We start from the raw sequence: 67,910 nt of genomic DNA, 5'->3' as shown, positions 1-67,910 counted from the left end.
AGCTGAATATAGAATGTTAAGTTTTTTTTTTTTCATAGATTCAGAGCTGAATATAGTTACTATCGTACTGCTATAGGCAATGACGAGGAACCTAACTGAGAGCTGGACACGAATTGAATCAGGTCTAACTAAAGGCCTTTCCTCTACTAAACTCATCACAGTTTTGCCACTGAAGGCTTCTTTTTGGCTATGGTTGAGCTTGCCATGTCTTGATGAGTGAATGAGTAAAACTCTTTATTCATCCTCACCCATCGTTATCATCCTCATCATTACGGTGCGTAAATCACCAGCGGGTGTCGAAACATTGAGTGGCTTGCAATAATAATGTTACGCTCGTATCGCACGTGCCACACCGCCCAGTCCTTACACACACACACACACACACACACACACACACACACACACACACACACACACACACACACATACACGCTATTCTCATTTCGTATGAAGAAAATGCTAGTCTGTGGGGGGGTTACAATGAGCTCCTTACCTCGTCCCTCAACATCACCGGAGCAGAAGGATGCTGCCTTTTCTACTTTTGTACGAGGCTGAGACACACACCGAGACCATCACCCATCTTGGCTCCCGCTATTAAGAGATCACATTAGGGAACTCCTCCGTCTTGTCTGGTGTCGTGAAACCTTTCCTGTCGCATCATTCAATAACCGTGGGAGGCTGTGCGGCTTCTCCTGCAGCAGCTCCCAGGATCCACAATGGAGGTCGAGGCCTTTCTCCAGGTGCCTTGGGGAACCGTCAAGAAGTGGAGGGAGACTCAAAGGTCAGGGAGAGACCTTCAACAACGCTATCATGTCCTATTCTCTCGTCCTGTGTTTACCAGTAGGTATACTAAATGCCGTAAGGTTATATTCATGGTCTTGCAATCAGACGGTCGTGTTATGGTTTATTCTTCATAACTTTAATTAGGTTTCAATAGAGGTCAAAAGACTTTTGGATAGAGTTTTAGTATATATATATTCTTAGGATTTTTCTTACGAACGGTTTATTCTTTTGTTTTATGTGTCTCAGGAATTGAAAATATGAATGATTAATGTCATTAATCCACAAACCAATTTACGTTAGCACAAGAGCTACCAATAATTTGGCGAGTTATGATAAGTTGTGACATTTCCTCACAACACTGTCTCATCAAATGCCATAATTTTTGTCAAATACTCCAAGACAAATCCACGAGAGAGTATATTTTCTATATTTCCTATTGAAGGGGCAAATTAAATATTCATTAGCGTCATTGCTTTAAGGCTAAAACGTAGGTCTTGCTGTCACTGTGCCACCCTAAGATCCAGTCTTTCTCTGTCACTGTGCCAAAGCAAATTAGTTCTGTGTCTCTCTGACGATACCACATGAACTGTAGATCTTAAATGCTTAAAAAGAAAAAAGAAATTTCGTGTCTCTCGATCGACTGACATTCACACTCGTACATAAGGAACAAAGGTGGCTACGTGTCATAAACAACCACGAACCAGTTCTCACTCAAAGAAGACGACGTAGATGACCTTAATTGGCATCTTTACCAAGGGTTGTTAGGGCAGCTATGGACAATAAGGACAGGTGGCAGAAACATTTTCCTGTCATTCTACAGTATGTGAGTTTGGTCACCATCACTCATGATTTCCTTCAAAGGATTCGTTCTTTGATTCCGGTTGTAGACAAGCCAGCTGGAGTCATTAACGTCATGGGACCATTACAGTAACTCCTGTTCCCGAAATGGACCACATCCGGGTCCCCCCCTCCACCTTCCTGCCAATGTTGCCACATCCGGGTCAACCCACTTTACTGCCAATGTTGCCAACTCGGTAATCGTTAGAAACATCCAAGATCATTTTCCAATAATCTTCGGGCTCTTCCCTGGCGCACAGCCGAGATCTCGAAGACGATACAATACTATATGGACCAATAAAAGCTGACACCAAAGCTAATGAAAAAAAAGAAACCCACATAACTTTGATCATCTGGAAAGGTGTGCCCAGAGCGATCAATGCCCGAGTGTGCCCTTATTATTAGGAAATTATCAAATGGGCATTTGCTGGTGGCTGATTCATGTGAGAAACTGCAGAAGCTGGTGACTGAGTTTGGTAAAGTGTGTGGAAGAAGAAAGTTAAGAGTAAATGTGAATAAGAGCAAGGTTATTAGGTACAGTAGGGGTGAGGGTCAAGTCAATTGGGAGGTGAGTTTGAATGGAGAAAAACTGGAGGAAGTGAAGTGTTTTAGATATCTGGGAGTGGATCTGTCAGCGGATGGAACCATGGAAGCGGAAGTGGATCATAGGGTGGGGGAGGGGGCGAAAATTTTGGGAGCCTTGAAAAATGTGTGGAAGTCGAGAACATTATCTCGGAAAGCAAAAATGGGTATGTTTGAAGGAATAGTGGTTCCAACAATGTTGTATGGTTGCGAGGCGTGGGCTATGGATAGAGATGTGCGCAGGAGGATGGATGTGCTGGAAATGAGATGTTTGAGGACAATGTGTGGCGTGAGGTGGTTTGAGCGAGTGAGTAACGTAAGGGTAAGAGAGATGTGTGGAAATAAAAAGAGCGTGGTTGAGAGAGCAGAAGAGGGTGTTTTGAAATGGTTTGGGCACATGGAGAGAATGAGTGAGGAAAGATTGACCAAGAGGATATATGTGTCGGAGGTGGAGGGAACGAGGAGAAGAGGGAGACCAAATTGGAGGTGGAAAGATGGAGTGAAAAAGATTTTGTGTGATCGGGGCCTGAACATGCAGGAGGGTGAAAGGAGGGCAAGGAATAGAGTGAATTGGAGCGATGTGGTATACAGGGGTTGACGTGCTGTCAGTGGATTGAATCAAGGCATGTGAAGCGTCTGGGGTAAACCATGGAAAGCTGTGTAGGTATGTATATTTGCGTGTGTGGACGTATGTACATGTGTATGGGGGGGGGGGGGTTGGGCCATTTCTTTCGTCTGTTTCCTTGCGCTACCTCGCAAACGCGGGAGACAGCGACAAAGTATAAAAAGAAAAAAAAAAAAAAAAAATATATATATATATATATATATATATATATATATATATATATATATATATATATATATATATATATATATATAGGGGAGAAAGAATACTTCCCACGTATTCTCTGCGTGTCGTAAAAGGCGACTAAAAGGGGAGGAAGAGATGGGGGCTGGAATTCCTCCCCTCCAGTTTTTTTTTAATTTTCCAAAAGAGGGAACAGAGAAGGAGTCCATGTGAGGATTTTCTCTCTAAGGCTCAGTCCTCTGTTCTTAACGCTACCTAGCTGGACGTGGGAAATGGCTGATATGTATGAATAAAAATATATATCATTGCTAGATCAATATAACTTTTAATTCATTTTGTCTTTTGAAAACAGGCAAAAAACAATCTGATGCACCACAGTATCTACGTGAGATCAATCTACACTGTCCTTACCAGGTAGACAACAATAGATGATCCATGATTCCTTGTAGAGATATAAATAGAAAATACTTCAATTGTGCTGCTGGACGAGTTGGAACATTCTTTAGAAGTGTGGGAGAAAGGAGATAGATTGCAACATCGTCCCCTTGGATGCCGCAGGCAGAGAGAGAGAGAGAGAGAGAGAGAGAGAGAGAGAGAGAGAGAGAGAGAGAGAGAGAGAGAGAGAGAGAGAAGAGAGTTGTTGGCGTCTGTAGTCATGACCTTTGCCCGGAGAAAGCCCAGCAGCTTATGCTGAATATTGTCTCCCTTCGACGCTACACATACCGGGACTAGGTTTGTTTCGTGTTTTCCTTCCTGTTAGCCTTCTCTTGAAGTCGTATGACTCATTCAGTTACCTCTTGTCCCCAAACACACACGAAGGGATGCGATGCCTACAACCCGGGTCAAAGTACTCGGTAATGGAAAGTGTTAGTTTTGATGGGTTGATCTATTGTCTTTGTGATGATAGAAAAATAGATATTTCTTTTTCTCCTGTGAAGCAACGCATGGCGTTAATGACTTTCGGAAAAGAAGATATTCTGAATGTTTACGAATAATTCAGTAGGTCTGAAATCACCCTGGAGGGAAAAAAAAGAGGATCGGAACTTCCCTGGAGAGAAGAAGAAGAAAAAGAAAAAAAAGAGGATCGGAACTTATAGAATATAGATAGACCTTGCCAGAACCTGCCTCCTGAGGGTTCAGATTTGCTGTGAGAATATTAGCTTGTTAGCATACTCCTTCCCTTGATGTGGAGAGAGAGAGAGAGAGAGAGAGAGAGAGAGAGAGAGAGAGAGAGAGAGAGAGAGAGAGAGAGAGAGAGAGAGAGCTCCCTGCTGTAGCGCACTGGGTTCTAAAGCAGAGCATTCCTTCCTTCCTTCCTTCCTTCCTTCCTTCCTTCCTCCCTGCCCATGGGCGACCCCAACATTTTCTAGGCCATGATATATGCAGCATATACTCGTTGTTATATGAGTCATATATCATAGTGATTTGTGTATATATTTATCATATTAAGAATTTGTGCTTTTTTGGGGGGGTATAGAATTAGTACAGGTGGATATGAATAAATGTCTTGCTTTACTAATTAACAAATTTGCTTTTGCAAAGCACTAATGACACACACACACACACACACACACACACACACACACACACACACACAACACTAATTACTTCAAAACACATACAAAGTCATCCTCCGTCCCTCTTACACCACCCATCAACTAGCTCTCAACAGCCATTAAGCCATTAAGCTTCAACCACCCAACCACCACTGTCACCTCCTGCCACCGGAGACCCACTTCCTCCCAAAGCTGCAGTTCGGTACCACATCCACATCGAACCCGTGTCCTCGTAAAGCCACAACACCAGCACAGCCACTATGCCAGCCACTGTAAACATCAGTAATCATCACCAGACTGGTTCCCCATTGGTTATGTAACCCCTCCCTCCCTCCCTCTCCATTTTTATTGCGCAACGAATGTATATGATGTATTTTACCCATTTTTTAATTTCAGATGTGGATTACAAATATTTCAGTAGTGCTTTTCTGTTATTACTGTTATTATTATCATTACTATTATTATTATCATTATTATCATTATTATTATTATCATTATTATTGAGAGGAGGATTTCCAGCCCCCCGCTCCCTTCCCTTTTAGTCGCCTTCTACGACACGCAGGGAATACGTGGGAAGTACTCTTTCTCCCCTATCCCCAGGGAAATTATTATTATTATTATTATTATTATTATTATCATTATTATTATCATTATTATTATTATTATTATTATCATTATCATTATTATTATTATTATTATTATTATTATTATTATTATTATCATTATTATTATTATTATTATTATCATTATTTTCATGAATATTATTATGAATATCATGATCTATCATTATTGTCATTACAATATATATATATATATATATATATATATATATATATATATATATATATATGTTTCGGATAATTATTCTGGTAGTATTCTTGTCTTAAGTCTTTGCAGCATAAATGAACTCGATCTTTTTATCTCTAATTAAATTTCTCCTGCCTGCCACAGGAATTAGAAAAATAATTGAACGTCGAGCAGGGAAGATAATCTGGACCTTGTATTAGTTATATTAAGATTTTTTTCTATTCAATTTTACGGGCGACGTTCAGTTAGTTTATAATGATACAGTGACTGTTCTTCGTCTACGTATAAGAACGGTTATATCTATAGTTATATAGTTATAGTTATAGTTATAGTTATATCTATATAATGGTTTTCTTAAGACTGTGAGGTTCCAAGGGAAACAGGGCCACGGCCCACGCTCTTGGCTGCGTGGCAAAGTTAGGTGAGCAAGACTCGGAAGTCCTTTGGCTAAATCTAATGAGGCATCGAAGCCCGGGTCATAGGAAGGTCTCATCTGAACGCAGGTCAGGCGGAGGGTGTGTGTGTGCGTCTGTGTGTGTGTGTGTGTGTGTGTGTGTGTGTATGTGTGTATGTGTGTGTACATTCGCTAATACTGCGTTTGCATTCTACAATCTCAGGAAAATTCATTTCTTAGCAGGAACCAAAATCCTTATCACTTACATGAACACAAATTGCTTCTTCGACCGTGACTGGATGCAGATTATGACATCTGTGTGTGTGTGTGTCATGCAAGTCTGTCATGCTGAATGCAAAGAAGGCGCATGACACACGCAACTCCCTAAGGTCCAGCCAGCTGCCACAGCACCTCCTCCTCCTCCTCCTGGGCAGACTTCCCTCCCAACAACCACTCCCACAGGAGGACTGGCAGAGAAGTATATAGATGTTATGGATGGTGGACGTGAGTTATCTGTGATGTCTAAGGAGAGGGAGAGAGAGAGAGAGAGAGAGAGAGAGAGAGAGAGAGAGAGAGAGAGAGAGAGAGAGAGAGAGAGAGAGAGAGAGATCGTGCTCACAATGATTTATGACACTATTTACCTGAGGAATTGGTTCTTGATAGTATCACCAAACGGGGTATATTGGTCTGGAAGTTAATAGCAACCTTATGAAGAATTCCAAGAAAGAAACAAAAAAATAGTAGTCACGGTATTTTCTGAAACGAACAACAATAGGAAAAAAGAAAAAGAAAATCGCAGATAAAGCTGATGCATTTGAATGTGTCAAGATAACAGTATATCAATCTCGTAATTCATTATCCAGTGAACGAGATCTAATTATGATAATCTGGGAGTTATCTAGACTTTTATCGCACCTGACCCTAATCTATTAGAATTCCGTATTGTCTTTTGACCTTCATAATTGTAAGCTCATCCCACCTTGTTTCTGCTCGACTGTTTATGACAGACCCTCCCACACAGCTGTTTCGTATCGCGTCTCATTCAAATAAAAATGTCTGAGGTGTTGCGTTCGCTGCTTCCCAGTCTATGGTCTCTCGACAAACATGTTCCTATCATTCGCTAGAGCTTCTTCTGTGTTTATTAATCATGGATAACTGAATTATCAATTACGGATACTCACATGACTAGTTTACGCGCCCTATAGAAGAGAGACGTGATTTCCACGGCTCAGCTAACCACTATCCAATTTCGACACCAGCGGGATCAGCGATTCCCCACTTGAACTCCCCAGATCAAACCTGTTAAGCCAGTCTGCGTCTCGGGCATCAGGACCCAGCAGACAAATGACCATGAAATCCAGCGAGGAATTTTTAACGCCTGTCAGTGCAGAGGGCTGGCCACAGTGCGGGCGTCGAATGCCAGACACGGGACGCCTGATGTGTCATGTGTCTTCAGGAGGCGATATTGCAAGGACTGGGCGCTCCAGAGAGAGAGAGAGAGAGAGAGAGAGAGAGAGAGAGAGAGAGAGAGGTGAATGACAGTTACAGATCGTTGGGTAAGACTCACTCACCACCAGGCCCACTAGGCTGACGGGCGACACATCGGCTGTGCTGTGTGTTAAAGGCACCAGTGTTGACACACTCCCAGCGATGATAATGTCCACATTATTCATAGCCTCGAGAGCGGCTACTCTGCCTACAACGTTCACAGGGGACAGTTGTAGCTAATGCAGGGCCACCGGTGGCAGGGTGCGCGTGCGCGTCGGGCCGGCTCCCAGCGTCCTCCCAAGCCTGGTTCAGGATCATTCCTGCTCGGGACGGCAGGGCAGCTGGACCCCGGGTGTGTGTGTGCGTGTGCGTCTTGCGTGTCTCTATCTCCTGTGAGCGGAGGAGGAGGAGGAGGAGGAACTCACTCACTAGCACCGAGTTCTCTCCGAGCTGTGGGAGACCCTGTGACACTCACCTACGTAGCTGTGGTGACAGATATATCTGTGGTTTATCCTGTGATTTCTCAGTCCTGTGATGAATGCATCAAAAATGAAAGTATCTTTGAAGATCTGTGTCTGTGTCGATCGCAAACGATGTCCACCTCGTTGAACAGAGGCTTTCGCTACGGAAAATATAAGTTGATGGAACTCTGCCGACCCTAGAACTTTGGATAACTTTCATGGGAGTTTTGCTTCGAATGTGTTCAGTGTTGTGAGAGCGGGAGGTAGATCAGCCAGGTGAGAGGCGGTGGTGAGTGTGTGGTGAGAGTGGTGCAGCGGCAGGAGAGTGGTGCAGGGGGTCACCATGACCCTTAGGCACCACACCCCCACCTGCCTGGCCCTACTCCTACTCTTGCTCTGGCCCACACCTGCCCCAGGTGAGTCCTGACCCACCCCCTTGCTCTGGCCCACACCTGCCCCAGGTGAGTCCTGATCTCCTACTCTGGCCCTCGCCTATTTTAGGTGAGTCTTAACCTCAACCTTCAGATAAGTTCTTGCTTCATTAATTCCTTCTGTCTTCAAGGAGCTGCCGCAGCGCATAGGTAGCTTGCCACGTCCACCGGGCTGTATCAGAGGTTGTATATATATATATATATATATATATATATATATATATATATATATATATATATATATATATATATATATTATCCCTGGGGATTGGGGAGAAAGAATACTTCCCACGTATTCCCTGCGTGTCGTAGAAGGCGACTAAAAGGGAAGGGAGCGGGGAGCTAGAAAACCTCCCCTCTCATTTTTGATTTTCCAAAAGAAGGAACAGAGAAGGGGGCCAAGTGAGGAATTCCCTCAAAGGCTCACTCCTCTGTTCTTAACCCTACCTCGCTGACGTGGGAAATGGCGAGTAGTATAAATAAAAGATATATACATATATGTTAGTGTGAATCCCTGGGGATAGGGGACAAAGAATTCTTCCCACGTATTCCCTGCGTGTCGTAGAAGGCGACTAAAAGGGAAGGAAGCGGGGGGCTGGAAATCCTCCCCTCTCGTTTTTCATTTTCCAAAAGAAGGAACAGAGAAGGGGGCCAAGTGAGGATGTTCCCTCAAAGGCTCACTCCTCTGTTCTTAACCCTACCTCGCTGACGTGGAAAATGACGAAGAGTATGAAAAAAAAAATTATGTATATATATATGTTAGTGTGTGTGTGTGTGTGTGTGTGTGTGTGTTGTCAGACTCCGTCTGTATGGGGTTACACCATGAATGAAAGGTAACTTATGAAGAAGCTGTATCATCGCGGGGTACAATCTCATAAAAAAAAAATTCTCCAAAATTGTCCATTATTTTCTTTGAAGTAACAGTGTGTCAGGCCTGTGGAAGCTCCAGGAGGAGTGGTTCCACTATGTAAACTGCATGCAACAAGAAATCTTGTCACAGTAACGAAATTGGGAGTGATTATCTCTTGAGATCTTTCTCCATAACACCAGGCGGGACGGCATGTAACGTATCAAACTTTTCAGGAAACTAGTTAGAATTTATAATGAACTTCCGCTGAGGAAAATTTTTTTTATGGAATCAGAAACATGATTTACATCCAGGTATTCATCTGTTGATGTTTCTTGTTAAAATCTTTTACGAAAAGAGTATATTTTTCCCCCCCCCCCGTTTTAAAAGCACGAGACTATAAGAAAATGATAATTTCAATCATTGCTGAAATCAAATGGTATCGGATGGAAAAATTAAGTATGAATCGAGAGATTTATTCTCTCGTAAAGGTCGTGAAATTGCCATGTAAATTCAAAGTTTGTCTAGCGGCAAATGACAGAAGCCAATCAGTGCCCTGGACGATATGAATGTTTAAAGAGATTTATATAAAGGAAAACTTTAAATGTTTACTTCAGTGTATGTGGCCATGATACGGTATATACGTTTATAGCCACACACACACACACACACACACACATACACACACACACACACACACACATACACACACACACACACACACACACACACACACACACACACACACACACAGCATCAACCCTCACTGGGGTTTTCTTGTGTTCTCTGGGTCAACATGATGACCCTTCTTCACCCTCTTCTAACCTCGGACGCACCAGGAACATAACCGGGAGTTATGCATAACGACTTGTTTGCCACACCTGAGAAGTAGGAAATACAGACGATGCGAACAATATACGGGAAAAGCGCGTACCCAACGGGAGTAGCGCTCAGTACAACACATACTCCAAGAATTAGGGGGAGTCTGTGTTTACAGCCATGCTCCACCAACCCTGCCAGTGGCCTTGTACGACCATATGAAACCTAGATGTAATTCCTCCTCCGGCCATATATCATCCAACCTTGTCCACGACACAATCAGAGCTGCTGGAGAAGATACAGAAGACGACATACAGAGTCATCCTCAATTCCTTTATACCACGAAACCATTAGCGCTAAACCATCTATCTCTCTCCCTCCAACCATCACCTTGGAGGCATACCTCATCAGACATACGATAGTTCGGGAAGAAACTTCTGCTGTACCATCCCCGTCACCGTGACATCCTCTAAGCAGATATCCCTCAACTACCCTAACCCCAAGGTGCACTTCGGTACCACATACGCATTAAAACTCATTTGGACTCGTGTAGGCCAGGACAGGAACAACCCAATACCAGCCAGTGTAAATATTTCACAATAACCCATCATTTTTGCGTGAAGTCCGTCTGTCTGATTTCCACCCCCCCCCGTCAAAATGTCACTTTTGGTTTTGTAGTTATTATCTCTATTTTCCAGCCACTGGGTTTCATGCGTTATATATATATATATATATATATATATATATATATATATATATATATATATATATATATATAAGAGAGAGAGAGAGAGAGAGAGAGAGAGAGAGAGAGAGAGAGAGAGAGAGAGAGAGAGAGAGAGAGAATATGTGTGGAGTGGTGTCTTGTGTTGTTATTCATATGAATTTCCATATATATGATGATGGAAAAAAATTTGGTTTTATAATATATTCCTACGTTGGCATGACTGTGTGTGTGTGTGTGTGTGTGTGTGTGTGTGTGTGTGTGTGTGTGTGTGCTTTAAAACAGCGAGAAACCAAGTTTCCAAATGACCATATCAAGAATTAAAACATTTTTGGTCTGATGACGAAGAATTCAAGCATTCCTCCCCGGAACCAGGATCGTGTGTGTGTGTGTGTGTGTGTGTGTGTGTGTGTGTGTGTGTGTGTGTGTGTGTGTGTGTGTGTGTGTGTGTGTGTGCACCCTGATTCAGCTTAACTGAGAGTTCAATCCATCCTCACCAATGCGCAGTTTTACTCACCAAAATCATCAGTATTCATGGGAATCAACAAATGACACGGTATCATACATTTAGTTGTGGGTGAGGTAAGAAGAATCAAGTCTTTCTTCAACATTTAGTCCCGCTGAGCTGGTTCATGACCGAGGTGTTATCGTCGGCAATATGAAAGCCAAGAGAAAGGAAAAAGAAAAAAGAAAAATAGGAAGAGAGAAAAGATAGCAACATGATGAAATAGCAACGGCAACAATAAAACATCGGGATTGGATATCGGTTCGTGTGAAAGAAACCCTTGAGGCCAACAGTGTGATTAGCCGAGGGTAGGGTGAGTTCTTCTCGCCTGCTGAAGCAAGAAATGGAATTAGGTGAGGGAGCAAGTGTTCTATTCTGATGAGGCAAGAAATTGAATAAGCTAAGAGTGCGAGGCATTCACATCCGCTGAAGCCAGAAGTGGATTAAGGTGTGTGTGTGTGTGTGTGTGTGGGTGTGTATGTGTTGTCATCTGCTGAATCCAGAAGTGGATCAAGCTAAGAGTGCGTGGATTCTCGTCTGTTGGATCCAGACCTGGATTTCTTAAGAGTGCGTGTACTGTCGTCTGCTCAAGTTAACAAAGGCATCATCTGACGGTGTGTGTATGTGTGTGTGTGTGTGTGTGTGTGTGTTTACTATTTTCCTGAGACAGATAATGGTCGAATCTCTATCTGTTCACGTGACCCAGACAGCTAGGGTAAACAGTGAGGGTTTGGTAGAGCGTATATGTCCAGACTATCTGAGCGATAATAGCCATAGGCTCGCTCAATGCATCATAATATCCATAATGAAGGCTGGGCTATTGCATGTAGTACGCCCGCACAACCCTATAGTCTCGCTTCGGTGATGTCATCACCGAAGCGACACAGTTTCACAATATATTGCTCAACGAACGGTTGGAAAATCATAGTTTTTAATTCAGTTTCATATCAAAAATTCAGAGACAGACAGACAGACAGACACACACACACACACACACACACATCCAGTATTAATAATTAAGGGCCGTCAGTGATATCCTCTTGAAAATCCTCTCCTCATAACTTTTCATTAGTTTTATGAATCACCAAATGAACCACTGACCCAGGTCAGAGTGGTTTGGTGCTGTCTCGGTACTACTGAATCACCTTGTTGCTCCTGCTCTTACGAAAAAGATAGAAAAAATAAAGAAAATAGTCTTTCAAGCGGTACAAAGGTAAATGGTTGGATTGTTATTGATAACAAGAACTTTAAGAACAAATTGTATGTATAGAAATGTTCTCTGATCTATTTCTATACATCGATGTCCACATAATATCTGGACACTGCTTACTTAGACACTGGGGGCCTTAGGGATGTGGTGGCTAGCGTTGCTGACCATGAGTCAACATGAGCCATAAATAACCTGTAATTAGAGGACTAATTTGTTATGTAGGATGGAAAAAAGGTGTTTTTATATCATGAGAACAGCGGATAGTATGAACTGAATGAGAATTTCTAGACTTTGCGGGTGGTATATGGAAGATGAAAAAGCTGTGTGAAAGTAGAGAAAGTTCAAGAGATGGGGTCCTATTAGTGTAAAAGCCCCTCCCCGGTGAATATATATATATATATATATATATATATATATATATATATATATATATATATATATATATATGTGTGTGTGTGTGTAATATCTATCTATATACATTATATACATTAGTAAAACAACATGAACTGATAATCCACTATTAGTGCTACTATTGTTTGTAGTATTGCTACAAATTCTATTGCTACTGCATTAATGATACTGCAACAGCTGTAATGTTGCATGTACAAGAGATAGTGTGTCGTCAATACCATCAAAGTCAGGGTTCGTTCCTCCCTCATGCTACATTTTCCTCTCTCTCTCTCTCTCTCTCTCTCTCTCTCTCTCTCTCTCTCTCTCTCTCGCACACCCCTTTGTCCACATTCCCTCGTTTCTCTGAACCAATAACTTTTCTCTCGAAGAAATACCTGTTTTAATTAGCCCCTGTGTGCCACCCAAAGCTCATCATGCCATCCGGATTTAGGATCATATCATGATATGAATATCCGTACAGTGACCAAAAACGCCACCATTCTCTGCAAAACAAAAGACGGTTGTGTTTTTGATCGTTGTAAGTTCAGAGATCTGGTGTGGGATGTAGTGTGGGTAGCGTCTGTGCTCAACAATAGACCCCCTTCTATCTATGCTATCAGCTGTAGTCGTAGAGTATGGCAATTCCTGACTGTAAGTCTTCACGAGGAATTGGGCAAGACACGACTACCAGCAGGTAACACTGTTCACAAAAGATGAACCGTAAAAAAGCACAGATTACTTATGATATAAGTATGCGAATTTCTTGAATCCCTTGATGGCCTGGTCTTTGACCTGATCCTTATACATTAAGGCAAACTTCGAGCCATCACACCGAAGGATTCTCCTTTATTATGAATTAGTTATATCGTCGTTGTACTCTTAGGTCGTACAGTCGTGCTCAAGGGTCGTACTGTCGTGCTCAAGGGTCGTACCGTCGTGCTCAAGGGTCGTAACTGTCGCGCTCAAGGGTCGTACCGTCGTCCTTAAGGGCCGTACCGCCGTGCTCAAGGGTCACACCGTCGTGCACAAGGGTCGTACCGTCGTACTCAAGGGTCGTACCGTCGTACTCAAGGGTCGTACCGTCGTGCTCAAGGGTCGTACCGTCGCGCTCAAGGGTCGTACCGCCGTGCTCAAGGGTCGTACCGTTCTGGTCAGCAGTCTGAGAGCTCATACTTCAGAAAGTAGCAGTTTTACGGACACAAAGGTTACTGAAAAACCAGTACATTCTTTTTCACGTATATTTACAACTAAGAAATATATTGCGGGAAATCATAGTCATTTTCAGATACCAGGTGAAGTTGACAAATGACACGAGCTTAGCAAGAATAACAAAAGCCATAAATAAGAATTATGAGGTAAAAATAGCTGGAATTTGTAATGAGAGGAAGGACAAGACATACTGTGTGCAGAAAGTAGGAAGAATGTGCTAAAGTTTCTAAACTTTATCGCGGTCTTCATTACTTGATTGGTAGGGTGTCAAACAGGACACATAATACGTAATAAAGTTTTGTACTCCGGAGTCATTATACGTACATACAGGTATACACATTATATATATATATATATATATATATATATATATATATATATATATATATATATATATATATATATATATATATATATATTATATTCATACAAGTAAATAGATAACACACGAACAAACTACTATACTGCTAAAATCACTTAAGGCATACAATAAATCTTAGCATAATCTACAGCTAATGAAAAACCGATGAAGGTCTGTATTTTTCCTTTCCTCTGCGAGAGATCTTGAGTCCACAGCACGGACCATAAACAAGCACCCAGAGTGCTTGAAAATACCCCAGCCGCACCAGCGACCAGCCTGATCGGACATAGATTTCTGAGCAATGTAAATACTTGGCTGAAGGCGATCGGAATACCCAACGAATATAAGATTATTCAGCCTTCACTGGAGCCTCGGCGATTTAAGATTTCCAGGAAGGAGCTGGCTAGATGTATTGACCTCACGCCCTGAGGGTAATGATAGCAGAGACCTTCTCATGGCCCCCCCCCTAACATATTATTCTCATTTCTCATGCAGTCATAAATCGCTGGAGTGGTACACATGGCATTGTGTCAGCCCGGCTACCCCATGCGTTTCTTGGCCAGGCCCTCTAACTTAGGCGTAGGTATGTTTATATGACAGTGTGCAAGTGTGGTACTGCTTCTTCATCGTTGGCCTATTCGACACTATGGAGAAGGAGTTTTGCAGTATACTCGCGTGCTCGAATCTCTTATCGTGTTGCTTATTCATTACTGGGGCTTATGAATTTCGCCAGTTGTGGTGGCGTTACTTTCCCTTGGCTCAGCTTTGATCCATGAGTCCACGACTCCGTTGGTGAAAAAATGCTTTCTCACGTCCCTCAGTACACTTCCTCGCCTCCTTGTATACTTCCTCACACACCACCTCCTTCCCACGTCTCCACTTCCTCTCCGTACACCATCTTGACTTAACTCCCACTCACGACTTCAAAGAGACGTTCGATATTAACATAATCATGACCGCTTAAGAATCTTTGTGTTCTTCTTCTTCCTTCTAAAATTGGACAGCCTCGAGGCGGGGGCGAGGGGCTTCTCCTCTCTATGCATCACTGAATGAAGCCAATTTTGCCCTGATTTCCGACGGGAGCCTTTCAACAACGCTTTCCGGCTCTCCCATTTGGCTTCTTAGGTGAGGAGACCAGACAATGGCGGTGTAGCTCACCTTACCACGTAGTGTGTATACCACTGTCCATGTAATTGGATCTAAGTATCGTAATATACTCGTCTGTTTTCCTGAAACGCATAAACGTTATTTCTAACTCTGTCACTGGAGTTCTATTTTTGAAGTCAAAATACCTTCCTTCCTACAATACATTATTTTTTTTGAAATCCTTTAAAGAAGAGGGTGAAAAAACTCTCTCTTCCCCTGATCACCGCATCGTAAGAAGGAAATGTCTTAGATTGCATTTCCACCTCCAGGAAATTCGTGAGTGCGGTGTGAGTTCGTGCGAGAATATTAGAGGATATTTCGAGCTTCTTTGTAATCTAAGCTTCCGTTCTTTCCTTACCATTTAGACTACTCTAGTGGTTTTATTGGTGCCCTTTACCAGCAGATGATCACCATTGACTATCACCATGACACACCATCAACGGTCACCATCACGTAACACCGTCCTACACCATTAGATTAACACCACCGTCACCCATCAACACCATTTACACCATTCAACTAATCTTACCATCCATTTGCTATGCCAACAATACGAAACTGTCCTGCTTCGTAGCTTACCAACCATCCTCACTGACTATCACCACTGCTGCCAACCTTACCAAACAACTTTATCACCACTTACACCATCAAACACCACTAACACTATTACTAACGCTGCTAACCAATCTCCAACATTCACTGTAACACCAATCTCCACCATTCACTGTGACACCAATCTCCACCATTTACTGTGACATCAATCTCCACCATTCACTGTAACACCAGTCTCCACCCTTCACTGTAACACCAATCTCCAACACTGACTGTAACACCAATCTCCACCATCCCCCACTTGTATGAGAATCTGTATCACTGCAACACGTAAATAATCACCAACTCGTGACCGCCCACTAGCCATCACCAACACTGATTATCATTCCATCCTCCACCAGAACCTGTCATTAGCTCCATCCACATCACCAATCATTATCAACTCCACCTCCTCCACCACCGTTCCTCACCCACACACCCCCGCCGCCACTTAACCACTACCATCACTGCCAACGCCTGCAGTCAACCACACACACTGAATCACCATCAAAACCCCCCTCTCCACCACCATCATTCCCCCCCCCCCCCACACACACACCTTACCTTCACTCTCCACCACCTGCACCACCACCCACACGACCAATCATCCCTGCGCTGTTATCACCCCCCCACACCCACCACTACCAATCAGGAGCCTCGTTTACAGCACCGTGGCAACAACCCGGCTCCAGAGGAGAGGGCAGTAACAGCGACCCGGCAATCTGGACATAATTTGCATCTTAATGTAGCGTCAGATTATCCAACACGCTCTACCTATACCAATGCCTTACTAATTCCTGCTCTGCGATTTTGAAGTAAAAAAAAGAAGAGAAAGAGGGAGAACAGTTGTAGACTCTAATGTGAACTTCATTAATAAGTTCCTGGGCCAGCTGGTGTGTTTGTATGGCGTGATTGTACAAGTTTATTCATCAGTGGTGTGTGTTGGACGGGTTAGCGAGGGGGCGTAGTGGGTTCACCCCTCAGAAACTGAAGTTGTTCAGTTCTCCCAGAAAACATTTCGGTCCATAAATATATCATTGTTTTTTCTACTCTATTTCTTTCGCTTTCGTGGTGGTGGTGGTGGATGTTAATGTGCTGGGCAGGGGTTGGTGTGCTAGGTTGATATCAACTAGGCATGGGTTAATGTGCTAGGTTGATATTGGTGTGCTAGGTTGATATCAGCTAGGCATGGGTTTGGTGCGCTAGGTTAAGTTCCCCAGCCTGTTTGTGATCGCTGTTAAAGGTTTGATAGGGTAACAATGTTGGATTATTGAGCACATTGACTTGCTTATGATGACCGAATGACTCCAGCAGATGAGGGAATATATATATATATATATGTATTCCCTCAAAGGCCCAGTCCTCTGTTCTTAACGCTACCTCGCTAATGCGGGAAATGGCGAATAGTTTGAAAGAAAAAAGAAAGATATATATATATATATATATATATATATATATATATATATATATATATATATATATATATATATATATATATACATATATATATATATATATATATATATATATATATATATATATATATATATATATATATATACACACATCGAAGGCCAATCTGTGTTGTTGTCCGATATAACCAGAGAACCATCGCCCGACCGACCCCCCACCCCCTTAACCTACGCATATAAATGACCAATATATCGAAATGGTACGTTCTGTATCTGACCTCACCCTAACCGTGGAGGGAGATAAGCAGGCCAAGACGACGACATCATAAAGCAAAGTGAACGATAATTCTGAAGCGAACGACTCCATCTAACGAGGAAAATAATTGCCCTTGGTTGGTCTGGTGCCGTCGTTACGAAGCGTGTGTACTGAAACACGACGCTCATCACAGCTTAGGCTTCAGCTGGCTGGTCCTACCTTAAACCCTCCTCCTCCTCCTCCTCCTCCTCCTTCCTCTCCGCACACTTTCCTGGCTGATGGCGTTAACCCACGCCTTACCTGACGAAGTCAATATCATTATTAGATTTATAGGAAGTTCGACACACACTTTTCGTGGAAGAAAGTATTAATAAACTACCCTCATTTTTTTTCTCTCTCTCTCTTTCATTCTTTGCCAAAATCCAAGAAGCAGCATATTTTTTCGAAGCTTCGAAGAGCAAAAGATCCGTGAGGAATGTGATATGTCTAGCCAATGCATCATATTGAACATCAAAAAGTAGATATGAATTTTTTCAGTACTTTTCGCATGTCATTAGAGAAATATCTAAAAAAAATGTGTATAGCTTCCTTAGAACTTTTGATTTTGACTTAGATCTTTCAGCAATTCTATGAAAGTGCTGAAGGAAATATGATAGACGCGAAGGACCGAAGTATTAAACTGTGGAGGAAGTAGAGGAAGGGGTATTGCATGTAGAAATTGGACATGTAGAAATTGAGGTAGGCAATGTTATGATAGAAACGGTGAGAGAAAGACTATACGAATGGGTGTATAGAACATGGATGACGGTATGGATGAATGATACTGCACTGTAATGGTACAGGATGAACGTATAGTGATCCATCTGACAGAGGAGGATCGAGAAAAAAGGAGAAAATCGGTCATAGGAGAATAGTTGGATCCCGAGGGAACAGATCCTCTCGTCGAACTTGGCAAGATGTAGGTTTGGATTGTAAAAATGGTCAAGTGAAGAGGATTAACTGGAACCCCTTTGCTGAATCCGTTGTAGGTGAGTAATGCCGCGAATTTAGGGTAGGAAAGAGAATGAATTTGGGGAGTTAGATCCTTTGCTTTAGGTGGGCTGTTAAGTAAGAGCTTTTGATGACGGAATGAAAATATGACGTTGTTATCTTGATTTACGAGAGACATAAATAGATACGAAAAGGACCGTGAAATGCTTTGGCCTCTTTATGATGTGCTTGCCGAGGCTGCTAAAAACCACTAGGGTTTAATTAAGGAAGTAGTGCTTATGTGAGAGAAAATGGTCATGGAAACAAGTGGCATGACATAAATGTGAGGGATATATAAAGTTTATGATGCCACCAAGGTCGTTTTGCTGTTTATAGCCGTGCACCAATTCTTGAGATGTAGTAAGCTTTGGCACGTTGGTCGTGGTAATAGCAGACATGTAAGCTTGACACAGTGGTCGTGGTAATCCCAGACATGTAAGCTTGACACAGTGGTCGTGGTAATCCCCCACATTCAAGCTTGGCACGGTGGTCGTGGTAATCCCCCACATTCAAGCTTGACACAGTGGTCGTGGTAATCCCCCACATTCAAGCTTGGCACGGTGGTCGTGGTAATCCCCCACATTCAAGCTTGACACAGTGGTCATGGTAATCCCTTGAGATATAAGCTTTGGCGCAATGGTCGTGGTAATCCCTGAGATGCAAGCTTTGGCACGGTGGTCTTCGTAATCCCCGAGAGAGAGGAGCCTTAACACCGTGGTCGTTGTAATCCCTGGGATGTGAGCTGGGGAGAGGGAGGTTGTGGAGGTGGGGGGTAGTAATTATGGGTTGCGGGTCATTAACAGTGACAAAGACTGCCAGCTGCCACAGGAATGGACGATGCTCTTTTCTCAGATGAGTCAGAAAGGAGATGATTCATATGGTTAATTGCAGCAATTCTCATGATTCTTATGGTTGATAGCAGCAAGTCTGATGATTCTTATGGTTGATAGCAGCAAGCGAGTCTGATGATTCTTATGGTTGATAGCAGCAAGTCTGATGATTCTTATGGCTAATAGTATCAAGTCTGATGATTCTTATGGTTGATAACAGCAAGTCTGATGATTCTTATGGTTGATAGCAGCAAGTCTGATGATTCTTATGGCTAATAGTATCAAGTCTGATGATTCTTATGGTTGATAACAGCAAGTCTGATGATTCTTATGGTTGATAGGAGCAAGTCTGATGATTCTAACGGCTACTAGCACTGATTGAGATATATTACAGTTGATGTTAAAGAAATATTTACAGTTCGTGTAGATGAAGGGAAATTTTTGAGTTGCTGGAAGAGTGTACAAAGTGTACAGATTGGAGGTTTTGTAATCATACACGAAGAGCAACAGTCACACTCGGTTAAAGATTAATCATAAACGCCATATGTGTCTTTTTGTGGTAAAGGGGAACGTAGTAAGGATCAATAAAGAGATAGACAGTTAGAGCGTGATGGTAGCTGTGGTGACCTCGCTGTCAAACTATAATGTTATGACCTCTCTGACCCCCCTTCATAATGTGACCTGTGGTGACCTTGCTGGCACAAAGTAATGTCATAACCCTACTGTGACCCCTCATTATGAGACCTGTGGTGACCTTGCTGGCACAAGGTAAAGTTGTGACCTTGTTGTGACGACCCGTAAATGATCCTGGTGGTTGACCTTGCAGGCGGGGGTAGTGAGGAGAGCGAGCCCAAGATCACCTGGGGTCGACCCAACACCAACACTGCCTACTTCGACGATAACACCGCAGCCAACGTGTCCACCATCGTGGGTCACAAGGCCTCCCTGCCCTGCCATGTCATCAACCTGGACAAGAAGGACGTGAGTCGACCAACCACACACTTCACACCATCATACATCATACATTATACATCATTATACATCACCATTATACACCATCATACATCAACATTATACATCACCATTATACATCATTATACATCACCATTATACATCATTATACATCACCATTATACATCATACTTCCCTTGTGTCACATGGTGGTTTTATCGCCTTACACAACAGCAGCAGTAGTAGTTGCCGGAATTTTCAAAACCTCCTCCTAAGCTTACTCTTATGTTCAAAAACAAAGATTCTTTTTTCTTTTTAGTTCCATCGGAAGATTTTGAGTGAGGTAAGCGTAAAGAAAACGTCATCCACCACTTGTTCCAACAATATTCTTCGATCATGATATATACGTATATTCTATGAGCCAATGTCTTTATAAAATCTGTGTTATTGTCTCAACGTTTACCATTTTCTCTTTCACTGGTAATTTAAGAGTGTATTACCACCATTTTCATCTCTTTCAAACGACACTGAGATAAACGTCCCCTTCTTTTCAAACATAAAATGATGAGTGCTTATTTATATACGATATTTTCACCATTCTTCTCTTACGTTCACTTTAATGATCTTGAGCATAATATGAATGTTTCTGTCGAACGAAATTTTTCTCTGCGCTTGCGTGGCCTTGAAATGACGACGTTAGGATTTGAAATGTGAACCGCTCTTGGGAATATGACGCCATCTTATCCACGCTGCTCTTTAAGTCTGATTAATATATACCCCCCCCCAAGAATCCCTTTTACGGGGCTTGAAGCCTACGCTGCAGGGGAGTGATGGATTCCTTGATGATACTGAGCTCCTTTCCGTCCATTAACTATGATACAGCCTCGCCAAAGGCGACTTTTCACTCGCTGCAGAGTTTGGTGCCACCGAGAGTTTGGCTTCCTCCCGAAAATAGATAATTCTGAGCGTTTGCTGGGAATTTTTGAGCATCATTAAGGAGAAAATAGTGAAAGTATTATATATTGATCAATTCCTGTGCTTCTTTTATTATGGGGATACATGAAGCTCATTCCTTAGGCTGGTTTACGTAGTCTTAGTTAAATTATGATAAGTGAGGTTTGACGGGTGGAGACGCTCAGCCTGTGAGTTGGGTAACGTGGCTTGCCTTCACCTCACGGATCCTCAATACATGAAATCTCTCTTGTTTTTTTCTCTTTCATTTTCCTTACCTTATCTGCTGGTAAATCAGCTTTATCTATAGGCGCAGATGTGGCACTCATTAATATTCTAACGCAACTTTTGTCGGATGATCGAAAAAAGATATTTTTTCCCCCCCCCAGCTGAAACGGATCCCACTCGACCTCCTCAAATATCCAATGAATTTTCAGAAAAAAAACTTTTTTTTCTTTCTTTCCGAACATCTGAAAAGACGCTGAGAGGAATTTCGATGACTACAGCAACTCTTCTTCTATGGGATAAGGGATTAATCCACAAACAAAGTAGCGGGAAGAAACTAAATAATTACTACACACACACACACACACACACACACACACACACACACACACACACACACACATACACACACACACACACACACACACACACACACACACACACACACGTAGGAGTAAAAGACATGGACTATATATATATATATATATATATATATATATATATATATATATATATATATATATATATATATATATATATATATATATATATATATATAATCTTTCTTTTCAAGCATTTATGATGTTTATTTGTTCCTATTCCTAACAAGGGTATCAGGAATTGATTCATTCCCAAGACTGATTTGACCAATCAACACGTCAAGTTATAACCTTTACTTAATCATGACAACAACATGATGATAACCCTCTCATGAACAGCTATAAATCTGACGAGGCAAATATTCATAATAACATTCCAATCTTATACAACGACAGCTTCTGATACCATAAACCAGCTGATGCACATCTGTTCTCTCTCCACCCCACCACCTCTGTACACCTGTGCCTGGACGACAGGTGTCGTGGATCAGACAGCGAGACCTACACATCCTGACGGTCGGCATCTTCACCTACACGAGCGACGACCGCTTCAAGGTATTAGTGAGGCCCTGGTGGCTTTCCTCGTGTCGTGTGAGATGAGATGCTAGCGGTCTGCTGTAAGGCTACCTCGGCTCAGAGGGGTTCGTTCCTTACCCTTAATGGCTCCTCGGGCTCTGAGTTATGAACCCCTCGGCTTCGAGGTGTTATTTTGTGATAGCGTATTTAGATATATTTTTGGATTATATGGTGTGTTCCTTTTTTCAGGGTTATCTATTGTTTATCTTTTTCTTTGTTATCTTTTTCATTGGATGGATCAGTTGTAAGAAAATTCCAAAAGGTGGTAATACGTATTATCAAATCAGGTAAGTTATAGCGAAGTAGACACCTTCCCACACACAGTAGTTCTGCTGTAGAAGTCCACTTTCTCCAAATACACTCGAACGGGTGGGCTCTGCCTGAAACTACGGCCATCCCTCATCTTTTCCTACTTGTACATATAGCCTATAAATAGCCTACTTGGCTATTTGCTGTTGAAAGTCGTTCCTTCGCCACTTTTCACTAGAATGAGTCTCTCACTTGAGAACCTCTTCAGTGAGTTCATCCATCTTATTTTTCTTCCTCACTTTCCTCCATCTTAGTTTTCTTCCTCACTTTCCTCCATCTTCTCCTGTGCTAGAGAATTTATCTGACAGTTGTACTACATTAGTCTCTAACCTTTTCTACTTCTATGCCAGTCTACTTTTCAACATATTTATCTGGATACATACCTGTATTTCCACATGTCTAATACTCATCGATATTTCATTCACCACACTTTTTCTCACAAGTCTTTTCTCCTGGTGTGTTATTTCCTCTTTCAGTAATACACTTTATCCCTTTCTCATTCCTTTGTTGAATTCTCCTCCTTTGTTTTTCTGTTTACTTATCTTTTTCTTTCTATTTTCCTTCTCCTGTATCTTTCCTCTCATCTCCTCCTACTTATCTGTTTCTGTGCCTCCTCTCACCTGCTTTCTTCTTTTCCCACTCCTGTGCCTTCCTCTCCTCCCTGTTGTACGCGGTGTCTCATCGTTTCAAAACTCTTGTTCCGAACCTACAGTATTCCTGACAGTTCTCCATTAAGAGATTCTGTTGCAGCTCCCTAGGGTACTCTCCCTAAGTCCTCCCACTGTCTCCAGGGCGGTCGCTATGCTCTAAGAACCTCTCCAGCCATCTCCCTCCCTCCTCCTGCACCTCTACCTCCTCCCTCCACCACCAAACTTTAGCTCCTCACCACCACTACCACCACCATCTCGACCTCCTTCATCACTATTACCTCCTTCCTCAGTCGCCATCATATCCTTCATTACTATCTCTTACCTCTTTACATTAGTATCTTTTTTTTTCTCTTTATCCACCATATCTGTCCCCTCATTCCTTAAACATTGATTCCTCCCTCCTCTTCCCATCTTCTCCTTACCTCAACAGCAATTTTTCCTCTCCTTTACTATCACATTATACCTCCATCCAGATCATTTCATCATTTGGTCTCTCTCTCTACTCACAACCATCTTTTCGCTACCTGACCACAGCCTCCCTGTCGCTCACTACCCTGCCCCTTACGTGTTCGTACTCACTTCTACAGCAACTAAACGACTTTGTAATGACAGAGCCTCTACGATCTAAAATACTCAAAACAAAGTTTATCAGCATACAGTAAGGCAAAGATGATTCATGTTTCTTATTTAGAAACATGAGCTATAAAACGAGACACAGTTCTCACTCTTTACAACTCTCTTGTCAGACCACGTTTAGAATACACAGTGCACTTCTGGTCTCCAAACGAAGACGAGAGAACTGAGAGAAAAAATGTATCTTGACCAAATACAAACAAGAGCACCAAAAACTAATGCCAACACTCAGAAACAGACCTATTTTTTTCTGCGTAGAGTAACTGCTGAAATGCTTTCTCCCCAGAGTAACCGGCAATTCAGTGTGTTTCCCATCCATCCTTACCTACAGAATCTCCACTTTAGTTTACTCTAAACTACGTGGCGTTCGTTCATAAGCTATTTTCATTATTGGCTTATATGTTTATGGGAGAAGTGGACGAGGAGGAGCCTTCTCCTTTGAATCCTGTCTAACTCTATATAGCTGAGGAATTTAGAACACTATTGCTGTCCTTCAGTAGTTAACCTCGTCATATGCCATAGTCTATTACCTGACTCTCCCTTCTCCTCAGGTGTACCATCCGGAGGAGAGCAACAAGTGGTACCTGGAGATCAACCCCGTCACCTTCAGGGACGCCGGGATCTACGAGTGTCAGGTCTCCACCAGCCCCAAGATCTCCCTGCCCGTCCTCCTGGCCGTGGAAGGTAAGGTAGTAGGGAGGGTGAGTGCGTCCCTCAGTGTCTGGTCTCCTAGGTGTGTGAGGGTGAGTTCTGACCCCTCTCATTTCAGAATCTCATTTTAGATTGATAACACTGGGGCGCCTGAATTGTATGGCTTTAGATCTGAATGGAAAAGTGCATTAGTACAAAGCTAATGTTATAATTAGGTTTACTGTCTTATATAACAAAAATACAAAAGCAATTCCACCGGATGAATTTGAACTTTTATGGCTTTATGAAGCTGTGGTGGTTCGAATCATCGACTGTGAAGTTATGCTTTAGATTAATGAACTAATGTATTTCTTTTTTTTTTTTTGGCGACGTAGTTAATCACCTACACGTATACTGAGTCTGTTACTGGTCAAATATTTATCTGCATACACTTCTCGTATGTATGGTAATGGAAACACATAAATTACTGAATCTTTGCTTGGCATTCTGGACCCTATGACACCGATATGATTTTGTTTGGAAGGTGGACAGTCTGAAACGCTGACCCGATGACATTAATCATGGGTGATGGACAGTCACTCCCCCCCCTCCCTGAGACCAAACCAAATTATGAGACTTGGACGATGAATAGTCCCGAGAGGACTGTATGACGCACATAAGTCTCGAGCAATGGCTAGTCTCCAGAGTCCATGCATAATCAGAAATACTTCTAAAGGCACACACTGGGTTTGTATGTAGTTACATCTTTGATCTATACTTTTTGAAATGATGCTACAGCGTTATGCGATATCAAACCACCTCTGGAGTGGTACTGTGTCCTCTTGAAGTATACCACTGTGTACTTATACACTTGTATTTACTTCACAATAAGTGAAATGTTGTCTTTCTGCTCCATAAGTGTACCTCGCTGGACATCGCTTCTCTAAATACCCTTCACTCACCTCCCTTCATGGTATGTAAGCCACACTGTAGCTAGGTAGGGTCACTAACACACCGCCACACCACATCCGTCATCACGTATTGATCTGGTAATAGTGTGGTTTAGACTTTCATTTTTTCTTTCTTTTCTTTTTGCGTTGAAAATGTGTTTTGTGTCGCTTGCCTTCAGCCACGACTCTCGTGTGCCCACAGTGCAGCAGGCGCAGATCGAGGGCCCGGCCGAGGTCTTCATCCAGAAGGGCTCCACCATCCGCCTCACCTGCCGCGTCAACACACACTCCGACAACGTGGGCGCCGTCACCTGGTTCCGTGACGCCCACCGTCTCGACTATGACTCCCCCAGGTGAGTGTTCTGCCCAGGTGGGTCTCCTCCCCCAGGTGGGTGTTCTGCCCAGGTGGGTCTCCTCCCCCATGGATGCGCCCCATCATGGTTGTCGAAGACCGTGTCTACTTTTCTGTCATTCTTGTCTCTTTCCTCTGAGCATCTCTTCTTTCCTTCCCTCACTGTCTCTACCCCCCCCTCACTGTCTCTCCTCCCCTCACTGTCTCTCCTTTACTGTCTTTCCTTCCTTCACTGTCTCTCCTTTACTGTCTTTCCTCCCCTCACTGTCTCTCCTCTCCCGTCACCACTACTGGCCTTCTTCCCTCACTATCTCTCACCCAGTCTCGCCTCAATCTGACGCCTCACCCTGCCTCACCAGCTCTCACCCTGCCTCCCTGTCTCTCCCTGGCAGGGGTGGGGTCAGCGTGGAGATCGAGAAGACCCCCACCAAGACGACCTCCAAGCTCTTCATCACCCGGGCAGGGAAGGCTGACCTTGGCAACTACACTTGTCTTCCTCAGTTTGCTGACGCCGCCTCCGTCCAGGTGCACGTGGTCAATGGTAGGTCCAGGTGCACGTGGTCAATGGTAGGTCCTGGTGCACGTGGTCAATGGTAGGTCCAGGTGCACGTGGTCAATGGTAGGTCCAGGGGCACGTGGTCAATGGTAGGTCCTGGTGCACGTGGTCAATGGTAGGTCCTGGTGCACGTGGTCAATGGTAGGTCCTGGTGCACGTGGTCAATGGTAGGTCCTGGTGCACGTGGTCAATGGTAGGTCCTGGTGCACGTAGTCAATGGTAGGTCCAGGGGCACGTGGTCAATGGTAGGTCCAGGGGCACGTGGTCAATGGTAGGTCCTGGTGCACGTGGTCAATGGTAGGTCCAGGTGCACGTGGTCAATGGTAGGTCCTGGTGCACGTGGTCAATGGTAGGTCCAGGTGCACGTGGTCAATGGTAGGTCCAGGTGCACGTGGTCAATGGTAGGTCCAGGTGCACGTGGTCAATGGTAGGTCCTGGTGCACGTGGTCAATGGTAGGTCTTAGTGCACTTGGTGAGTCCTGGTGCACGTGGTCAATGGTAGGTCTTGGTGCACGTGGTCAATGGTAGGTTCTGGTGCACGTGGTGAGTCCTGGTGCACATGGTGAGTCCTGGTGCACGTGGTGAGTCCTGATGCACGTGGGGAGTCCTGGTGCACGTAGTGAGTCCTGGTGCACATGGTGAGTCCTGGTGCACGTGGTGAGTCCTGGTGCACGTGGGGAGTCCTAGTGCATGTGGTCAATGGTGTATCCTGGTGAATGTAGTAAGTCCCAGTGTACGTGTTGAGTCCTGAGGCACGTGGTCGATGGTGAGTCGAGATGCACGTGGTCAATGATAGCTCATGGTTCACGTGGTCGGTGGTGAATCCTTTTTAAGGTGTCAGTTTATGTCCTTTCACAGGTCTCTCACCAATACAGATAAAAGAGGAACGCAAAGAAATGCAGACAGGAACAGGATACCGTGTCGTTTTTTGTTTGTGAAAGCCAAAGAGATCAGACACACAGGAAAAATACTTAAAAACATTACGTCTACAGAGGCACAAAACAAAGTCACTTGTGGACCCTGAAACCAAATATTTGTCATCTTTTTTTTCCATTCTTGAAAACATTTCTGGATAAATCATTCTCTACGTTAACAATCCTGCTGAGGTAGAGAAAAAAAAAAAGTATTTTGTCCCACTGGAAATAAAAGCTGTGCTTTACCGCTTTGTATTCATGACTACGAGTGAAATCACACTGATCTGACGTTAAATAGATGGTCAAATAGATATCGTCAAGCCCTTTGATCAATTCGAATACTTGAATCACTTTAAAACCACTTAACCTTCTTTTATTTGAAGCTGAATGGTTTCAAATCCTCCTGCCGAGTGTCATAGAATTTGTTTTTCCAGTCCGTTGATCTTCTTAATAGTTCATTGCTGTGTTCTCTCTACTATATCTTCGTCTTTTCTTAAGTAAGGTGACGAGATCTGGACACAGTATTCAAGGTGGAGACGCACCATTGAATTGTAAAGAGTCAGGATTAGTTTTTTTTTCTTAGATTTGAAATCGAATGCCTCACCTGTTAAGCCTCAAATTCTGTTCGTCTATATATTTTTTTGTTTCACTGTTTCCTCTCGCTGCTCAATTGACTTTGGGTCATCGGAAATGTTTTGCGCTTGTCTCTTTTTCCCCTCAGTTAGGTTTCGTACTTCAGCAGAATTCAAACTATATTTTTTCATTCTGTTTTTTTATTGTTATATAAAATCTTGCTACTTATTGATATTGAAATTCATTTGCCACCTTTGAACACAAGTCCACCATTAACTCTACATCAATTTGTGATTAAGACTCTTTAATTCCTGCTGTGGTATTATGTCCCAGCTTAGATAACGTCTATGACTTTTGATACCCCACAGCAAAGCTCATCAGAAATGTCGCTATTATGTATTTGACAATAAAAAAGCAGATAATTCACACCAATACATTTGCTCGTCACACGTATCACTTTCTTCAGGGGAAAAAAATCCCTAATACATTTTTAACTTTTCGCTGCAGGCGAGGAGTCTGCTGCCGTCCACAAAGCGGGGTCTGCCACAGCCCACAGCGACGTGAGAGTGCTGTGCTGGTCTGTGTTGCTGCTGTTACTGCTGTGTCAAGCCTGGCGGTGACCCCCTGTCCTGGTGAGTGGCTGTGCTAGTCTGTGTTGTTGCTGTTCACGAGTAGTTTTCATCATCCAACAAACGGACTGAAAGTTATGAGTATATATCATCCATTTTAACATCATATTTGACGCTGGATGTTTAAGAAACTCCCAAGGCTGACGGGCTAGACGCCTTTGACTGACGACTGAAAAATCAATCATGATGCACGAGAGCTTTCTGCCTCAGGACCTTACTGGCCCGGAATACCCACCACTGACACAGGTGAGAGCTGGGGGCTCAAACACTCAGGTCGTGAACGGTGAGTCGAAGTTCTTCTTCGACAAGTTTTCTTTATTAGTCTGGCAATATTGTATCATGATCATCTATGTTGTGATTACTGCCTCTATATGCAGCTCTGTGTGTGTGTGTGTGTGTGTGTGTGTGTGTGTGTGTGTGTGTGTGTGTGTGGGTGTGTGTGTGTGTGAGTGTGTGTCTGTGTGTCAGTCTGTGTGTCTATCTGTCTCTTTCCCTCTGACAAAAGACAGAAAAAAAGCGTAGAGAGAGAGAGAGATGTAAGAAACCGCGGCTCTGTACAAAACCCGAAGACGTGTGTCAGAGCAGGTGATGAGTCTGACCTTTCACATGAGGAGGAAAAGTTCACATGGTAACATGAGACGCTGGCGCAAATATGTCGTGTGTTTTACCCGAGCTACGTTGAAATAAACCTCACAATGGAAACATCACTCTGCTGGATTAAGAGAGTGTAATGCTTCGTTTTATCCCACGATTAACTAACTGACTCTAAATTCCAGTGATTGTGATCAGTGAGAATTATCCTTAATCCTGCACGTCTAACACGTGGTTCCTCTCTTCTTCTCCTCCCCAGTAGAGTGTGCGGGTGTTGGGGATGGGAAGTCTGGCTCCTCCTCCTCCGCCTCCGCCAACAACACCACCACCACGACCAACTGCGACTCCCCACCAACACCACCACCACCGCCAGCATCTCCTCCAGTAGCAGCATGGATGACGCGTTATCTGCCCCACATCCTCGACTACTCATTACTCCCCACATCTTCATTCCTCACTCCCCTTTATTCATTGCTCTGTTCTCCACTTTGATATCCCTTACCACTCTACTCGTGAGGTTATTTCGTCATATTCCTTCCTAGTTTTCGTCTCCTTTCCCTCCCGCTCTTCGTTCGTTGTCTTTTCCTTCCCTCCCATATTTCGTTGTCTCTTCCTTCCCTCCACTTCATCATCCCTTCCACGCACCCCTGTGGCATGCGTCACTCACCTACGGTCTTTGCCTTCGACTAACTGGCTCTCTCTCTGGCTGGTTCCTGTCCCTCAGTTCTCCATTTCTCCCTCTCACCAGGGGGCTTTCCCCCTCTCACCTAGGACCTTCCCTCTCTCACCTAGGGACTTTTTTTCACCCTCCCTTTCACCTAGAGCTTCTCACTCTCTCCTCCTAGTTGGTGCAGCCCCTCTCCCTCGCGTCCTACACTCGCTGGCTGCACTTGGCTGGAGACGATCGCTCTTCTCCAATATAAACAAGACAGAGGCAGAAAAGATGTGTGTGTGTGTGTGTGTGTGTGTGTGTGTGTGTGTGTGTGTGTGTGTGTGTGTATACAAATGTCTAAGATGTCTCCTTCCGTGGGATGGAGAACGAGTCGTTCACTCCATGATTCTTTTGACGAGGCAGGAACCTCTCTAGAGGCCTTGGTCCAGTCCACCTACCTTACTTTGATTTAGGTTTTGTCTTGATCTCGGGATTTTAAGGGATTACACGAGGCCAGAGAGCTCATGGAAGCATATCTGGACGCAAAGCATATCTGCTTGCAAATTGGTCCTTATGAAGAAGTCCTTGTTAAGTGACATGTAATGAGGTTTATTTATTCACTCGTTCCCACTGCCTAAATGGGACCACTGCTTCCCATCCCTATCTATGGAAATGGTAATTAGCGTGATGGTGATAGTGAGGATGATGGTGAAGTTGATGGTGAGTGATGGAGGAATGACAGGAAACATGATGGAGAACCATGGTTCAGAAGATGGTGAATGATCATGACTATGGCAGTAACTGACTGTGAATATGGTGAGTGATGGTCAGCATGATTGTGAATAAGTAAGCATGATTGATAAATAATGGTGAATATGATGTGAATTCTTTATAGTAATCAAAAGCAACTCTCCACTTCTTCATCTTTGGGCCTATTGTCTTAAATCGTGTTAGGGCACCTACTGTGGCTGAATAAGCCTGGATTTCTTTTCCGTTTCATTCGATATAGATTTTCCAAAGAATTTCATGGGGGTCAGAGGTCAGACATCACCATTCATCTTCACTAGATTTATGTATCTAAGATATCTAGAATAATTTGAAGAGTCTTGGCACAAAGGTATATATATATATATATATATATATATATATATATATATATATATATATATATATATATATATATATATATTGTAAATAACTATAATTAAGGGAATGATAAAGGAGAGTATGATTGTTTAACTAGATGGAATTTATCGCTGATTCCCAGGGTACAGGTAAAAAGAATACTTTCAAGCCTGTTGTATTACTTAAAAATGCCAGAAAAGTATTTTTGCTGCAGCATTTGGTTGAAAAGATTATGTCGTGACAGTTCTTTTTATTGTTATGTATTTGAAATATCAAAACTACAGAAGCTAGGATTTGTAAATGTATGAAAATCAAGTAGATTTCGATTTTTCTTTAAAAAAAAAGAACCCATCTTATTCTCGTAATATACAAGAGTCATATACAAGCTCATGTGAGGTCATAGTGTGTTTGTAATTATGAAATGTCAACATACTTTGGGAGACTTACACCAATTTCGTTTTAGAAATAGTCAGGCCCAAGGTACAGTAGTCCTGATGACGTACTCACACCAAAGTTGACATATTTTTGTAAATGTTTCATAAGATTACGAGCGTTCTTTCATATTTTATATGTGGTATGGAAATATTGTGGTCATTCTACAAGTGTTTGTATAAAATAAACAAGAACACACAAACGTGTCTGTGTTTTATGATATTCCTTTATGATGTCTTAAGATCCATAAGTGAGGGATGGTGAACACCACACTGTTCTGGAATAATATCATTTTGTTATGATGATAATGATAATGATAATGAAATAATGATAACAACAACAAAAACTACAACAATGATAATAGTAATAATGATGATGATAATGATGATAATGATAATGATAATGACAATGATAATAAGAATGATAATGATACTACTACTACTACTACTACTACTACTACTACTAATGACAATAATAATAATAATGATAATAATAATGATAATAATAATACTAATAATAATAATAATAATAACAATAATAATGATAATAATAATTATAATAATTATTATGATAATAATGATAATGATGATGATGATAATAATAATAATAATAATAATAATAATAATAATAATAATAATAATAATAATAATAATAGTAATAATAATACTAATATTAATGATAATAATAATAATAATTATAATGATAATGATAATAATAATACTAGTAGCAACAATAGTAATAGTAATGATGATAATAATGTCAAAAATAATGCCAAAAGCGTCATCTCCCACAAGTTCCTGCTGAGGCTGGGATCAAAGAGCAGGCAGTCATTGCCCCTCAAGAGGCCGGGAACTCTCCACCCCTGAGGCCAGTTAGTTCGCCTTGGGGTAGAGTACTTCCTAATTACGTCTGACAGAAATTGCGTTTCATTTACCTCCCGAGCTCCGTCTTCTGTCATCTTCTACGAAGAGAAGGTGATATGAGCCGTGAAATGAAACGTGTTCTGAGAAATCATATGATTCCATCATGAGTATTCTGTTTACATATTCATCACCAGGGTACATCTAGATTCACGGTGTGTTTCCCCTTGAAATCTGAAATGTATATTTCAGGAGGTAAATATGTGACGAGGTAGCTCAGCCAAGACTTCAGGCCATTTACATACATATGAGAGGTACTTGGCTTGATTACTGTACTTTTACGGTGTATTATTTTCTTGTCTTTTCATCCGTAGGTCTCATGAAAGATGAATCAAAGAGCTGTGTAATGACTGAAACAAGAATCATATATTATGTTCCTCTAGTTTTTACAACGTTTGGGGTCAACAATCGTTGACCCTTTATCCGCGACGCGTGCGATCTGTGGCCTTCAGGGACATGGTTCGATCCTTGGATCTGGCGCCCTGACCTTTGACCTGAGCCTCCATAGTGGTGGTCGTAAGCCGAGCCACCACACCCAAAAGTGTGGTACAGCGCGTACCCCAGGATCGTACTGCCGTGCACTCAAGGTGCTGTTCTGGTTGTACCTTTGGGATTAATCTTAGGAATTGTGGTAGATAGATAGATAATGAGAGAGAGAGAGAGAGAGAGAGAGAGAGAGAGAGAGAGAGAGAGAGAGAGAGAGAGAGAGAGAGAGAGAGAGAGAGAGAGAGAGATTTCGTACCTCAGAGCACTTACGAATAGAATCTTTGAGTACACTGGGCAAAGAGAAAACAAAATATTTCCTGTGCTTGGCCACCTAATTAAGCCACTAAATAACTAGAAATATGCCACGTGACTTTGTGGACCCAAGTTCGAGATGAGTGAAAAGTCGTTCTTCTCAAGTTGCCCCAGAAATTCAACTTTCCCCCGCAGCTTACTGCAGCGTAGCCCTGTTAACAAGGTTCCAGAACCACAAGAAAAAGTTGCTTTGGAGACTTCACAAATAACCTTTAATGAAAATCAGCTTAATTCTCTCTCTCTCTCTCTCTCTCTCTCTCTCTCTCTCTCTCTCTCTCTCTCTCTCTCTCTCTCTCTCCCTATATATATATATATATATATATATATATATATATATATATATATATATATATATATATATATATATATATATATATACACATATCGGTTTTCAAGAGGGGTTTGTTTTCAATCGAGTTATACGATATACACGTATACTACTGTAGCTTCTCCCTGATATATCACGTTCCCCTTGAACCAGTTTTGCCCCTCACAAAACTAGTGACCCGTTTTATCTCGTGTTATCACCCCATATCATCATCTGTTATCGTTTGAGACCGTAACAGCACCAAGGGTTTTCCGATGTTACTGCCATCTTGGTAAACAAAATTCATGTAAAATCATAAAAAAATACTGCCTGGTGCGGTATATATATATTTTCATGACTCATATATTGCATATGAAGCAAGGCTTTGACAAGGCAGTGTGTGTGTGTGTGTGTGTGTGTGTGTGTGTGTGTGTGTGTGTGTGTGTGTGTGTGTTTCCGTCCTAACACCCACACCAGTCTGCCAGGCTGGTGTGGAGGACTCCGATATTAATTCTCACATAGCATGTATGCCTGTTTGAACTGGATGAGCTTCATGTAAATGGGAATGCAGTTTATGGTAATAGACAGATAGATGTATCGCATAAATTCATTCAGTGTAAACCTGACACGCTAGGGTAAAAAAAAAAAAATGACTATTCTGTTCCAGTTTTGTGTTTATGTAACGCAAGCGTTACCTTTGGCGGATATAAAAGGCATAAATCAAATGCGAGGCTTAAACGGATACAGACACTGTAACATGAGAGTCTACATGTAGCACTCTCGTATGTTCAGGCTACGGCTTCAGGATCCTCGTCTGAAGTCTAGTCTGAGGATAAGATCGTCTCTTTCTGAAACACTTGCCTACTATTCAATAATATTCTCTAAGCATGCAAGAAGTGTCATAAGTGTGAAAAAAATGTCATCAATTTGAAAAAAGAACTGTTTTACACAAGGTATCTACTGGCACATGGTAAGATTATGTTTTGGTATTTCAGGAATATAACAATTGAAAGAAAAATGACCTTCAACTACAAAATTATTTTGTAATGTCACCGGACGTCTTAACGAAACACTAGATTGGAACTATGACGCAGAGATGGTAAGGCTGAAAGCTGAATGGAAATAATGCCTGGAATAATCATCACTTGCACAGTCATAATTTGCTAAGAATGTCTATCACTGACTTTTACCAGTCGAAGGGAGCAGGTCTGTGGCTAGGAAGCCATAGAATGAGTCTGTCTAGATGAGACATACCGAAATCTGAGGGTGCAATTCTCTCTCACTCGGTTTCTCAATATTCGAGAGTTCATATGCATGGTGATCCTGCATTACAGTTTAGGCATTTATTAGTCTATAATCTGCCATTTCGATAATTTTGAGTTATTCGATCATTAACTTGAAAAAAGAATCAGAGAGATCAGATGGTGAACGCAAATGTTGTTGACATTTTTTGGGCATCCGCGTGTCGTGTGTTTACGACCACAACAAATGTTCTGGTAGATGCGAGAGAGAGAGAGAGAGAGAGAGAGAGAGAGAGAGAGAGAGAGAGAGAGAGAGAGAGAGAGAGAGAGAGAGAGAGAGTTTCACACAGAAAACAACACAATTCTTTTGTTTTTCTCTCTCTTGTATTTTTCTTTTTTTTTTTCAGTTGGTTCCACGACACAACAGAAACTGAATATACTGTAATATTTTCCCGGAGCAATTTTGTGTGTACATTTTGTTTTTTCTTTTCTATGGCGAATTTGTCGCAGTATGTAATATGTTCGTCATCATTCCCTCTCAAACTCTGTACGGTGGACCATTCCTTGTTAAAACTGAAACGCACACAACTTTATACAATACGTCATGGTGTGTGTGTGTGTGTGTGTGTGTGTGTGTGTGTGTATACCTTCTCTCGCTGGAGTGTGTGTGTGTGTGTGTGTGTGTATGTATATATACCTTCTCTCGCTGGAGTGTGTGTGTGTGTGTGTGTGTGTGTGTGTGTGTCAGTCAACATGTTTTGGTGTACAAACCAATTATACATCCATGGTTGTTGTTGTCCAAAATGGCAATTATTGTTCCTCTGATACTTGTTCCTGACGAACGCTACGAATATCAATATATCTTTTATTCTTATCTGCTTAAACTTGCCATCTAAATCATAATTCAGCAAAGAGATTGTCAGTCACAAGCTACCGGAGTGCTTTCAAGCCTTTATATATATATATATATATATATATATATATATATATATATATATATATATATATATATATATATATATATATATATATACATATATATATATATATATATATATATATATATATATATATATATATGGCTTTAAAGAGAGAAAGGAAAAAAAGCTAATCATCTCCGACATTCTTATGATAAACCATGAAACAAAAAATGGCCAAGGTTAAGGGAGTCATATTTTTTTTTTTTCTATAGTCACTGAACTTGGTGAGGATCTTCAGGTTGTGTTACTTAATAATGTCACATGGGAAGTGATTCTGGAGCAGATGTGTTGAGGTCCTATCCACGGGCCATTCTGTACCCCAATTCTGTGCCCCAATTTCCGCAAAGTAAAGAAGAACGGCTCGTCGAAAGGGACCAATTTCAAAATCCTCCCCAGGCTTACGGCCTCCTTCCCCCGTTGCAAAACCCTCCCCCAACCCCCTCCGGTGTGCTACTGGGGAAATTGGAATCAACAATTTCTCGTGACCCAGCAGATAAACTGAACCCTCCCCCCTAGCCATCGGGTGTGATCATGAGTATCGCAGTAGAAAACGCGTCTCCCAAAGCTCACCCAGCAGTTGGCTAGTTGGTTCTCTGCAGCGTCGCTGTCCATCGGCTGTGTGTGAGTTCGTGGTGGTGATGATGATGATCCATCACGCGACGAAGTTTTATGACGATCTTTCGTTCTCAGCCAGAACCCAGTGGACCAGGGAGCAACAGCTCTTTCACTAGTTCCCTTTCATGAGGCATCTGAGGTGGATGGTCAGCTATCGATCTGCATCTGATAACCTTTTGAAGATCGCAAGACTCACAGGTCAAGACGTGAAAGATCAAAATCACAACTGGAAAGGAAAATGGAATTTGCTTCAGACTGTTTACACGCGAGATTGTATGACTGTGTGTGTGTGTGTGGGGTCGAGGCAGGGTCTAAGGTCACTGTGTCACCACAGCTAAAGGAGGAAATTACTCCGTGGGTCGTCAAGTAGTTTGAAAGGAAAATGATTCATCTGTAGAGTTTTTTATACGCCGATAGAAGAGGATTTCCACATCTCAGGGTGGATGAAGCGTATGAAGATAACTCTGGCATTTAAAGAAGACGTTAGTAGAGTGAGTGGTTGATCTCCTTATTGTCGAATACGTTCCGTGTTGCTTTACTGAGTGACTCACGTCGACAGGCGCAGTGGCAGTATTTCTCATGGGCGAGTGGGAGGGACTTGCGAGCCTCGTCTGCCTGAGGGAAATCGTCCTTGTCTTGAACTAAGCCATGGCAGCAGCCGTGAGCCGAGGGCTTGAGAATTACTCTCCTTCCAGAGATGTTATTTTAAGCCATATACACACACACGCGTGAAGTAAGTCATATATATATATATATATATATATATATATATATATATATATATATATATATATATATATATATATATATATATATATACGAATAAAGTGTATATGAACGCGCACCTTCATAGAACATACAAATCTCCAACAGCCAGGATCGAACCTGGGACCCCTTGTGCAAGAGGCAGGCATGCTAACCGCTAAGCTAAGGGACTGTATAATTGGAATATATATATATATATATATATATATATATATATATATATATATATATATATATATATATATATATATATATGGATATATGAAACAGTACGTCAACGGCCAATTTGGATGAGATTACTGGCTCTGATCTAAAGATTAAAATCAACCTTGTATTTGTCGACCTAACAATCATTATACATTTCATCAAAATATCTCCTCTATTGGTGAGAATGCTTAATTCTTTCTTTAACTATGACAGTTGCATAACTGACAGATATAACTCGTTGATCTTCAATACATCAGTAAGTCAATAAGATTGCAAAGCCATATATACACTGAGAATTGATATGGTCTCAGAAATAACCTTATCATCTGAAAAAAAAAAAAGGTGTTGAATATTTTCCAGTTGGTGGATTGAGCTTGACATTGGTGACCTTAACGAGCATGGTAGTTGAGAGGCCCAATGCCTGAACAGCCAAACAATCGTGTGCTAGACGGTAATCACCATTACCTCCGAATACTCTCGTACTAGATCACAAAGCCCTCACTGCTCAGTGCATTGTGTCCACCTCAAACCACTTGGGATTTATGAGTGGGCAATTTTGCACCACTCGTATTCATAGCTCATACGATGTAGGATAATGATGTACGTGGAGAAATGTATGCTTAGCTTGGTGCGTATAGATGGTGGTGTGTATCATTCATTATCCCCAGCCATTCTCCATGCGTTTAGAATGTAAGCTACAGAGAGAGAGAGAGAGAGAGAGAGAGAGAGAGAGAGAGAGAGAGAGAGAGAGAGAGAGAGAGAGAGAGAGAGAGAGAATCATTTTCCTGTCGCACGTAATTTCTTGGTAACGAAGACATAAGTCTTATTTTCATCAACTTCCTCTGATGCTATTCGTCGTCAGGTTCGTGGATCTCCACGGTTCACAGATAACCATAGTTAGGCTGCAAGTGGTTTATCTATCTGGTGGTCGGACGCAACTGTAGCTCTCACCACCTACCTACCTACCTCATGGTCAAAGTGGTTGGTATGACCGTGCCACACACACACACACACACACAAAGCCACATTATTCACTAGTCAACAATAGTGGGACGAGTTTCCATAGTAGTGTACTTAGGGTACAGTTCATTTGCTCCACTCATCATGAATTAAATATCCAACTGGCGCTGTGTGTGTGTATGTGTGTGTGTGTGTGTGTGTGTTACATATCATGCAGCCCCCCGTGAAAGATTCAGAAGCCGCCGGCATATTCCCGTGGCTCGGCAACAGCCGAAATATGAATTTCGTTTTGATACGAAAAGTTTCACGCTAAAGTACGTAATTTATTGTCCGTAAAATCTTAACTCGTTCACCTCAGGATCTGGGAAGAAAAAGCTTAAAAATCAGCTTTAGAAAACTGATTTCCTTCATCGGTAGTTCTTAATATATATATATATATATATATATATATATATATATATATATATATATATATATATATATATATATATATATATGTATATATATATATATATATATATATATATATATTTATATTTATTTATTTAGAGAGAGGCATTTGGACGATTTTTGCAGGGAAAAAATGCAATTGAGTGGGAGATGTATAAAAGAAAGAGACAGGAGGTCAAGAGAAAGGTGCAAGAGGTGAAAAAAAGGGCAAATGAGAGTTGGGGTGTGAGAGTATCATTAAATTTTAGAGAGAATAAAAAGATGTTCTGGAAGGAGGTAAATAAAGTGCGTAAGACAAGGGAGCAAATGGGAACTTCAGTGAAGGGCGCAAATGGGGAGGTGATAACAAGTAGTGGTGATGTGAGAAGGAGATGGAGTGAGTATTTTGAAGGTTTGTTGAATGTGTTTGATGATAGAGTGGCAGATATAGGGTGTTTTGGTCGAGGTGGTGTGCAAAGTGAGAGGGTTAGGGAAAATGATTTGGTAAACAGAGAAGAGGTAGTGAAAGCTTTGTGGAAGATGAAAGCCGGCAAGGCAGCAGGTTTGGATGGTATTGCAGTGGAATTTATTAAAAAAGGGGGTGACTGTATTGTTGACTGGTTGGTAAGGTTATTTAATGTATGTATGACTCATGGTGAGGTGCCTGAGGATTGGCGGAATGCGTGCATAGTGCCATTGTACAAAAGCAAAGGGGATAAGAGTGAGTGCTCAAATTACAGAGGTATAAGTTTGTTGAGTATTCCTGGTAAATTATATGGGAGGGTATTGATTGAGAGGGTGAAGGCATGTACAGAGCATCAGATTGGGAAAGAGCAGTGTGGTTTCAGAAGTGGTAGAGGATGTGTGGATCAGGTGTTTGCTTTGAAGAATGTATGTGAGAAATACTTAGAAAAGCAAATGGATTTGTATGTAGCATTTATGGATCTGGAGAAGGCATATGATAGAGTTGATAGAGATGCTCTGTGGAAGGTATTAAGAATATATATATATATATATATATATATATATATATATATATATATATATATATATATATATATATATATATATATATACGAATCTATTCTGAAAATATGAAGGCCTTGGGGTTGGAATGGCCGATATAAAGTAATCCAAAGTCCTTTTTTTTGTAATTTCTCTTAAGACTTTAGACGCTGGCTCGAAAAATCTAATTTTTCTATTCATAGAAACGAGATGACGTGGACATGTATAGTCCTTCCGTTCATGCATCTTATTTAATGGCGATAAAGTGATAAAAGCATCCTTCTATAGTTCATAAATCATTTAATAAATCATTTATCTCGATATCCATCTCTTACGAGACCAGTCAGTCATGGCCTACCCTTGAGGGGAACTTAGCCTAAAATATTGGCACGATGTTCCCTGGCCAATCATGACCTTCCTTACGGCTCCAGCCAATCGTTAGCAGTTCTCTCCTCGTTCCACCCGTAGGCTCCTCCCACCCCCGTCGGCCCATCACTCACCGTGTACTCAAATTAATTCACCTGCTCTCCCCAAGGCTATTAGGGCAGTTGCTTGTTCTTTCAGCTAGAAGACAATAGAAAATTCAACCCTGTTGTAAGTTGCTAGTAGCGTGATTATCCGATCAGTCACTGGCAACACGGTCTCTCAAATCTGACTGTGGAAGAAGAAAAAGAAACAGGTCTTACATCACATATGTGTGTGTGGGGGGGTCTGGCTCCGCCTCACATTAAGGTCTCCCTCATATCAAAGGGTAATGTGAATCAGTCTCTCTGACATGGGCCACGTATGTTGTGAGTGAGTACGTGGTCTTAGAATTGCTCTCAATACCTGAAGAAGGTGTTGTAGGGTCGTGGATGAAGTAGCTTGACGTCTACAGTCTTAAAAAGCCTTAGCAATTGATAGGTCTAAAGCTCAAACAGCCAATTAACTAACTAACCTGTGATTTATGAGACTTGAGAACAACTCAGCCTTAAACAGTGGATCTCTCCCTAAACACACACACACACACACACACACACGAGCCATCAGTCACTCAATATTCTGTAAAATCATTTCACTCGATTGAAATATGATATTCAAAAGATAGGATTTGGTGGAACATGTGACACATATATATATTTTTTTTTTCAGTTGAATTATTCATGGTGGCGTGTGCACTGATCACAGGTTTTTTTTTTTTTTACACTGAAATATTCCAGATGGTACAGTTGTTAAAGAAGAAAGCTTGAATCCCACTCCACCCGTAAAATATTCAAAACTGGGAACACAAATATTAATCACTCGTACCTGGATTTGTCAACATTTTCATCAGTTTATTTCATTCATATATTTTTTTTTTTTAACTTTCTTTCTCTCTGCATAGAACAAAACACTTTGGTTCTAAACTGATTGGCTCATTAATTCACACTGAATACGTTGAATAAAGTAGTGGCCTATTCTTCTATTCTTTTTCTTTTTTTTTGGAAATAAAGCGGTTGCATGATTTAAGTCCAAAGACTGGAAGTTGATGATGTGGTTGGGAGAGCCAGAACAGTGTTTGGTACACTGCCAGTGTCTGACCACAGAGGTAGTTTCCCTCCCTTTATGGCAAATGTTCAGGAGAAAAACACACGTTCGATTCCAGGACACCAGAGCAAGGTATCCAAAATGCATAAGTTCTTTGGAAATAAACAAACTATTGAGAACTATTGGAAGAAGGCAGATGCTGGGAGAGAATATTGGAAATCTTTATATACGCATGGGATACGCTGAATCTTTATATACGCATGAGATACGCTGAATTTTTCAGTGAATCTGAATGTCACAAAATTTGTGCGTCATTCTACCTTGGTAATGCTTTGGTATTGTCAACGAACACGACAGCTCTGAGGATACAGACAAACACGCACACACACACACACACACACACACACACATACACACACATACACACACACACACACACACACATACACACACACACACACACACACACACACACATACACACACACACACACACACACACACATATCCACAAGGAAAATGAGACAAGAGGATTTGAGTGCTTAGTGATATTTCACTTCTTCATGAATTCAAAGACAATGAATAAATGTAAGGTTGAATGACATCTATGTATAACATGTAAGGTTGAATGACATCTATGTATAACATGTAAGACACATGACCTTGTCAGGTAAAGGTCATGCGAGAAGGTTAAGTGAGACATGTGATCAACAGACACCAGGAGTCGAGGTCATCTGAGGGTGGGTTGACCAAAGCCATGTGTCACATGATCACAAGTAAGTGTCGGGGGTCATGCTTTGCTAGTTCACAGACGCGTACATGTTGACAATTCGCTAAATCATGACCCTTTCATGACCCCCCGATCTCTATCTCTGTTGTTCACATTTCTTACTTGACCTCCCAACCTCAGACCCCACCTCTGACGAGGCAATACATCTCACAGGTCATATATAGATATCATGACACTTGTATTCATTCATTATTTCTGTATATTTCTGAAGAAGTGGAACATCACGAAAGCTCTCAGATCTTCGTGTTTCGTAGACATGATCACGTAAACATTGAAGAGTACCATTAGAACGAGGCATTTTCAGCGTGGCCGAAGCGGGAACCTTAATTTTGGTGACCAACCAGAGAGGTGAGATACGATAAGATACCCCCCCCCAACCCCACCACCCCCCGGCATCCCTTTGTCTCTCCGAGTCGCCATTTCCTTTCCCGGTGTACCTCCAGATTTCATTTTTATGGCGGTCGTAACACCAGCTTTTACACAGTCATCGACAAATGGCCGCGTGATGCAGGTCGATCTAAGCCCACCAGGATGTGGTATGTGTTGTCTGAAAGACCCAGACACTTTTCCTCATAGGCTGGAAGGACTCGTCCGCCAGACACGGTCGAGAATTTGTTGCCTCTCCTGACCAGATAAGAAAACTGAATCAAATCCTGACATTTTTAACCTTTTGCATTTCCGATGTCTATGCTCCCCGTTGACAGTCGTTTTGTTACGATATGCACTGCGGAGGAAACCTTTGTGGGGAAGATGAAGAAGGCCGGATGTCGTAGCCATTTACCCTTGATGTGAAGCATAAGAAAGTTTTTTTTCATAAACGAATACATATATTTCCCCAGATCATTAGAATTCGAAAGAGTTTGACGAGCAGGAATTTAGCTAACTGGACCATGTTTGTGGCGAGTGATCCTTCGGTTAGAGATGGTCTTTCTGCAGCAGAGCTGCATTTGTTTTTTTGTTTTTTTCCTGAGCTATTGATGGATTTGATGTTATATGATACCAAGCGCTGACGCCTGTCTATATGAGTTTCATGGGAAAGGTTCATGGCTTCTCACAGATCTGTGTGAGAGCTGCACTTGGCCTTTGTTGTTCATGATCTCTCAACAAGGAGGTATGAGAGCCGTCTGGCTCCTGCTATTCATGGTCTCTAAGAACACCCAAGAGAGTCACTTGGTCCTAGTTATCCATGGCTCCTTGGGGACTCATGGGAGTCACCCAGCCTCTGTTATTCATGGTCCCTCAGGGCCCAGCGAGAGCAGCCTGGCCGCTTGTGTTCTTGGTCCTTGAAAACAAGCGAAGGCGTTCAAGAATCTTATGGTTGGTGGTTGTAACTAGACGTTGTCGCGCTTGATAACCCTGTCTGACGTCCGATGTGCCTGAAGTCCAAATTATCGTTGAGTAGTTGGTTGTTTGGGCTCTCAGGCCCATTAACTGCCAATAAGATCGTCCACGTCGAGCTAATACATCCAACAACCGTGAGGGGAAAAAAAAAATCCATGACACCTTCCTCAGATATTAGAGATAATTCTAAAGACCACTCACACACTGTCACTGTTCATGTGGCTCTTGCTCAATGACCCAACCAACCAACCACCTTGAATATATTCCAGGTAAAGAGACACATTCTCCGCACACCTCTCTTCCCTCCGAGAGTGGCGGCGGGAACGTGCATGTTTCTGGTACATTTTCCTCACATTGACACGGAAAAAGAAGGCCCTGGGCATGAAAGACTGCCGGTAAAGGAGAATATTTCCTGGTCAGCATATCACCACAGCGTCTCGCCCGGATCGTGTGGGAAGCACGAGAGAGACTCTATGTAGGTCAGGTGTGTGGTGGAGGAGGAGGAGGAGGAGAAACCACCAGGGTTTCTATTCAGTAGGAAACTGCGAGACAATAGAAAGATTAATCGCTGCTAAAACTGGTGACCTTTGAAAAGACATACAGATACGGTGGAGCTAAAAGTGGGGAAGCGTAGATAGATGTCTGGGAATATAACGAAAAGCGATCTAACGTACGAAACGTGTTCTCATTATAAACCTAAAGTCTGGAAGCTCTCGGTGTCACGTTTTCTCTATAGCGCTGTCATGCTTCCATGTAAGAATTCTTTTCGTGCGCGTGAGATATATGTACAGCCAACGTTCTCCAGGGAAAAATTCTCTCGTTCATTAGCAGCATTTTCCCCCTCTTCTCTCCTTCTGTAATACCACAGGCCAAACGGAATGAAGTAAGTAACATTTACATACGTATCAATTTTTAGTCTACGTCTTGAACGGTTTTACTTTTGTGTGTCTCTTTTTCAAGTAGGATTCCTGCAATTCTTGATGATTGTGTGACCGTGACACTGGGAGTGAGAGACTCGACTGAGTGCCAACCGTGTCGTTTAAGGTCAGAAAAAATGGAGAGAAACTGTTAAGAAGCGACTGATATTCTATTCGACTAATGAGAAGTGTAGGCAACGTCGGCCCGTTACCCAACACCACAAGTCCTGTCATTAGCAGGATCTGCTGTGCATCCTGAGTGGTGCATCCTGAGGTCCTGTATGAGGATGGGTAGTGACTTCCTCCTCCTCCTCCTACGACGACGACGACGAACGACAGAAAACTTCCTCCTCCTCCTGTGTCCTGCATCGACGAACGACATAGAAAGTCATTCCCTGGTCGTGTTGAGGATCCTGTGAGAGTGTAGTAGTTGAAGGTCAACAAGGAAGCTGACAAGGGCATCATGAGTACAGTAAGTCGTCAGGCGGAGGCTTTGAAAAAGTGCAGCTGAGAGGAAATATTGGCTGTGGTACTTTCCTAGTGCTGAGTTCGTAAACATGGTCGTGTCTTTTGGGTTCAGCCAAGTTATGGCACTCATGTCGGGTGAGTAACGACACCTCAGCAGGAACTCAAAACTTTTGTGATTTGGTTGTGGGTCAACCAAAGACATAATTTGAAAGGAAAGGATCTTCAGAATTCAGGACGGAGAGAAAATTGAAGCCGGGAAGCACAAGAGACAGGTCTTATAAATGAAACGATGTAAAGGTAATTCAAGAAGCTGAATCACATTACAGTGATTAGGTTGGCAGATGATGACCAAAGATTACATTACATAAGTCAAAATAACGAAGAACACATCCAAAATTGGACGTGTGGAACTGGGCAAACATAACTAGACGTACAAACACCTGCTGCAAACAATGCCAAAGACACAAACAACTTTGAGCTAATGTGACTAAGAGCACAGCATGTCTGAAACTGATTTAGAATGTGATCTATCATCATAGGTCTTTAAAGTAAAAATAATCATGAAATGTTGGTTGATTCATCTTCTCGAAAGCAAATCACCGAGTTGGTTTGTTGACTGGTTGTTTGGGCTGTAGGCCTACCCACTTAAAGGGGCGTCAAGCTACATCTATCACCTTAAGAAATCACTTAAAACCTAAAAAAAAAAAAAGCACCTTCAGGTGTTATGAATTATAGTCGAAGGCCACATACATTCTCACAATACATGTGGGCAATCAAGAAATATTCTAAAGTTGATGTGGATATTTGGTTCCGTCTTTTGACAATAAGGAACAGAACACGGATATGAAATCAATGAAAATACTATTTTCAAGCGTTCCAGGTATTCATGAAAAAAAATATATATGTATATTGATGGATATCATCTTTCCAAGGAGGTTTTGGCCGTTCTAAGACTTTCTTGTATTTTCTGAAATATTAAGTTTCTCATCTGAGGTAACCATGATGTGTGGAGGGGACAGAGGATCATCATCATCACCATCCTCTTCATCATCATTATCATCATCATCATCATAATGATAATAATAATGACAATGATAATGATAGTATTAATGATGATAATGGTAACAGTAATAATAATGACAATAATAATGACAATGATAATAATAGTGTTAATAATGATAATGGTAATAGTAATAATAATGACAATAATAATGACAATGATAATAATAGTATTAATAATGATAATGGTAATAGTAATAATAATAACAATAATAATGATATAATGATAATGGTAATAATGATAATAATGATAATAGAATACAATAAGATTATGTCTTGTTTTACAATATCGTGTCACATGTGTAATACTTTCATTTGAAAGAAAAACTCTTCGGGTTGAAGGTTAACAATGAGGTAACTGATGCCGTTTCAATCGCTCTTTCAAAACTGGTCAGCGGTGCATATGCAACCAGGATCACACCTTCCAACACAATGGGTAAAACGCTTTATGAATTCGCGTGAAATAGGATCAAAGTCTGATGACAGAGTCGTATGTGGGGTCCAGGACTTCTTAAGCCGCCATCTGCTAGAAACGCCGATGATGTAGACAGATGAGTCCTGATAGATTTAGATTTAATGATCAGGATAACAACCTTGTTGATAAACAACTTTCAGAAGTAATTCAGTACGAGGCTTCTCTTTATCTACGGTTTGTCTTGTGTAGAATCATTTTGCCTTGTCAATAAATTTAATGAAATAGTTCCTGTTTGTGTACGAGCTTCGTATATATATATATATATATATATATATATATATATATATATATATATATATATATATATAAAATACTTGAGCACACGAAGCTTTCATTTGCTGTTAAGCCATTAGTTTCAGTGAGCAGAAAGCCAAGAAGCGTTTCGTTTCAGTGTCTCAGTATTTCGAACTTCTGGCAGGTTTCCTGAGCACAGTAGAAAGCTACCTATATGATAAACCCTTTATGTGTTGAAATACTTACTAAATTACACTAATGCATAGAAGTATTATGAATATCGCAATTATTACAAGGCTTCTAGCAGGGGAGTGAGAAGATTGTTTCGAACTCAAGCGCTCCGAAGCTGTTTTCGGAAACTGTTCTGGGCTTCGACCATCGCTTCGACTCTCATCACTCCTTTATAGTGTACCTTTCCCCCTAAAGATGGCAGCACAAGACAGAGGACAATGTTTTTCTTTTGTTATTGAGACGCGTTTAGCAGCCATTTAAAAACAGGATTACCTCTCTTGTGTTCTTGTTACATGACTAGTGAAAATATATATATATATATATATATATATATATATATATATATATATATATATATATATATATATATAAAATACTCGAGCACACGAAGCTTTCATTTGCTGTTAAATAACTACATTCAGTGAGCAGAATGCCAAGAAGCGCTTCGTTTCAGTGTCTCGGTATTTCGAACTTCTGGCAGGTTTTCTGATCACAGTAGAAAGCTACCTATATGATAAACCCTTTATGTGTTGAAATACTTACTAAATTACACTTGATGCATAGAAACATTATGAATATCGCAATTATTACAAGGCTTCTAGCAGGGGAGAGTGAGTGAGAAGATTGTTACGAACTCAAGCGCTCCGAAGCTGTTTTCGGAAACTTTTCTGGGCTTCGACCATCGCATCGACTCTCATCACTCCTTTATAGTACACCTTTCCCCCTAAAGATGGCAGCACAAGACAGAGGAGAATAGTTTTGGCTTTGTTATTCGGACACGTTTAGCAGCCATTTAAACACAGGATGACCTCCCTTGTGTTCTTGTTACATGACTGGTAAAAATGCTATAACGAGCTGATTCACTGTCATCCCGACCCACACATGTATACAAGCTTCTTGTTAAGCTTAGAGCTCCAGTATCGTGCACTCGGAACGTGTTAGGGCTGTCACACAATCTCAGGCTTAATGACCATTCCGCAGTCAATAGATATCGCCCCTTACCACCTAGGGAAAAAAAAAAAAAAGAATATTACCGCTCGCATATAAATACAGGCCCGACTGGCAAATTTTCTTCAGTCTTTTACTGCTGTTCAGAAAACAAGGATTGTGTTGGTGTTTGTGAACGTTAAAAAGAAAAAGGCAAGGTTATATAAATTAATATTTTGTTTGTGGCTATTGAAGTACATGAAGTTTACATGTTTTAGGATGTATATCTATTTATGAATTCTATTTCTAGATGTCGAAAATCGTTGGATTGATTTGGGTTCTTGTGGCTTCGTTTTCCATTATTGAAGCGCAAGAATCTTCTCAAGGTGAATCAATAAGGCGGCCTCCATCAATCAGGTAAGTCTATTGTCCTGGTAACTACATATGATAACTGCAATAACCCAATTTTGTATACAAATAATCTTGGTCGTTATGTGTGTGGATTCTCTGTCTAGGACAACTTTGTAGGCGAATGAAGATCCAATACCTTCTATAAACTTCTAATGATTAATTCGAAATTACAGCATGAATTTAAATGTTAGTCCTACATTCATTTTCTAATCTGATTCTCTATCATTGGTATCCTTTTTCCAGAGGAGACGTTGCCTTTAGCGTCAGAAAAGCAACAGAGCATTTAAGAGCTCCTTCTCGCCTTCACTTTGAGGTATTATACTTCCTTTACAATACTATATTTAAATTCCGTATTGACAAACCTTACAAATGTACCTGAAACATTGCTAACTATCCTACAGGACGTCCTCACTAACCTGGGTGGTGGCTGGAAACACAGTACATCAGAGTTCATAGCCCCACTTAACGGAGGGTACTTCTTCATCTTCCACGCAGTCTCCGCCGAACGAAGTAGCTTTCAGTAAGTCATTATTTCAGGTATTATCAGTCCCTTTTGAAATTCACACGTATATGAAATTTCTTTAAAAAGTAACGCCTATCAAAAGCATTTTCACTGTAAAATAATTCAAGACCATTAAACTTTTTATTAATCTATCGTCAATGATCTTTCTCGTAAACTTTCAGAATAGATTTGATGAAGAATGACCGAACCCAGGTGACTGCATACGGTACCCGCGGGTCCTATGAACACGGCTCTAGCTCCGTGTTCCTGGAACTTCGCAAACGTGACCGTATCCATCTTGAGATTGCAGAAGGCGAAATCTATGAACATCCACGAAACGAAGCCTACACTACTTTCAGCGGATTTTTGGTTTTAAATTATGACTAAATAACAGTACTTTCGCTGAAATCTAATTTTGGACAAAAATCTAAAGAATGGTGCAATTTAACGGACCTGCTTTTATTTCTCTTAAACACTATAGATATACAGAATTCTTTGTCCTGTAAGTTTCGATTTTCTAAACTGAAACCTGATAAGTAATCTTTGATGTTGTACACTTAAGAACGTTGATGTTAATAAACTCCATTATCTGAATAAAAAAATAACTTAATTTGTTTTTTTTTTCTTTCGCATGTTTATATATTTTTTAGAAAAGATACATAATTTCTCCTACTGACAATTTCTAACATTTCAAAGTTTTAGCAATTTAACCTACAATAATCCTCCACGCTGCAAAGTATAACTTTAAAAACTCTTATTTCTATTAAAAGAAAATATATATATATATATATATATATATAGAATGTAAATCTATTTACAATTCCTAAAAAAAATCTTCCTTTTCTCGCATAGAGATCCTTGCTAATTTCGTGTTTCTTTCCATCATCGTCCGATGTTTCCTAAATCTGTTCCTACCTACCTCTCTGGTGGCCAGTCTCTAAAATTGAGACAAATCAAAACAATCACTGATGTTCAAGGTGCCAACGTTTACATGAAACGTTTTTGTATCCATGCTAATCTGCAAAAATTGCTATTTTATCCACTTTCCTCGCATCGTATGTCAATATCTTGATGTTCTTGGACTCCATGAAAGTTCAAAGGTACGTTTGAGCCAGAGTCCGTCTCGTACGAGGCAAATACATAGAACGTATCAGTGTATCGTTACGTCGTTATCTTTATAATACTTAAAATACTTGCACCTCCTCGTTAATATTGACAATATGTAAGTTATTTTCTGAAATCTTTTTTAACTTATACCACACTGGGTTTCTAATGATCTCCCGTTATCGCAAACAACCTCGAAAGGACCCGAAGGTCTGTTGCTGTTTGAATTCCATTGGTTTGTAGGGTTGAATGGCCAGCGAGCGAGCTATGAGGAATTGAATTCATTTCTTTAGTATTTGATTATACCAGTATCTTTTATTTTCTAACAGAAGTTTTTTCCTCACAGCAGTGTTCATTAAAGCTTAGACAAATAAGCTCACTTGATTTATACTTTTTATTCATATACATAAGCGGGTCGAACCAGGGCTCGCCCGTGATAACACGGTTCATGACGCTAACTCCCACACCACTGAGGCTCTGTTTCCGTACATTAGTTTTCATCAATAAACCTACTGTCATGTGCACTGGATAAATTACTTATTACCATTATCACAGCTCAACTGTCGGGAGGAAAGATAATGAGTCAGAAGCGTGTCTTGAACTCTGGCGCTTCGACGCTGCTTCGAAAAATATTTGTGTACCGTTCAGAGTTTCAATTCTCATCACCTGATGACACATAACCATTCTCGTAAATATTTCCCCCAACAGATGGCAGCACAAATGTGTTATTGCACTTATGACAACTCGATCTGCTCTCTGCTCGTAGTTGGAGCTCTGTATCGCATGTCCTTGTTGGGAGGTTATAAATATGGGCCGCTGAGGAATAGCAAGAGTTGCTGTTTAGAGTCTGAGGAACGTGGATGAAGCGGGTATTCTACTGCTGTGTTCTGAAAATAGTGGAAGGTAATGTTTCTTTCTTTATTTTGGATCCGTAAAAACATTAGGCATTGTTCGTGGGATATATGTAATTTTGTTTGATGCGATAGGATATGAAATTTAAGTCGTCTATATTTCTTGATAGATGAAGAGGATTGAGTGTTTGACGGCGTTTCTTTTGGCTTTAACAATTGAATCTGAATGTCAAATTGATCTTCGGCCGCCATCGTCATTGTAAGTTTTATATTAAGTTATTTAGTATCTAATGAAATGTCTAATACCTCTGGAAACGTTTGAGATACTTTCAAATTGTCATACGTATTGTATCTTCATGATTTTAGTGTTTTATTCCGTAATATTTTCTTCGAATCTGTTTAATCGTAACTGTTACTTATCTATCTTTTCCAGTGGCGATGTTGCGTTTACAGTTAAGAAAGCCACTGAAAAGCTTGAAGCCTTCGCTCATGTACACTTCCAGGTATTACTCTGTCACTAGTTCATCTTGGATACTGAACAAGTTTCCCATTACAGTGTAAATGCCCTATTTTCTATATCTCGTTCCCTCCCCCCAGGATGTCCTCACCAATTTGGGAGGCGGATGGAACAGCCAAACGAGCGAGTTCGAGGCTCCTGTCAATGGTGGTTACTTCTTCATATTCCACGCGATCTCAGACGAAGGATCTGATTTCACGTATGTCCCGTTCATCTCTCCAAATGGTTCTCATGTTCACTCTAACCCAACCTGTAATATAATCCTTTATTAATCTATTGCAAACTTTGTTCAAGTTCTTATTTCAATTTCTACGACCTGCAGGATGGCGCTGGTGAAGAACAAAGAGTACCAAGTGACTGCTTATGGAACGACGGGTTTTCTGAAACATGGTTCCAATTCAGCGTTCTTGGAGTTACGTAGGGGAGACATCATTGCCCTGCAGCTCCAGCAAGGCAAGATCTACGAGCCGCGCCATGCGTCGTACACCACCTTCACTGGATTTATTGTCTTTCAGTTTTAAAAGCCCGATTCGATCTTTTTTTTTTGACTTGTTTGGGTTTTGAATGCTTAAGGATTTGTAAGTTTGCATAAATTTGTTTCGTGGTTTCAAAAGTGCGCAGAAATCCTTGAAAATTAGAACGAATAAGGTCTTGTTTTGACTACATATAAAGTATTCAGTTTTGTTCAAACATGAATAAAACGTAAAAGTTCTGGTGACAAATGGAACTTAAACACTTGAACATTGTGTATATTTGACCATCCTGGAGTAAGTTGCAGATTCTTGTCAAAATCATTGGCTACTGGAAACGTTCGAGCACACTAAACCATTTGGATTAAGTGATCATATGCAGAGCTTCAATGGAATTTGACGATGGTTCTGGAGACGTATTTTAACCCGAATATTATCCTAGCATGCTTATAACTATGCCTTGGTCTGAAATATGTATGTAATTATTTGATAGTTTTTTTTTTTTTTCCTTGTCATTTTCTAAAGTTTAGATATCTTGATGAATATTGAACCCTTTTGGAATTAAAAGTGCCTTCTGCTTAGTCTACATGTATACATTCAGCTACAGTAATGTATTATATTAGTTCGCATATTAAATTCGTCTGTCTATATACATTATTTTAATCTATATAGACATTGATCTCAAATGTATCATTGATGGAACAGGTTCAGCTGCTATTGTAGGAGATATAGTGAAATGAACAATGTTGTGCAAATTGCTGTTCAACGGCACAATAGCACGAGTGAACCTCCTTGTAACCAGGAGATGAGACCAATTAACTTGGGAGAGAAAAAAAAAATAGTTTCATGACATCAAATTTTCTACTTGAGGGTTCATGAGGCACCAATGGAGTATCGGGGATTAGAACGAGGCAAAGTCCTTTCCTCGTATTCCGACCCTGTGATGCTGTTTACATAGGGCTAATTGGTGTGTATTAATTAGCGCTAACGGGATCGCGTTGTCTATGACTTCGTGCGTTTGTTCCGCTGTTCTCTTCGGCCAGATAACTAATACCAGCAGTGTGTGATTAAGCACCAGATGGGTTTGATGTTTAGCTGCAATTTTGAACCCTAGATTACGGAAGGAGTAATAATAATTAATCTTAGCGCTTAAGCGACACGGAAAACTAGACTCTATGATCGGCCTTGAAAAACTTTAAAAGCTTTGTCTCTCTAAGCAGCGGTCACAAGGCTTGATACAGCTTGAACCAGGGGTGTAACGAGACGTACAGAAATGCATGGCCAATGAATTTTACCCACTGAACACGGATGTGGTATGGCTGGTTTTGGATCGTTACAAAGGTTGCTAGAATATTTTGAATTAAATCTCCGGTTTTTTTTATTTGTAGAAGCGATGACGAACCACTGTCGCTAAGTGTCTGTAATACGTCATACACTGGTAGATATGTATGGCGTAGTTTCGAAGCCTTCAGTCTATACTGTGTATATTATATAATCTATGATGTCGAGTCTACTCCATATGTTATCAATTTCAATAAAGAAGACTGGATTCTCTTAGTCTTGCTGTTTTGCGTCTAAACCTTCTAATCTCAAATGATTATAAGCCATGACACGCAGGGCATACAAACTAACCCTCGACCAATGTCATTTTTGCGTTTCTGTTGATTCGCTGAACGAATTTTCCCTCATGAAAACCCTCGAAGCGTAAGTTTCCTATAAACCTATGAAAAATTCCTTTACTAAAATGACTACGAAAAATCGCGAACATTTCCAAGATAAGTGAAAGACTTTAAAACGAGAGGATAAGCATTCGTCAGATCACGAAACCTTCACAAAAATTTCCTCAGTCTGTCCTTCCCTGTACGAAACTCTCCCAAATCAAATTACCCGACCGTAATTCTCTCAGTAGAAATCTTTTTTTCAAAGTGGAAAATATTTAACAAGGATTCCAATTACGGAACCACCCTGGCGTTTGGAGGTGAGGTGAATAAGGCGAAGTCGTGTTATAGTTGGCTCTGCTCTGTAGGAGGTTCGGTTCGACGCATGAATAGGTAAATATTCAATTTACGTTGACGGAGGAGGTCGATTTACTCCAACTGTGGGCTCGCGTGACTAAGACGGGTGCCAGGGCAGACCACGAGCGTGTGCATAGTACCTTCTAACACCAGCGGCAACCCAGCCCCCACTATACCCGACTGGTGGAGTTGAATCTTGTCACGGTAAGCTTTACTGACGGTACTGACCCTGGCTGACGAAGGAGTACGTGCTGTAGGTTGAAGAATACATTTGACCTTCATGATGGGAGGTGTTGAATGATTATGACATGCAGACGGTAAAGAAAGTGACTAAGTTTGTGTATATATGGGTGCTCATCTAGGATTTTCACTCGTTTTCGTTATGACAATGGCTAAAGTTATTTAATCCTGACACGAGTATAAAGTGAGACTGGTTTATCGTTTAGGAAAGATGTAAAATAGGTATTAAGCACATAATCTCTATAAAAAGAATGATCTTTAATGCATTGTGTATAACTTTCATGAAGTCTTATTCACAAACTCTGATTGTATATTCCCTCAGACCAGTTGAAATCATCATTTCTTTAGAATGGGTAAGTCTTATGACGTATGAAAACTAAACCTGAATTTCGACCAAGATTTCACAGGATAAGTGACAGAAGAATGTTTTGAACTACATTCACATGAAATCTGTTTATCCAGCATAGATATTGATCCTTGTTCAGTAGACAATGATCAATTCTTCTCGGATCTGTCTATACTGTTGTATTGTTTACCTTCTGTATTTGTATTGTTGATGATTCGTTCCAGTTTTCACTTACAATGTGCACTGTTGTCTACGTTCACTGCTGTGTTGCATGGCTTCAGTGCTCTTTCACTTTCGATCACTGCTATTCAGTGCTGTGACGATTACATTCGGTGCTGTGTCGTGCTGTAAACAGAGCTGTGATGTTTAAGCTTATAGCTGTATTGTATCGCATTCATAGCTGCATTTACGTTGCACTTCATCAATGTTCGCTGATGGATTCACACTGGGCTGTATTGATGTTCACTGTTTTACTTTTGTTCAATGTTGTTTAGGCTCAGCGATGTATTTTAACTTAGTGTTGTATCTACTCTTGGTGTTGTATTGATGTTCGATGTTGTATCAACAGTTGGTGTTGTCTTTGTCTTATGATAATGACTGGTAATGTATTCATGATTCGTGGTTGTATATCCCATCCAACATTCCATTGTTCTGTTGCTTTAGACCAAGATTTGCATGTGTGTACTAATAGCCCGAGAGATTCTGGTCCTGGCCTTCAGCCGGGTAGAGGAAGCTAGGCATCAACTTACTGTCATTACTTATTTATAACCATCTATTTGTGATCACATACTTGTACAGTATAAGAAGGGAGTGCTACACTCGCAGGGCCTCGTCTCTTCAATATTTGCTAGTGTCATGTCCTTTTTTTTTATTTATATTTTTGTGTTGACAGAATTCATCGTTTCATTATTCATTCCCATCATCAATCTCAATTTTCTTGCTTGTTTTATGTTGTGGTTTGTGGTTATGTCTTTGCATAGTTCGAAGAACTACTCGCTGTTGACCCCATGAAAATTGGAGGTTGTGATCAAGTCACATCTTACTCTCCTCTCTTCCACGATAGTCAAATGTATCGCTTCTAACCTACACACACACACACACACACACACATACACTATCCTAAGCCAGGTACCTATTCATCCACCAGCCCTAAGGGGAGGATGAACACCTGGGTTGAGTGTAAGCCAACTGCCATACCCAAGATTCGAACCCATGTGGTAGTCCGACCCTCTACTCTGGCCCGCGGATTCACAGTCAGTAACGCGGACCAATAGACCACAGAGACCCAAGTGTGTGTGCGTGTGTGTGTGTCCGTGTGAGTGTGTGTGTGCATGCTCGCGTGTGTGTGTCCGTGTGTGTGTGCGTGTGTCTGTGTGTGTGTGCGTATCCGAGTGGTGTGTGTGTGTTTCCGTGTGAGTGTGTGTGTGTGTGTGTGTAATTCTTATCACGGGCCAATTTAGCCCTTCCCGGCATGGTGGTTGCCACCCGACGACAAGTGAGTAGTCTGGTGCAGGACGTTTATTGTATTTAATCTTATTGGACGGTGGATCACATCCACACAACCCTGGATCTGTACTCTGCGACATTCTTCTTTTTTTCTTTTTTTTTTAGTTCGTAATCATTTACGTTTGTTTGATCATTCTAGGCCTTTTACCATGAGTCGAAAAAGACTCATTTCGTTGGAAAATGCTCGTGTCATTATCTCTGATCATTCTGGGCATTTTCGTCAATGCTTTGAAGACACTCGGTTTTCTTTTCTGAAAATTGTGTCATGTACCTTTGAAGACAAGAGGCCATCGGGGTTAGGTTATGGAGTGGTGATGTGAGGGTGGTCGGCAGCTCTTTGAGTTTTCACCACAAGTAAAGGCTAGAGTGTCTGTCTGTTTATGGCTCTGTCCTGCTCTGGGAGATTCCTTGGCAAGCGCAGAGAGAGAGAGAGAGAGAGAGAGATTCTCGTGGATACGATAGGTTTTATCTTGTTTTAATACTTTCCCTTGCTCTATGTTCAGGTAATTCTTTGCAAAAAATGACAGTATTTTGAATACACACGTCATCCTGAATTGTTCCTGGATATATGAGTGTATATATATATATATATATATATATATATATATATATATATTCCATGCGACCTGAGCTCCTACGATTCATATATGAATCCAGAGCAGAATTTCGCACTAAATTTCATACTGAATCATTATCTTCAGACTGCGAGCGGGCGTATGCTGTCAGCATCTGACAGACAGCAGAATGCGAGTATAACACTTACAAAGGATATGATGTATTGGTACATAGGCTTCGAAGCTCCTTTCTAGCGGTTGGGAAAGAGTTATAGACAGACTTTTCCATCTATATTGGGGGAATAGTTTCCCATGCACAGCGATTTCGATATCCTGAGGAATTGGTCATCGAAATCGCCTTTTGTCATTGGATCAAACACGTAAGATCCGCTTCATCGAAAATTCTAAGATTTATAGAATTATCACAGGACCATTTTGGTTTGGATGTTTCATGAAGAGGAAAGATATGTCAGAGCGATGAGCAATGACATGTAAAAGTGAAGACCAATTACATGTCCCGTGATCAAATGCATGAACTGGATTCATCATTCATCATTCATCAGAGGGAAGTGCTCATCTCTTCCTCTACCCTTGTATTCATCACAGTCAGCACTTCTCGTGTATTCATCACAAGTGGGATGAACTTGTGAATGTTGAATGTTGCAGAGACACGCATTGTTGATGCGCCACAGCCCAGACACCTGCCGGAGTGGTGCACAAGTCACGTTTGTGACTTTCACATACCTGTGGTGTTACTAGTGTGTGTGTCTGGTCACAAATAGTGTCAAGCCTGACCACAGGTTCGGTCAAACCTGACCCTTTTCGATACCTTCAAGCTTCGCCATGGTTGTCAAACAGCTTGACTGCATATATGATCCTGGGTTCTTGAGGTTACGAGAATGTCTGTCTTTTAACGCCTGAGATAAATCGTCTCTCGGTCATGAAGTATTATTCCCTATCTCTCATTTGTTCTGTGGGTTTAGCGGGAATAGAACTCCATAACGATATTCCGTAGACCAGCTTTGTATTATTCATGAGACAGGGGACTGATTTGAGAACATACAATCTGGTTCTGAAGTTCACAGAGTTTCCTTTAATTAATCTAAGACAGGAAATTAATTAAACACAAAGACGCCACAATTACTGTGAGTGGGGAAACTCAATTAGAGTCTCTGATAAGAAAAAAAATGTATATGAAGATGCCACCGAAGCGTAGAGTGTTTCCACTAATGACTGAGACAAAGACATTTGTCAATACGGTCCTTGTCGCACCGAGGCTGAGGGTCGGCTGGCACCGGGTGTGGCACAGAGACTCGGGACGTAGGACAATAGAGGGCCTGGCACAAGAGACCTAAGGGGAAAGGAGTGAGGGTACTAAGGGGAGTAATATAAGAACACAGGGGCGGGACGAAGTGCACATCGGAAGGGCGTGACTCAAGGACACAGAGGAAAGGACTGAGGACACTAGAAGGGCGGAAAGGAGTGACAAGTTGTCTGTTACGTTGAAGAAAACTTCGACTTATTTGGCCATTAGGGTCATGACCTTCAGTTCGACAGTTACGACTTAACCTCTCACACTCAGGACCCTCTCACTCCACAGCCATGGCACTCCACTCCCTCCCACCCACCTCAACCACAGCCGCGCCACCACACGAATTATCCACATCATTACAGACGACCTCATTCCACCGCGGATGCAAATCACTCTCCCACAGACGCGACCACGACACAACCACGGCAACGCCGCCGTAAACACAACCACGCTATACAATCACGACCGCAAGCACAACCACGTTATTGCAACTACGACTCTACCACCTCGACCGTAACCACGAGCCTTGCCTCGCCCTGAAGCACGAGATACTTGCATGAATTTATATGAGTACATTTACGGACCTGAGATCCATTCCAGAGGATTACATTTTTATGGACGTGTCTCCTTCAAAGCCAATACACCAGGTATTTTTTCCCTGGCGCGATTTACACACCTGGCAGAAGGCAGGATAAAGAAAATAACGTGGAATGATTTATCAATTTCTTGAAGCTTTTAACCAGATGAGTTACACAAGCCTCGTAGGGAATATTAGACAGATTCTGTGCATCTGATTTATCTACCTTGAAATGGCGACGGGTGACCATAAAAATAGGAATCATTCACGATATGGACACTTAAAAAAAAGGTCCTCAAAATTTCCTGTTTCGTATTAAATTTTCTCTTTCCTATCACAGACTGAAAGAAATACATGGATAAGTAAAGGACGCGAAACACTGAGTTCACATACCTTATATAACCATGGTGTTCACATACCTCACATAGTCATGGTGTTCACATACCTTATATAACCATGGTGTTCACATACCTCACATAGTCATGGTGTTCACATACCTTATATAACCATGGTGTTCACATACCTCACATAGTCATGGTGTTCACATACCTCACATAACCATGGTGTTCACATACCTCACATAACCATGGAGTTCACATACCTCACATAACCATGGTGTTCACATACCTCACATAACCATGGTGTTCACATACCTCATACAATCATGGTGTTCACATACCTCATATAACCATGTTACAGTGCTATGGTTAACATGTAGAGCCCCTGGCGAGAGGCTGACGGAGGGGCCGACGGAGGGGATGTGGAGCCTCGGACGCAAAGGAAGTAATGATTCTCATCACTGCTTACGAAAGAGATGCGTGTAAATGCAAATCGCACGCGAAAACAAGTGCGCTAACGTGATTTACATGCCTATGATATAACCCTTAAGATAATAGTTGATTCCCACGACGGAGATGATGATCCACATTCACTATATGACACATATCTATTCATCATTACTATCTACGCATACTTGTATATCATTTTACATATATTTACTCATAGTAATATACTCGATCACGCGCTTAAGTATGATCCTTTCCAATATATATATATATATATATATATATATATATATATATATATATATATATATATATATATATATATATGTATATATATATACTCCAGTATTTCTTTTAAATGCAGTGTTGTCGTACTTAGAAGTGTTCTACAGGCCTCTACTACACGTCCATTTTCTGATTCTTTCGTAGACTGATTTCGTTGCCATGGACCTCTGGAAATACTGGTATATCCTTGGTTTTAAAAACTCTTATCCTGCAGGTTAAGTTTATTTTCCCAAGGAAAGAAAAACAGAAAAACGAGATTGAACCGAAGCTAGTGTAAGCCCTCTCTTAAGAGCCACAGTTTTTCACCTCTTCCCTTTACACCTGCAGGAGTGCCCTTTACACCTGCAGGAGTGCCCTTTACACCTGCAGGAGTGATTCGTGAGACGTCGGTGATGAGGAAGGTCGTCTCATGGGATTCGCACGATCTTAATCTAGCTCTCCGCTGGAGAGTTAAAGATTGGAAGCGAATCAGCGATATATTCCCTTCCCTTGATTTCTCACGTGACTGTTGCACCGAAGACGTCAGCATTTCATTTTCATCACGACACCTTTCCCTCAATATTAGGAACGTCTCTCTCTCTCTCTCTCTCTCTCTCTCTCTCTCTCTCTCTCTCTCTCTCTCTCTCTCTCTCTCTCTCTCTCTCTCTCTCTTTTTCTCTCTCTCTCTTTCTCGCACTTTTTCGGTCAATAGACACATATAGACACTCTTACATATGTACATACATAAATGGACTCATAAGCGAACATGTACATGCATCAAAATCTACAATTTCAATCCCAGAGCGAGGCAATACCTCAAAGAACAGACGAGAGGCTCAGAAAGAATAGGGTTGTTGAACCCCGGAGGGAGGAGATAAGAACCAACAGACAGTGGATCGAACTCCCTACAGAGCCGAACAGAACCTCAAAAAAAATAACAGTGGGAACGAACCCCCAGAAAGAGAGAGAGAGAGTGGGCGTGAGACCCACACAGCCAGCGGAGTGATGCCTCACAGTAGGGGAAATAAAAGAACTGTGGGAGGAAAAGAACCTCGGAGAAAGTGGAGGAGGAACATAAAAGAGAGAGAGAGAGAGAGAGGAGCAGTGAGAGATGAGAGGAGGGACTGGTGGCTGAGCTTCCGTCTTGTGTCCTGGACGAGGAATATGTTCGTGTGATATTGTGGGAGGCTTCAGGGACACGACGACGGGGTTGTAGTGGAGATTTTCCCTTTAGCTTCCGGGCGAAGTACAGAATGTGATAAGCGGGTGAGAGAGAGAGAGAGAGCCTTGGCTCGGGCCAGGAGAGAGACTGCCGAGGATGTCAGGAGGGGAGGAGTGTGACACTACACAAGAAGGAAGAAAGGGAAGTAGGAACTTCTGAATGTAAGAGGGTTCATGCAAGAGAAAGACGACAGAAGCGTGAAACGAAGAAGGAATAGATCAAGGAATGAGAGGAGAAAGAGAAAATCAAGAAGTCAGAGAAGGTAAGATATAAGAAAAAAAAAGGGAGGATCATACACAGTGAAGGTGAAAAGGATGAAGGGGGTATGTGATCGGGGTATGTGATCGGAGTATGTGATCGGGTATGTGATCGGGGTATGGAGCCAGGATAGGCATGAGATCCGTCATGTGTCGCAGATAAGGGAATGTCAAGTTTACACATGGCAGAGAATTGCCACCACAGACTGACAGAAACGTCAGAGGGCGTAGGAAACTAAACGAATTCAGAGATTTTTGATGATTCTCCTTTTTTGATGGAAAGGAAAAATCACAAACAAATACACGCATACAGAACCAACCAGATGAAGGCATACACACACACACACACACACACACACACACACACACACACATTACCTTGGAAGAACGAGGTAGAAAGATAAACCTATATTAAAGTGCGCTGAACTACAGTTTGATCTGCCAAGTACTAAGAAAAAAAATTCAGAAATCTAATTGATTGATTTCCTACAGAGGAAATACTGCCGGCTTGAAAGACTCCATGGTGTCAGGGTGGAAAAAAAGTTGAAAAGAAAAAAAAATGGATACAACAGGCTAGTGAAAAAGCTTGACCCACCTGCATGGCTGAGTTTGACCAAGGCCAATAACATTGGTGTAGGCAACACTCTGGCTACCACACCCGAGGATCAACAGTTCTCCACACCCTACACAGACCAAACATTTATTGTTTTCTGGATATATATCTTTTTTTTCACAATAGAAATTGAATTTATATATAAAAAACACACATACATACATACAAAAACAGGGTAATCTAAACCTGATCTCTGACTTGTAGGGGAATTCAGAGCTGAGTGTATAGAAATTTCGAGTGACAGGAAGTGAAGAAGTGAAATGTACAGACAGACTTTCCTGTGTATATATATATATGTGTGTATATATGAGAGAGAGAGAGAGAGAGAGAGAGAGAGAGAGAGAGAGAGAGAGAGAGAGAGAGAGAGAGAGAGAGCTCTCCCGTCCCCCAACCATCTATCTTCGCATCATCTGTGTCCCATTACGTTTCATTCCGTTGTTCGTTCCGCCTATATTGACGACCTCTCGTCTGAGTGAACCAGGCATCAGGCTGTGTCTGTCTGTCTGTCTGTCTGTCTGTCCCTTCCTCTCTCTCCCTCACGTGAGTTAACTCTGCCGAATGATAATTCATATCTCGTTGTGTGCTCTCTTCTAAGGTCTTCTTCCCTAAGGGAAATCATCGCCTCACATTTCCCTACTCACATCAGGCTAAAGCTTCATGGGTCTCATGGAAGAGATTCGTCTCAGGTCGACACTGCTGTATGGGTAGGTCATCATACCACTCCTTTCTCGTAGACACGAATGTTCGAAAGGGAAGGATCTGAAGAGATGGAAGGAAAGCTGAAAAAAAAGAAAAATATGCTCAGAAGCCCAGAATAAAATGTTCTCAAAAGCGAAAGGGAATCGTATACGATTTTTCATGTATTCTGCGGCAATGACTGAAGAAAAGATTGTCTTACACACGTTTTCGAAGAAAGAAGAATCATACGAAAAGATTCGAAATTAGGATGAAAACTCTCTTTCTCTCTCTCTCTCTCTCTCTCTCTCTCTCTCTCTCTCTCTCTCTCTCTCTCTCTCTCTCTCTCTCCCTATACCAAGGGTTTACGAGTATGATCAAACAAGGACCAACAAGGGAGCTTGACGACCTCGGCCCAAAAGAAGACGAGGAAGCTTGAAAACCTTGGTCGAGCCACTCTTACGACTGAATAGTCTCCAGCATTTGACCTCGTAATATATCTACCAAAGAACACTAACATATATATATATATATATATATATATATATATATATATATATATATATATATATATATATATATATATATATATACATATTACAAAATACCAACATATCTATCACACAGCACCAAATTAAAGATATATTTAGGTATATTTTCAATGATACAGACCAACATGTATATATACTCCATAAGGGCTAAAAATGTGGGGTCGAGACAACACTCAAAGAGAGAGAGATATATATATACATTCCATGGATAGAAATATGAGCAATTTGTATAACAGCCAGGAAAATGACCTGAGTCTCTGAGAGATGTATCCTGCGACGGAGTGGTGCGCAGGAGGAGCCAGGGATGAAAGATTAGGTCACGTTTCATCTGGCTGGACCTGAGGCTACCGTTGGTGGAGGCAGACAGACCTCTCTCTAGATATTGGACAAGATTCTCCAATATTTTACATATGCGACAGATATTCCCACTTCTGGGCTCACACCGGACGGTGCTAGAAAAAGGTGGAGGAGATATTTCTCTTCGTGGCGAAATAGGCATTTCTCATTTAAATCCGCCGTCCTAAACGCTACGAAATCGTGGCTGAAAATAATGCTATAGTCACTGAAAACATTAATGCACAAAGGGAGTTAGATTACACACACACACACACACACACACATATATATATATATATATATATATATATATATATATATATATATATATATATATATATATATATATATATACATATATATATATATATATATATATATATATATATATATATATATATATATATATATATATATATATATACATATGAAAGGATCACAACTGAGCACGCGCGAGTTTGTGCGTGTGTGTGTGTGTGCGTGTGTGTGTGTGTGTGTGTGTGTGTGTGCGTTTTGTAATCCTAATTTGCTGCCCCTAAATTCCACTAATGTTATTAGTTCATCAAGGAAGTCCATTACCTATGCACCCCTGCAATAACCTTGCGTTCAAAATGATGGTCTGTGACATAAGGTCAATTAACTAATTACGTCTTTTTTTTTTTTTTGGAGTTTTGGTGAAACAGACGAAAATCACGTTGTTCTAAATATTAACTATATTGTTAATGGAAATTTATCTTTCGGGTATTTTCACCGTCGCTTTTATCACGTTAGAATTTCATGACCATTTGCAAAATTTGTGGACGTGTTATATCTATATACGGTATTTTCATTCATACTTGAATTCGTTTGGATTACTTATTCTTTAGGAGGAATGCGACAGAAAACAAGCTCGGGCATGCATATGCTATGAGATTCAAATTAAAGCGACGCCACACTCGTACTCTCTTTCGGTCAGCCATCCGATCTGCTTTTGTTTTCATGCACTATTTCTCGTCGCTCCCATAGCACGTCGCTCAGCTGAACGTGTCGTTTATACTTAACACGTTTCCTTAGTCATATCAAGATCCATACTCGATAATATAAAGATATGTAAAAAAAAAAACTTTTTATCACATCAAATAATTGAATTTGATTTTAGAAAAAAAATGATATTACGTTTATATTCAATTGCTGAAAAGTACTTTTTTTTTTAATGGTGTTTGTAGTCCTACATAAACCTGATTTGTTTGTTTACATTGCCAGCGCGCGGCTCCAGCCCTCGAGGCGACTAGATGTCTTTCTTTTGTTGTTTCATTTACGAGTGTGTATTTCTCGATAATTGTGGATTCGTTGATACAAAGAATATTTAATATAAGATATAAGATAATGTTGCCTGTGTGACTATAGGAGTGAATCATATAGCAAGAAAACATTGAAGAGGGAAGGTTCTTTAAACTCTTCCGGGAACATTCGAGATACACGTGTGTGACAAGCGCTCTCAGAAAAATGACAATAGACACAGAAAATGACCAAAAAAAAAAGTGCTAGTGTGACGCAAGTATTACTGTGGCCTCAGATGGGTTCTGGAGAATGACATCTATTGGGTAAGTTTATTTTGTTCATTGATTTATTTTGTGTGTGTGTGTGTGTGTGTGTGTGTGTGTCCCTTTTTTTTTTCCCCACCTCTTCAATCCGCCGCTCAAAGATGATCTTCCCTTCACTGATTTCGTTACATCGTAGATCCCATCTCATCCTCCTTCGGAAAGCGAATTTCGGAAGCTTAGAAGAGGGGTGAGTTGTGGCCTATTTTATGAAAGCTTTATGACAGGTTCATTATGTGTTCTCATCTCAATAACTGTGTTGGATGTGACGTCCCCTTGATTGAATTAAGCCGTTTCTCGTTTGTTCCTGACGCTCCACCTGATAAATATGGCACCGTTTCCGCACTTTTCATGAAATATAAAAGTGAAATATATTCTATCGCTGGGATGAAAGAGTGCGTTTCAACATTTTCGGAAAGATATGGTCTAATTTGTTGCAGGTAAGCTTGGAGACCAGGGTGATCGTTATGGATTTATTGATACAGCTGAACCTCTTTGCTTAATATGCCAATACTGGCGGTGGTTTACCACTGTGAAGCTCCACTGCGGTGGAATGATTGTTGTCCTAGTGGAGTGTGTACAGATCAGGAGGCTGGCTGGGTGGCTGTACGCAATGCAGGTGTACAGACAGGGGGCTCAGGCTGTACTGACAGAGAGACAAATAGACAGACAGACAGACAGACAGACAGAGACACACACACACACACACACACACACACTGTGGCTCACCATAGGGTCAATATATATATATATATATATATATATATATATATATATATATATATATATATATATATATATATATATATATATATGCCACCCTGGCCCTGGGCGTCGCCTTACCATGTGACTAAACTTCGTTCTTTTTTCTGCTTTCATTTAACCACACTTACCCATGTTCCTTATCCTTAACTGAACATTTAACAGAAACTTCCAACACAGTGACCTGGTTCCCGGCCAGCGAACTCCATTTCCCAGTTTTTATTGCCATTTCGTGTTTGTGTTTGAGTGTGTGTGTGTTGTGTGTGTGTGTGTGTGTGTGTGTGTGTGTGTTTGTGTGTGTGTGTGTGTGTGTGTGTGTGTGTGTGTGTGTGTGTGTGTGTGTTTTGTTTATAATGTGTGTGTGTGTGTGTGTGTGTTTTGTATTTGCACGTTTGTGTATACGGATATTCAAGATTTTTTTACTTTGCTATTCGCCTGCCTATTTCTTTAATTCACTGCTAATTCATATGGTACAAGTGAACAGCAAATTCCTTGGGAGAAGAACAACCTAATCAATAATCCACGACTGCAGTTATCAGCACCTGGCAATAAATAATACATGCTCAAGATACCCACATAAAGAACTTTCAAGTTTACATAGTTTCTACATCAACAGCAGCCACATCCCAGTCTCTTGACCACGGGAATCAGCAGACTTGTGTGGGGGTGTGCAACCACCTGTGTGGTACGGCTTGTAGACGAGGGGTAGACGAGGCAATGTTCTTGTGGTCCTACGTCGTGCGTGCGTCGTTCAGTGTCCGTTTGCTGCAGTGGAAGGGCCCAGTAGGAGACGCAGCAGGAGACGGAGCTGGAGGCTTAGCCGGAGACGTAGAGGGAGAGGCAGTGGGAAGGAGAGCAGATGACACAGTGGAAGACGGGAGAGAATGCACAGCAGAAGACGCAGCAGGAGGTTCGGCTGGGGAGCTAGTGGGAGAGACAGTGAGAGAGAGAAAGCAGGAGACACAGCTGGAGACACTGTAGGAGACGCAGAAGGAGACACAGCTGGAGGCGCAGTAGGAGAGACAGCAGGGGAAAAAGCAGGAGACAGCTGGAGAGCCAGGAGGAGGCAAAGCAGGAGACACAGAAGGGAGCACAGCGTGAGGCGCAGCGGGAGGCACAGCAATCAACTGGAACTTTTCTCGTAAGCTCAACTTGTCCAAACCAGTTTTCTGAGAATTTTGAAATGTTAACTTGTGTTGGGTCGACCCGACGCTGCCCTTGGTACGATTAGGGTATGATTCCTGATGCGGTGGTCAAGCTTGGCTATATCGGGACGACCTGAGTGTTGGGTGGATCTTAACGCGATGGCTAAGCTATCAAGCTTGGCTATGTTAGTACGGCCTGGGTGACGATCTTAGTGAGGTGGTCAGACTTGGCTATGATGACTGATGTGGCTAGGATGAAGTAATGGTGGTTAAGCTTGGCTACGCTACGAGGACACCCCTACATGGCGGCCCTGCGTCTCGGTGGTAATGGTTGGAGAGGTAGTGAAGAGCATCCTTGGTTGTATATGGCAAGGCAGCTCGGTTGTGGTTCGTGATCTGGTAACACATTCGCGCCAAGTTACAGCAAGAAGAGTCTGGCTATAACTGGAGGCTGATCAATATTGTCTTAATGACTCCTCCATCTTTATGATGTCTCTGCTTAAAAGACAACCTAAAACTTCACATATGCCTTCGTGTTTATTGGGAGGCGTAGACCATGAAGGCCAAACTTAGACGCTTTCGCGCGGAAATGATAGATAATTCTGCAATCCCCACACAGTCACGACGTCATGCAAGTAAACAGAATTATCTCACACCGGAAGAAATATGAGTAAAGAACGGTAAACAAATGTGACATATTTTCACGGAAGGACGGTTAAGCCAGCGAACCAAAAAACAAATGATACATAAATAAACTGCGTAAATAAACTGCGTAAACAAACTGGGATAAATCGAAAAGAAGTAAATGAAAGACATAGATAAAAAGGAAGTGGAAAAGAAGGTCATAATGATATCAATGATGATGACAATCATAGTATGATCATTATTATTAGTAATGACAGTAGTGATGTTAAGAGTAATGATAGCGATGATAATAATTGACGCTTGTGAACTAGGTGACAATGACTCCTTCCTCTGCTGCTGTTTTGGCAGTACAGACAGACACACGTATGCGTCAAGCGAGTCCCGTGACTCTGCTATGGATTCCAAGACCAGTTAGTGATCTCGAAAATCTCTGGGCCGAGATGGGGGGAGGGGACGCGCACCCTACGCTCTCTCTCTCTCTCTCTCTCTCTCTCTCTCTCTCTCTCTCTCTCTCTCTCTCTCTCTCTCTCTCTCTCTCTCTCTCTCTTGCACGATTGGTCAAGTCCACCCTCTCTCTACACAGGACGACGTGTATATATATACTACACCCTGTTTGATACACGCTCCCACGACCAAGGCTGGAGGTAGTCCCCCCGCCCCCCCCCCAAAAAAAAAAAAAAAAAATAAAATAGAAAATAAAAACCAAAATAGATAAATCACCCATGACAACCCGTTCGTCATAACAACCCTATTGTTTTTTTTTATTTTCATATGTCTATATTTCCTTCTTTTTTTCCCCTTTTATTCGTGAAATACGAGGTGCGTGAGGTACCGTGAAAGGTCAGGTTGTTGTTGTTGTTATTGTTATTTCTTTTTTATATAGCAGGAAAATATAATACCCCGACATTGCCCTTGGGGGTTGGGGGGGGGGGAGGGGTGAA

The 67,910-nt window shown here is 41.4% G+C and overlaps 3 protein-coding genes across 5 annotated transcripts; all 3 read left to right on the top strand.

Moving 5' to 3' along the window:
• The first annotated feature begins 7,293 nt into the window (after window positions 1-7,293).
• LOC139745881 (kin of IRRE-like protein 1) lies at window positions 7,294-31,741 on the top strand. Of its 2 annotated transcripts, none has more exons than XM_071656530.1 (8): window positions 7,294-8,132; window positions 20,303-20,457; window positions 22,461-22,538; window positions 24,703-24,835; window positions 25,934-26,084; window positions 26,476-26,624; window positions 28,634-28,758; window positions 29,609-31,741. In XM_071656530.1, the coding sequence occupies exons 1-7, from the start codon at window positions 8,060-8,062 to the stop codon at window positions 28,744-28,746; spliced, it is 852 nt and encodes a 283-aa protein (XP_071512631.1). In that variant the 5' UTR covers window positions 7,294-8,059; the 3' UTR covers window positions 28,747-28,758; window positions 29,609-31,741. The 2 variants fall into 2 exon arrangements, with proteins under 2 accessions (XP_071512631.1, XP_071512630.1); XM_071656529.1 differs by having other exon boundaries at window positions 29,606-31,741.
• Window positions 31,742-47,788: 16,047 nt separating this feature from the next.
• LOC139746058 (cerebellin-2-like) lies at window positions 47,789-49,252 on the top strand. 2 transcript variants are annotated; one of them, XM_071656890.1, is made up of 5 exons: window positions 47,789-47,942; window positions 48,040-48,146; window positions 48,384-48,453; window positions 48,542-48,660; window positions 48,825-49,252. In XM_071656890.1, the coding sequence occupies exons 2-5, from the start codon at window positions 48,040-48,042 to the stop codon at window positions 49,027-49,029; spliced, it is 501 nt and encodes a 166-aa protein (XP_071512991.1). In that variant the 5' UTR covers window positions 47,789-47,942; the 3' UTR covers window positions 49,030-49,252. The 2 variants fall into 2 exon arrangements, with proteins under 2 accessions (XP_071512991.1, XP_071512992.1); XM_071656891.1 differs by having other exon boundaries at window positions 47,893-47,947.
• Window positions 49,253-50,500: 1,248 nt separating this feature from the next.
• Window positions 50,501-53,141, top strand: LOC139745871 (complement C1q-like protein 4). Its single transcript, XM_071656505.1, has 5 exons — window positions 50,501-50,649; window positions 50,768-50,856; window positions 51,031-51,100; window positions 51,195-51,313; window positions 51,437-53,141. The coding sequence occupies exons 2-5, from the start codon at window positions 50,768-50,770 to the stop codon at window positions 51,633-51,635; spliced, it is 477 nt and encodes a 158-aa protein (XP_071512606.1). The 5' UTR covers window positions 50,501-50,649; the 3' UTR covers window positions 51,636-53,141.
• The last annotated feature ends 14,769 nt before the right edge of the window (window positions 53,142-67,910 follow it).

The sequence above is a fragment of the Panulirus ornatus genome, chromosome 63 (genome assembly GCF_036320965.1).
Source record: "Panulirus ornatus isolate Po-2019 chromosome 63, ASM3632096v1, whole genome shotgun sequence".
Classification (NCBI taxonomy): domain Eukaryota; kingdom Metazoa; phylum Arthropoda; class Malacostraca; order Decapoda; family Palinuridae; genus Panulirus; species Panulirus ornatus.
Note: the sequence above shows the minus strand (reverse complement) of the source record. Positions and strands in the feature narration are given on the sequence as shown.

Coding starts and splice junctions, on each gene's coding strand:
- LOC139745881 (XM_071656530.1), top strand. CDS start 8,060: ATGACCCTTAGGCACCACACCCCCACCTGCCTGGCCCTACTCCTACTC. Junction 24,836..25,933: donor CGTCCTCCTGGCCGTGGAAG/GTAAGGTAGTAG, acceptor GTGTGCCCACAG/TGCAGCAGGCGCAGATCGAG. Junction 26,625..28,633: donor CCAGGTGCACGTGGTCAATG/GTAGGTCCAGGT, acceptor TTTTCGCTGCAG/GCGAGGAGTCTGCTGCCGTC.
- LOC139746058 (XM_071656890.1), top strand. CDS start 48,040: ATGTCGAAAATCGTTGGATTGATTTGGGTTCTTGTGGCTTCGTTTTCC. Junction 48,147..48,383: donor AGGCGGCCTCCATCAATCAG/GTAAGTCTATTG, acceptor TCCTTTTTCCAG/AGGAGACGTTGCCTTTAGCG. Junction 48,661..48,824: donor GCCGAACGAAGTAGCTTTCA/GTAAGTCATTAT, acceptor GTAAACTTTCAG/AATAGATTTGATGAAGAATG.
- LOC139745871 (XM_071656505.1), top strand. CDS start 50,768: ATGAAGAGGATTGAGTGTTTGACGGCGTTTCTTTTGGCTTTAACAATT. Junction 51,101..51,194: donor TCGCTCATGTACACTTCCAG/GTATTACTCTGT, acceptor CCCTCCCCCCAG/GATGTCCTCACCAATTTGGG. Junction 51,314..51,436: donor GACGAAGGATCTGATTTCAC/GTATGTCCCGTT, acceptor TACGACCTGCAG/GATGGCGCTGGTGAAGAACA.